This window comes from Hemitrygon akajei, chromosome 15, assembly GCF_048418815.1.
Source record: "Hemitrygon akajei chromosome 15, sHemAka1.3, whole genome shotgun sequence".
Taxonomy (NCBI): Eukaryota; Metazoa; Chordata; class Chondrichthyes; order Myliobatiformes; family Dasyatidae; genus Hemitrygon; species Hemitrygon akajei.
The window spans coordinates 90,190,669-90,262,757 of NC_133138.1; positions in this window are offsets into that span (position 1 = coordinate 90,190,669).

Sequence of the window (72,089 nt, forward strand, 5' to 3'; positions counted from 1 at the left end):
AGGCCAGTAGCATCAACTAGTAACTCACCCGTATGGCCAGTGAGGAAACCAGATGGTAGTTGGAGATTGACAATAGACTATCGAGAGCTGAATAAAGTAACCCCTTTAACAGCCCCAACTGTAGCAACTAACCCAGAAACAGTAGTCAAACAGAATGAAAAAGTGCAATGGTTTACAGTTTTAGATATAAACAATGGATTTTGGTCTATCCCATTAGAAAGAGAGTGTCAGTACAAGTTTGCATTTACCTTTCAGGGACAGCAACATATATGGACTGCCCTACCACAGGGGTTCCATAATTCCCCATCAATATTTCACCAGCAGTTAAAGAAAGGCTTAAAGAGGTTCTCAAAGCCTGAATGCTTGGTCCAATATGTAGATGATTTACTCCTGCAGACGGAAACTAAACAGGAACATTATCAGCTATTGACAGAACTGTTGCGATTATTGCATGCATTGGGACTAAAGGTAAATCCTAAAAAAGCACAGGTGATGAAACAAGAAGTTCGTTATTTGGGAATGACCTTGACACCGGGAAAAGAGAAATTGATTAACGAAGAGTAGAGTCGGTTATGAAACTGCCTATTCCTCAAGATGTGCAAGGGCTGAGGTCCTTCCTGGGGCTAATAGGCTACTGTAGGGATCACATTGATGGATTTTCCACTAAGGCAGCCTGCTCCTTTAATGGAATTACTGAAAAGGAAAGTGGCATGGGAATGGAAATCAGAACACACCCAGGCTTTCACAGCTCTGAAACAAGCACTGGCCATGGCGCCTGCTTTGAAAACCCCAAATCCGAATGAACCATTCTCATTGGAGGTGGCTACGACTGAGACCACCCTCTCAGCAGTCCTATTACAGGAGACACATGGAAAGTTAAGACCAGTAGTGTATGCATCACGCATGCTCTCACCAGTGGAACAGGGGTATACTGTATGTGAAAAACACTTGTTAGCGGTTTTCTGGGCAGTACAACATTTCAACTACATAGTGGGACTTAATCCACTTACGATATTGACAGAACATACCCCCATACAATTACTGTTAGATGGAAGAATTAAAGACGGCTCAGTAAGCCAAAACAGAATTGCCAGGTGGACATTGCTGTTGCAAGGGAGAAATATAACTGTAAAACGAGTAAGTGCCACCATTACGTTAGCTGACAACCTGGTGTACCAAGGTGGTGAACATTAGTGTCAGGTTCTGATAGCAAATGATCCCAAGGGACCATTTGTATCAAAACAAACAGGAGGGGGTAGAGACAAATCAGACAAAATAATGCTTGAGACCAAAGACACAAAGGAGAAGGGAAAACCCTATTTTAAAATTTTTGTGGATGGCTCCTCATCAGTACAGGATGGTGAGAGGAGAACTGTGTGTGGCATTTGCGTAGAGGATGAACAGGGACAGGAAAGGTATAGTATAGCTTTAAAGCTACCCAAAACCATGAGTGCACAAGCAGCAGAATTGGCAGCTGTAGCATACGTGGTTAGCCACCCAGAATATTTTCCACCTGGATCAGTCATACACTCTGATAGTATGTATGTTTATAACAGCCTTACAGAACATTTGCCTCTGTGGGAAGCAAGAGGGTTTGTTTCAGCTGACGGAAAGCCCCTTCCATCAGCTGCTCTGCTGCAATATATATTTGAAGAAGCAAAGGGGAAAGAATACAGAGTTGCAAAGGTGAAAGCTCACTCTAAATTCCCTTAATCACCTCAGGCACCTCAGGCCCTCAATCTAAATTCCCTGAGGGGAATAAGAAGGCTGATGAGTTAGCAAAGCAAGGTGCTTTAAATGGGCAGGAATGGCAACCACAGATTGGGGAGATGGGAAGGCAGAAGGAACAGCAGATTAAGGTTATGGATTTATCCGAGGAGCAGAAGAAGGATAAAGAATTAAAAAAAATAATAGAAGGAGTAAGGTCAGAAATGTACGAAGAATACAAGGGTGTACATGTTAAAGATGGAGTAGTCCTATATGAAGGGAAGTTTGTAGTTCCAGAGTTAGGAAGAAATCAGATGATCCACTGGTACCATGATTTATGGGGACATCTGGGAGCTGAAAGAACCCTGGAAAAAATCAAGGAGGTGTGTTGCTGGCCTAGGATGAAGGAGGATGTGGAACACTATGTCAAGAATTGTTTGGTTTGTGCACAATATAATCCTGACGGAAATGTAAAGAAAGGAGCCCTCCGACATACCAGACCAGTGGAAGGACCTTGGACTAATTTGCAGATAGATTAAGTTGGACCCTTGCCACCAACCACAGGAGGGTACAAATATATCCTTGTAGTAGTAAACACTTTCACCAAATGAGTGGAAGCTTTCCCAACTAAGACTAACACAGCCAAAGCTACTGCAAAAATCTTATTGGAAAGGGTTTTTACTCGTTGGGGATTACCTCGGAGTATAGAGTCAGATAGAGGCACACATTTTACAGCCCAGATAATGCAAGATGCCATGGCACTTTTAGGAATTAAGCAGAGATTTCATATACCCTATAGACCACAATCTAGTGGAATTATGGAAAGAATGAACCGAACTTTAAAAAAACATGATGGCCAAAATGGTACAACAACATCGAACAACATGGCAAGCAGTTCTGCCTTATGTGTTGATGGTAATAAGGAATACAGTAGCATCTTCAACAGGTTACACCCCTTATAAACTCATGACTGGAAGAAACATGAGAGCATTAAAGGAGTTGTTAGGGTTAGATTTGTCAGAACCTGAAATAGATGGGATTATGTCAGAAAAGTGGGTACAACAGTTGGTAGAGACAGTGAAAGAGGCCAATTATGTGGCGGCTCATCAAATAGGAAAGAAGAAGCAGCAGAGTAAAACCTACTTTGACTCAAAAGTCAGTCCCATAGAATTAAGCCCTGGACAAAGAGTGATGATTAGAATACACCAACCCACTTCATTTTTAAATCCAAGGTTTGCAGGGCCCTATGAAATCATAGACAAAGCAAGTCCATCAGTATACAGGGTGTTAAATTCTCCAGATAAAAGTGGATGGTACCATATCAACCAGTTGAAATTGGTGGGGGAGAAACAGGAAAATTATCATCATTGACATGTAACAATTGATGTACATGATAGTCCCAATTTTGGAGACTTGACGATTGATGTACACAATAGTTCTGATTTGGAGGATCTGAATTTGGAACAGTTATTCCAAGAAGATGGCAACAGATCTGACCAAGGAGGAGTTTTTCCATTTTCTCAGTTTGAAAAACAGGGGAGATGTGTAAATAAAATGAGGAGAATACATTGGTTGCTGTCTCGAAATGAAATTGGGTGAGAAAAGATGGACAACTTGAGTCCAAAGATGATTGGGAGCTTAGATTGCATGGGTTGGAAAACCAGAGAGAAAACATGGATTTAAAGTAATTCAAGATTGGAACTGGAAATAAGAGCAGATATTACCCTTTGTGTATTTACAGATTTAATTCAATATGAAGAGAATAATGCATCTTATGGTGATGGAATTGACCATGACTGGGGTCATGATTGGTTGTGCTTCCGAAACATTACTGCCGATGAACTTGTCAACAACAACGTCGTTATATGAAGACTATTCGGTGATCAAAAGAAACTTTTCTCAACGGATACGGGTAATACAGGCGCATGTGGAAGAAATGGAAGGCTTGAATTTGTATCATGCTGGGGTAGATGGTTTGATGTGTGTGGATAAAACATTAAATATTCCATAGGGTACTGGGTACTTGTGATGATGATAAAGGGAGGTTTTATGTGGGTGCAGTATTCCACATTCCCCATCATGGAAATAATTTAACTTACTCCTTGAAAAGGGTTCACAATGTAGGTAAATACCATGAGATGAGTTATACCAAAGGATGGAAAGAGTGTCCTTAGGAAAGTCACAATGTTGCACTTGAGGATGTGACTTTAAATTTGACTATTGGAGGACAAACTTTGCCTAAACCAGCAGTGGAGAAGATAGTGGAGGAAAGTCTTTCAATCCAACGAACTAATACAGATCGATATTTGTGGGACTACATTGTAACTGAGTTGCCACCGATTCCTCATTTGACTGCAGACTGGACACGAGTGGTGGAGGAGGCAAAGGAAATAATTCATCAGTGGGCTGAACATTCAAAAGTTATTAAGACACGTGCTGAGAAGGCAAATGAAATGTTGAGTGACTTAGACTTTTGGGGTAAATTTTGGAATTGGGGATCAAATGTTCAAATACATCCATGGGTGAGAATAATCTCATATTGCAGTAATATTAATTTTTTGTGCACTGATGATTGTATTATTTAATGTGTATCAACTCAGAAGATGGAAGGCTGAAATTATGCAAAAGGTAGAGGGGAATGATTTTGCACTACTGAAAAAAGATGGCCAGTATAAAAATTGTATAATGTAAGTGCAGCACACCTGCTGGGGGTCCATGGCAATACAATGGATGGTCAATAGAACAGAGGAGGATAGTGATCCTAAGATAAATCTTTGGATCAAGAGGAGGGATGTGTTGGCCAGAAAGAATGACAATCTTCAAATCAGTGAATTCAAATGAATCAAGGACAGTGGAAGCAGTCTTTGTTCTTGCCGTGTGCTTGGGGGAATGGAAGCTGCCATTTTGTGAAGACACTCGATTCTCCATTTTGTGAGCTTGACATGCTGGTCTTGATTAGTGTTTTAAAGAAGACACAACGACCAGGTAATCTGCTGGACTGGAGGTCATTTCCAAATAAGGAGTTGTTTGTGAGGTGTTCTTTGGTTGGCTATTGATGCACCATCAATAACTCTCTGAGACGTGAGGCGAGATATAGGCTTTTATTGACTAGAAGAAAGAACAAGCAGCAATTGACCACCACACTACATCCTGGAGACTGAGCGTAGGGCTCAGGCCCCAATCGCCTTTATACCGGGGTCTGTGGGAGGAGGCACAGGAGCAGTCAGCGGGGAGGGCGTGTCCAGACAGGTATATGTAGTTCACCACAAGTACATAGAACAGTGAGAATGCATGTGTTAATGTTCTTTGTGTGAGATGTGAGAATTCTGGGAAACCTTCAGCCTCCTGGATAACCAATCTACACCAGGTGCACTGAGCCGCAGCTTCTCAGAGAACATGTTAAGGACCTGGAGCTGCAGCTCAGTGACCTTCAACTCATATGGGAAACTGAGAAGGCGATAGATAGGAGCTACAGTGAGGTAGTCACCCCTAAGTTGCAGAAGGCAGGTAACTGGGTGACTGTTAGGAGAGGGAAAGGAAATAGGCAGCCAGTGCAGAATACCCCTCTGACTGTTTCCCTAAATAATTATACACCTTGGGATATTGTTGGGGGAAGAAGAGTCTGGTGCTGTGGCTCAGAGGGAAGGGAGAGGAAGAGGTTTGCAGTATCAGTTGGTAAATACAATGGACTTCAGTAAGACGATGTCAGTCTCAGAGGGTAAAACAGACAGACTGCAGTGGGACGATTTCAGTATCGGGGTAAATACAGACAGACTGCAGTAGGACAATGTCACTATGAGGGCAATACAGACAGACGGCCGTAAGACACGCTCTGTCTCAGTGGGTAAATAGAGACAGACCGCAGAGAGATGATGTCAGTCTCACATGGTAAACAGAAACCGACTGCAGTGGGACAATGTCAATCTCAGAGGGTAAATACAGACAGACTGCAGTGGGGCGATGTCAATGTCAGAGGGTAAATGCAACATACCGCAGTGAGGCAATCTCTGTCTCAGAGGGTAAATACAGAGAGACTGCAGTCGGACGATGTCTGTTTCTTAGGGTAAATACAGAGAATCTGCAGCGGGACAATGTCACTCTCAGATGGTAAATACCGATACGATACAGTGGGGCGATGTCAATCTCAGAGGGTAAATGCTGACAGGATGCAATGGGACAATATCACCCTCAGCGGGTAAAAAAAGATAGACTGCAGTGGGACGATGTCAATCAGAGAAGGTAAACACAGACAGACTGCAGTAGGGCAATGTCAATCTCAGAGTTGTTGGCCAGAAAGAATGACAATCTTCAAATCAGTGAATTCAAATGAATCAAGGACAGTGGAAGCAGTCTTTGTTCTTGCCGTGTGCTTGGGGGAATGGAAGCTGCCATTTTGTGAAGACACTCGATTCTCCATTTTGTGAGCTTGACATGCTGGTCTTGATTAGTGTTTTAAAGAAGACACAACGACCAGGTAATCTGCTGGACTGGAGGTCATTTCCAAATAAGGAGTTGTTTGTGAGGTGTTCTTTGGTTGGCTATAACATGCAGACTTGTGAATGCCTGAGGTGATTCAAGCTCATTGCTGACTGAGAACAAAGAGCCATGAGTCAGCAACTGTCCCTTGATGGGAAGAGGACAATAGATGGAGGCTGCTTGGACCAGAGCCAATGACCAGGTGTTAAAGGCCAGACACATGACCTGCCGGCCAATGACACGAGAATGCGACATTTGAATTGATAAACAATGGATATAAAAGTGGATGCTTTGTGTGTGCCGGTGGCGGTAACTTCGAAGAATAACCATTGCTGACACAAGCGAGAAGAACCCTGTGTGATCACGTGGAGAGTGAGTCGGGACCACGAGGAACAAGGAGCGCCTGGCCAGCGTAAATTCCTCCGCCCGGGTAATACCTTCGCTATTCTTTGACTATCCAGGAGAGTCAGGGATACTTAGCAGGTGTGAGCACAAGGTATTTAGTGTATAAATTCATGTATTAGTTGGTTTGAACAATAAAGGTAATTGTCAGTAAATACCGATCTCTCTGTGCCTCACTCAGAATCATTGGAAGAGGTAGAAGTGGTATCTCTCTCTCTCTCTCCTTTCCAACAGAGTGTAAATACATACAGACTGCAGTGGGACAATGTCACTCTCGAAGGGTAAATACATACCTATTGCAGTGAGGCAATCTCAGTCTCAGCAGGTAAATACAGACAGGCTGCAATGGGATGATGTCAGTCTCAGAGCAAATACAGGCAGACTTCAGTGAGATGATGTCAGTCTCAGAGGGTAAATGCAGATAGACTACAGTGAAACGATCTCAATCTCAGAGGGTAAATACAGACACTGCAGTGGTACGATGTCTCTCAGAGGGTAAATGCAGACAGACTGCAGTAGGATGATTTCAGTATTGGAGTAAATACAGACAGACTGAATTGGGACGATGTCTCTCTCAAAGGGTAAATACATACATATTGCAGTGAGGCAATCTCAGTCTCAGAAGGTAAATACCGACAGGATGCAATGGGATGATGTCGGTCTCAGAGTAAAGACACAGACTGCAGTGAGACAATGTCATTCTCGGGGTAAAAACAGATTGACTACAGTCAAACAATCTCAATCTCAGAGGGTAAACACAGTCAGACTGCAGTAAGACAATGTCAGTCTCAGAGGTTAAATAAAGGCAGATTGCAGTCGGACGATGTCAGTCTCCGAGTGTAAATACACACAGAATGCAGTGGGACGATATCACTCAGAGGGTAAATGTAGACGGGCTCAGTGGGACAATGTCACTCTGAGGGTGAATATAGATAGACAGCAGTGGGATGACAAAACTGTCCGAGCTTTGAGGATAAAGTCTGATAGACTAGAATGGATGATGTCTGTCTCAGAGGGAAATGCTGATGGGCTGCAGTGGGAGGATGTCATTCTCAGAGCGTAAATACAGACAGGTTGCAGTGGGACAATGTCACCCTCAAAGGGTAAGTAAAGATAGACTGCAATGAGATGATGTCAGTCTCAGGGTAAATGCTGACTGGCTGCAGTGGGGCAATGTCAGTCTCAGGGTAAATACAGAAAGACCATAGAGGGGTGATGTCTTTCTCAGAGGGTAAATACAGACAGACTGCAGTGAGACAATCTCAGTCTCTGTGGGTAAATACAGATGGACTGCAGTGGGATGATGTCACTCTTGGAGGGTAAATACAGGCAGACTGCAGTAGGATGATGTCAGTCTCAGAGGGTAAGTACAGATGGACTGCCGTGTTATGATGTCTCTCTGGAAGGGTAAATACATACATATTGCAGTGAGGCAATCTCAGTCTCAGAAGGTAAATACCGACAGGCTGCAATGGGATGATGTCGGTCTCAGAGAGTAAATACAGACAGACTGCAATGGGATGATGTCGGTCTCAGAGAGTAAATACAGACAGACTGCTGTGAGACGATGTCAGTCTTGGGGTAAATGCAGATAGACTAAAGTGAAACGATCTCAATCTCAGAGGGTAAATCTAGATGGGCTCAGTGGGACGATGTCACTCTCAGAGGGCGAATACAGATAGTCAGCAGTGGGATGACAAAACTGTCCGAGCTTTGAGGATAAAGTCTGATAGACTAGAATGGATGATGTCTCTCTCAGAGGGAAATGCTGATGGGCTGCAGTGAAGAAATATCACTTCCAGAAGGTAAATATGGACATATTGCAGTGAGACAACATCAGTCTGCGAGGGTAAATACTAACATGCTGCAGTGGGACGATGTCATTCTCAGAGTATAAATGCAGACAGGATGCAGTGGGACGATGTCAATCTCAGAGTATAAATGCAGACAGGATGCAGTGGGACGATGTCAATCTCAGAGTATAAATGCAGACAGGATGCAGTGGGACGATGTCATTCTCAGAGTATAAATGCAGACAGGATGCAGTGGGACGATGTCATTCTCAGAGTATAAATGCAGACAGGATGCAGTGGGACGATGTCATTCTCAGAGTATAAATGCAGACAGGATGCAGTGGGACGATGTCAATCTCAGAGTATAAATGCAGACAGGATGCAGTGGGACGATGTCATTCTCAGAGTATAAATGCAGACAGGATGCAGTGGGACGATGTCATTCTCAGAGTATAAATGCAGACAGGATGCAGTGGGACGATGTCAATCTCAGAGTATAAATGCAGACAGGATGCAGTGGGACGATGTCAATCTCAGAGTATAAATGCAGACAGGATGCAGTGGGACGATGTCATTCTCAGAGGGTAAATACAAACATACCGCAGTGAGACAATCTTAGTTTCAGAGGGTAAATACAGACGGACTGCAGTGGGATGATGTCACTCTTAGAGGGTAAATACAGACAGACTGCAGTAGGACAATTTCAGTATCAGGGGGTAAATACATACAGACTGCAGTGGGACGATATCACTGACAGAGGGTAAATCTAGACGGGCTCAATGGGACGATGTCACTCTCAGAGGGCGAATATAGATAGACAGCAGTGGGATGACGAAACTGTCCGAGCTTTGAGGATAAAGTCTGATAGACTAGAATGGATGATGTCTGTCTCAGAGGGAAATGCTGATGGGCTACAGTGAAGAAATATCACTTCCAGAAGGTAAATATGGACATATTGCAGTGAGACAACATCAGTCTGCGAGGGTAAATACTAACATGCTGCAGTAGGACGATGTCATTCTCAGAGTGTAAATGCAGACAGGTTGCAGTGGGACAATGTCACCCTCAGAGGGTAAATAAAGATAGACTGCAATGAGATGATGTCAGTCTCAGAGGATAAATGCTGACCAGCTGCAGTCGGTCAATGTCAGTCTCAGTGTGTAAATACAGACAATCTGCAGTGGACGATGTCACTCTGATGGTAAATACAAACAGACAGCAGTGAGACAATCTCAGTTTCAGAGTGTTAAATACAGACAGACTTTCGTGAGACGTTGTCAGACTCAGACGGTAAATACAGATAGACTGCAGTGAGATGATGACAGTCTCAGAGGGTAAATACAGAAAGACCATAGAAGGATGATGTCTTTCTCAGAGGGTAAATACAGACAGATTGCTGTGGGATGATGACAATCTCAGAGGGTAAATACAATCCTTGTGTCTGTCAGCCAGGGCCGGCATCTCGTTCATTAATGCTGACGGCAGCCTGTCTCCCAAACAGTCCAGGTGAAGCAGGCGGACACCCCGCTCACGCCGTGAGAGGCCAAAGGTCCCAATGAGCAGCGCCTTGAATGCTTCATATTTGCCTTCTTCCGGGGGCGACTGTATGAAATCCGCAACCTGGGCGGCTGTCTCCTGGTCAAGGGTGCTCACCACGTGGTAGTAACGCGTGGAATCAGAGGATATCTGCCGAATCTGGAACTGGGCTTCTGCTTGGCTAAACCACACACGTGGTCGCAGCGTCCAGAAAGTCGACAGTTTTAGCGAAACTGCGTGAACAGATGAAGAGTCGGTCATCTTTGGTCCATATCCCGTTTGGACCGTCGGGGTCACCAATGTAGCGATGTGCTACACACAGCGCTGAAATAACGACACGCAGTCGGTAAGTCGTTTCGAGACTAGTTTATTCAAACTTCGCGGCGCTGGCATTTAATCCCTAGCACCCGCCCTCTCCAGGCAGAAATGACATCAGAGGAGCATTACCAAAGTCTCTCCCCGCGCGCTGGCTATTTGTGAGCCAGTTCACCTGCGCAGAAAGTGGGTCACCACAACAAAAAGAAAAGGGCCCATTTTAATGCATGGTTTTCCTTCCATTAGTCCTTCATCCATTTCCCCGGGCTTCATCGACTCCTGGCCCCACTCCAAGTTCCAAAGCCCCCGTTATCTCTGGCCATAACCCAAACACTGCTGCTACAGGAAAACCATTACATTAGCAGTGAAACCTTTTCCAGAGCATTACACATCCATACTACTGTTCGGGGTTCTGGATACAACTCCCATCAGGATCTTTTTATCCTTGCATTTCTTTAGCTCTATCCACAATGCTTCAACATCTTTCAACCTTATGTCACTTCTTTCTAATTATTTGATATCAAATTTTACCAAGACAGCAATGCCCTTTGTCTACCTGCCTGTCCTTTCAATACAATGTGTATTCTTTGACATTAAACTCCCAGTTATAATCTTACAGCCATGATTCACTGATACCTCATCATCATACCTTCTATTCAGCAAATGTACTGCAAGTCCATCTAATGAGTCGCACTATGCTCAACTTTTTGATTCCTGACTTTGTCTCCACAACCTCTAACTGTTCTAGCACTCTGGTCCCCATCCCCCTGCAACATGCAGCATTTACTACCTTCCTGCTAGGATATGTCCCCGTCCAGTTCAGGTGCAAACCATGCCTTCTGTACAGGGTCCCACTTTCCCTGGAAGAGAGCCCAATGAGCCTTCAGTGGGCAGGCTAAAAGAAGGAGAACCCTTATTCCTATCTTTAATAGTGTCTGTGGACTCCAATCCAATGTAATTGACTTTTGTCTTCAGGTCAATTAACGTTGGCCAATGTTATTCACGGTATGTTTCAACACACACACAAACTAAAAATACTTCATTTCATTTAATTTGATGAAGTACCCCATGCAAGGCTTATTGCGAAAGTAAGGAGGCATGGGATCCAAGGGGACATTGCTTTGTGGATCCAGAATTGGCTTGCTCACAGAAGGCAAAGAGTGGCTGTAGACGGGTCATATTCTGCATGGAGGCCGGTGACAAGTGTTGTGCCTCAGGGATCTGTTCTGGGACCCCTACCCTTTGTGATTTTTATAAGTGACCTGGATGAGGAAGTGGAGGGACGGGTTAGTAAATTTACTGATGACACAATGGTTGGGGTGTTCTGGATGGTGTGGAGGGCTGTCAGAGGTTACAACGGGACATTGATAGGATGCAAAACTGGGCTGAGAAGTGGCAGATGGAGTTCAACTCAGATAAGTGTGAGCGGGTTGATTTTGGTAGGTCAAATATGATGGCAGAATATAGAATTAATGGTAAGACTCTTGGCAGTGTGGAGGATCAGAGGGATCTTGGGGTCTGAGTCCATAGGACACTCAAAGCTGCTGCACAGGTTGACTCTGTGGTTAAGAAGGCTTATTGTGTATTGGCCTTCATCAATTGTGGAATTGAATTTAGGAGCCAAGAGGTAATGTTGCAGCTATATAAGACCTTGGTCAGACTCCACTTGGAATACTGTGCTTAGTTCTGGTCGCCTCACTACAGGAAGGATGTGGAAACCATAGAAAGGGTGCAGAGGAGATTTACAAGGATGTTGCCTAGATTGGGGAGCAGGCTTTACGAGAATAGATTGAGTGAACTCGGCCTTTTCTCCTTGGAGTGAAGGAGGATGACAGGTGACCTGATAGAGTTGTACAAGATAATGAGAAGCATTGATCGTGTGGATAGTCAGAGGCTTTTCCCCAGGGCTGAAATGGTTAGCATGAGAGGGCACAGTTTTCAGGTGCTTGGAAGTAGGTACAGTGGAGATGTCGGGGGTAAGTTTTTTACGCAGAGAGTGGTGAGTGCATGGAATGGGCTGCTGGCGGCGGTGGTGGAGGTGGAAACGATAGAGTCTTTTAAGAGACTCCAGGATGGCTACATGGAGCTTAGAAACATAGAGGGCTATGGGAAAGCCAAGGTAATTCTAAGGTAGGGACATGTTCGGCACAGCTTTGTGGGCCAAAGGGGCTGTAGATTTTCTATGTTTCTAATATGTTTTTGTGAGGTGTCGCGAGGTTATGAAAAACTCTTTGCATACGCCTCTTGTGATTACATGGGTACCTTTGAGCACTCTGCTTTCCTCTCACATCCTAAAGATGATCAGGTTGGTACTCTAAATGGCTGCTGTAAATTGCTTCTAATGTGTAGACGAAGCAGCACACAGGTCCGGGAGTGAAGTTGAAAAGGGGAAGGCTTCGCAAGAGCTCAGCTATAACTGGTGCACCAATCATGTTTTGGAAAACAGGGAAGGTTCAGGCACTGCCTAGCAGAGTGCTCATCGACGCAGTGGTTGAATCAGTGTGGTAGGGCTTTGGCTCATTCGGGCTTCAGGGAGGTAAGTGGGTAAGTGGGCTTCATTTTTTCCATGCATTTTCATTGGGGAATAGAGAGCATGTCTGTAGGTTTAGTACTTTGCTCTGGGTGTCAGATGTGGGAATCCTGGGAATCTTCCAGCCTCCCAGATGGCCACACCTGTGCCAGGTGCACCGAGATGCAGCTCCTGAGAGACCGTGTTAGGGATCTTGAGCTGTGGCTCAATGACCTACAGCTTATTAGGGAAAGTGAGCAGAAGATAGAGAGGAGGCACAGGGAGTTAGTCACCCTGAGGTTGCAGGAGTTAGACAAGTGGGTGACTGTCAGGGAAGTGAAGGGAAGAGCTCAGATAGTAAAGAACACTCCTATAGCCATCCCCCTCAGTAATCATTATCTCGTTTTGGATACTGTTGAGGGGGGTGCCCTGACAGAGGATGACCATGGTGATTGGGCCTCTGGCAATGAGCCTGTTTCCATAGTGCAGAAGGGAGAGAAGATGAGGAATGCGGTAATCATAGTGGATTCATTAGTGAGGGGAACAGACAGGACATTCTGATAGAGATATCCGCATGGTGTGTTGTCTCCCAGGTGTCAGGGTACGGGATGTCTTGGATCAGGTGCAGAGTATTCTGAAGGGAGAGGGTGAACAGCCAGAAGTCTTGGTACACATTGGTACCAATGACAAAGGTAGAAAAAATGAGGAGGTCCTGAACAGGGAATTCAGTGAGTTAGGTAGGAAGTTGAAAAGTAGGACCTCCAGGGTAGTAATCGCATGATTACTGCCTGTGCCACATGCTAATGAGTGCAAGATTCTCATGATCAGGCATATTAATGCATGGCTGAGAGACTGGTGTAGGGGGCAGGGCTTCGGGTTCTTGGATCACTGGGGCCTCTTCTGGACCTTCCTGCTACCTTTGAAGCCCTGGTGTATTTGGCCATCCGTATTGATGTTCGCCTTCAGCAATGTCAGAGGGAGGGGTTCCAGAGGGTCCCTGGGGGCACTAGGTGAGTTCCATGCTCCTTGTCAGTCTACATTGCCCTGCTGTTTACCCCCATCTACAACTCCCATTCCAGAGCCCGAAGCTATGAAGGTTGACTGTACCCGCCTGATGCTGACTGAAAGACAAAGGAGAATCAGCACCTGTTCCTTTCTTTTTCAATCTTTTTATTATTATTATTAATATCAACATAATAAAATTGATACATAGATAATGGGATTACAAACATACACATTTCAACTGAACATGAAAGAATACATAAGCAATAGTTACAGTATAAATGAGTCTTCCCAAATCATGGATGATACAAGTAACAAATAAACAAGGCAAACCTAGGTATATCATAATATATATTTTAAAAAATCAGAAAAAAGAAAAAGAAAAAAAATTTATGCAAAAAAACCTAATCTAACAATCTAATAACTAATAAGGAAAAAAACGAAAAAAGAAAAAAGGGAAAAAGAAAAATTGAAAAAAAAGGGCTGTTTATAATATCTAACAAAAATACAAAATCATCAGTGTCGTCAACTCCGATCCTCTCAACATATGTAAAATCGAAACTGGAAAAACAAATAGGCTTGGAACAGGGTCACATTACCATCACATGAAAATATTGAATAAATGGTCTCCATATCTTTTCAAATTTAATAGAAGTATCAAATATAACACTTCTATTTTTTTCTAAATTTAGACATAACATAGTTTGAGAAAACCAATGAAATGCGGTAGGAGGATTAATTTCTTTCCAATTCAACAAAATAGATCTTCTAGCCATTAATGTAAGAAATGCAATCATTCGACAAGCAGAAGAGGATAAATGGAGTGAGTCCATCATTGGTAAACCAAAAATTGCAGTAATAGGATGAGGTTGTAAATCAATGTTCAATACCGTGGAAATAATATCAAAAATGTCTTTCCAATATTTTTCCAAAAGCGGACAAGACCAGAACATATGAGTTAAAGACGCTATCTCCAAATGACATCTGTCACAAACAGGATTTATATAGGAATAAAAATGAGCCAATTTATCCTTGGACATATGAGCCCTATGCACAACCTTAAACTGTATTAATGAATGTTTAGCACATATAGATGATGTATTAACTAATTGAGGAATTTTATCCCAATTCTCAATAGGGATAGTAAGGTTAAGTTCTCTTTCCCAATCATTTTTAATCTTATAGAAGGGCTCTGAACGTATCTTCATAATTATATTGTAGAGTTTTGATATTAGCCCTTTCTGAGAAGGATTTAGTTCAAACAAATTCTCCAAAATACCTGAAGACACAAGATTTGGAAAGGTAGGAAGTACAGTATTTAAGAAATTCCTAATCTGTAAATATCTAAAAAAATGAAATCTAGGCAAATTATATTTATTAGATAATTGTTCAAAAGACATAAAACAATTATCCAAAAATAAATCGGAAAATCGTAGTAATCCTTTAGTCTTCCAAGCTGAATAAGCTTGGTCTATAATAGAAGGATAAAAAAAGCAATTGGATACAATAGGAATATTTAAAACAAACTGAGTCAACCCAAAAAATTTCTGAAATTGAAACCATATATGTAAAGTATGTTTAACTATCGGATTGTCAATTCGTTTCTGCAATTTAGAAAGAGCAAAGCGAAGAGAAGACCCTAAAATAGAACCCAATGAAAATCCTTGTACAGATTTAATTTCCAGGTTCACCCAATGAGGGCTAAAAGATAAATCCCAATCCTTTAACCAACATATCAAATATCAGATATTGACTGCCCAATAATAAAATCTAAAATTAGGCAATGCCAATCCACCTTCCTTCCTTGCCTCCTGTAAATATTTTTTACCTAATCTAGGATTTTTATTCTGCCATATATATGAGGTAATTTTTGAATCAACATTAGCAAAAAAAGATTTCGGAATAAAAATTGGTACCGCTTGAAATATATATAAAAACTTGGGTAAAATAACCATCTTAATAGCATTAATCCGACCTATCAGAGATAAAGATACTGGTGACCATTTAGTAAACAAACAGTTAATCTGATCGATTAGGGGTAAAAAATAAACCTTAAATAAGTCCTTATAGTTTTTTGTGATTCTAATCCCTAAGTAAATAAAAGAGTCACTAACTAATTTAAAAGGTAAATTTCCATAAATTGGAACCTGTCTATTTAAAGGAAACAATTCACTCTTATTAAGATTTAATTTATACCCGGAAAAATTACTAAATTGAGCCAACAATGATATAACTGCAGGAATGGATTTCTCAGGGTCAGAAATAAATAATAATAAATCATCTGCATATAATGATAGCTTATGTATATCCGTCCCACGATTAATGCCAAAAATGTTCTGTGATTCTCTGATAGCAATTGCCAAGGGTTCTAAAGCAATATCAAATAATAATGGACTAAGAGGACAGCCTTGTCTAGTACCCCGAAATAAACGAAAAAAGGGAGATCTTTGATTGTTAGTAAGCACCAAGGCTGTATGATATATCAGTTTAATCCAGGAAATGAATGTCGGACTAAAATTAAACTTCTCAAGCACAGTAAATAAGTATAGCCATTCAACTCTATCAAATGCTTTCTCGGCATCTAATGAAATGACACATTCTGAAGTGCTATGTGAAGGAGTATAAACAATATTCAATAATCTCCTAACATTGAAAAAAGAATAATGATTTTTAATAAAACCAGTTTGATCTTCCGAGATAATTTGAGGTAATACCTTCTCCAGCCTGGATGCCAGTAACTTGGAAAAGATCTTGGAATCTACATTCAATAAAGATATTGGTCTATAGGATGCACAGTCAGTAGGGTCTTTATCTTCCTTCAATATTAAAGAAATGGAAGCTCTATAAAAAGATTGTGGCAGATTACCCAATCTAATTGCCTCTTCAAAAACCCTGCATAACCAAGGAGAAAGAGTAATGGAAAAACATTTTAAAAATTCTACTGTATACCCATCTGGACCTGGTGCTTTCCCCGAATTCATAGAGGAATAACCCCTTTAATTTCTGCATCTGTAATAGGAGTTTCTAATATTGAAAGATCATCTGATGATAATTTTGGAAAATTCAATTTCCCAAGAAAATCATACATGGTATTATAATCATGAGGGAATTCAGAATGATACAGGGAGGTATAAAAATCTTGAAAAGATTTGTTTATCTCATCATGGTTAACTGTCAGATCCCCATTCTGCTGACGAATCTTAGTAATTTGACGTTTAACCAAAGCATTCTTCAATTGACTAGCTAACAGTTTACCCGATTTATCACTATGTATATAAAAATCAGATCTGGTTTTCATTAATTGATTTTCAATCAAAGATGTAAGTAATAAACTATGTTCCATTTGAAGTTCAACCCTTTGTTTGTAAAGCTCCTTACTAGGAGTAGTCGAATATTTCTTGTCAATCTCTTTAATTTTATCAACCAATAAAAGAGTTTCCTTCTTAATGCGTTTTCTCAGACCAACGGAGTAGGAGATAATCTGTCCACGTATATATGCTTTAAAAGTGTCCCAAAGTGTTCCGCAAGAAATATCATCCGTGGAATTAGTTGAAAAGAAGAAATCGATCTGTTCCTTCATAAATTTAATAAAATCCGGATCTTGCAGTAAGGTAGAATCAAATCGCCATTGTCTAGCACTAGAAGCTGTATCCGTAAATTTAAAAGAAAGTTTTAATGGAGCATGGTCAGAGATGGCTATAATATCATAATTACAACCAATTACCGATGGAATAAAACAAGAGTCAATAAAAAAATAATCAATTCTTGAGTAGGAATGATAAACATGTGAGAAAAATGAAAACTCTTTGTCCTTAGAATGCCGAAATCTCCAAATATCAAAAATTCCATTATCAGTCAAAAAAGAGTTAATATAAGTGGCCGACTTATTAGGTAAAGTCTGAGTTTAAATCTGTTTAAATCTGTTAAATTTGTTTAAATCTGTCCAACAAAGGATTTAAACAACAATTAAAGTCACCACCCATTATTAACTTATATTCATTTAGATTAGGTAGTGAAGTAAATAAGGACTTAAAAAAATCGGGTTAATCCACATTTGGAGCATAAACATTAACCATAGCAACCTTTTTGTTAAAAAGTAAGCCAGTAATTAACAAAAATCTACCATTCGGGTCCGAAAAAATATCGTGTTGGACAAATGCAATAGAGGAGTCAATAAAAATTGAAACTCCCTTTACTTTGGCATTCGAATTCGAATGATACTGTTGATCCCACCAAAACCTAAAAAAGCGATAATTATCCTCTTTCCTCACATGGGTTTCTTGTACAAAAATAATATGTGCATTGAGTCTTTGGAATACTTTGAAAATCTTTTTCCGTTTAATCGGATGGTTTAAGCCATTAGTATTCCAAGAGACAAAATTAATGGTCTGAGCCATATTTCTGAAATCAACCCTTTGGTATATAAAGGGTTAACCAAATTATGAACTCATGCACCCGGAAGAGGAACAAAAATAAGGGGCGGACCCAGAAGTGACGACATCACGGACATTTTAGTAGTTTAAAACCAGCCCAAATGAAGAAACTAAAAAAAACTGGTGTAAAGAGCATAAGATTTAGAAAAAGACCCCCCACCTCCACCCAAGAGGAGAAAAGAACTCCCCAGCCAGGAAAAGGCTGGGAAAAAAGAGAAATGAAACTAAATCTACCCCCATATCAGCAGAAGGCAACTCCGTATATAAAGGATAAAAAAGATCCACCCTAACTCTAAAGAAATAATAATCACTATACTAAAACCAAACTTCTTAATATAATTGTTAGTAAAAAAACCAAAAAGAATATAATCAGTAGTAACTTATAAATTGGGTTAAAACCCAAACAAACCAAAAAAAAAATTTAAACTGTGATAAGAAATGCATTATAGGAAGAAGACGAGAGAAAAAAAATGGCGAAATCAAAAAAAAAAGCCAAAAATATTTTAGAGAAGAAACCGCCATCTTAGTAAAAAAAATTCGCCTTCGAAGGATTAATGATAATGACCAAAGATAAAGTACAGTGATTGAAGTAAGTAAAATAAAAAGATTAGTACATCAAAAAAAAACTTTAACTAGAGTATAAAATATAGAGTAAACCTACACCAATAGCCAGAAACAAAATCTGGTTTTGGAAACAAAAACCATCTTGCAACGATCAAAATCACTCATTTATTAGAGATGAGAATCCGCAGCAGTAGGGAAGTTCTCATTCAGAAAGCTTCTTGCTTCAGATGTAGAAAAGAAGACACGCCGTGATGCATTGGGAGGCGAGATTCTGAGCTTCGCAGGGTATAAGAGCGCAGGTTTTAAATTTTTCTCATAACATTCGGACATCAGAGGTTTAAAGAGAAGCCTTGCCTTCATTACTTCTGGACTAAAATCCTCCACTAATCGAAAATTGAATTCTTGGAATTTGACCATCCCTACACGCCGAGCCACACGAATAAGTTGCTCTTTAACATGCACATAATGAAATCGGACAATTACAACCGGTGGTTTAGCTGAAGCACTTGGTGATTGATGCATAATTCTGTGAGCGCGATCGAGTAACGGAGGACTGTCTGGGAATACAGAAGGGAACACATCCTATAAAAGTTGAGCAAAGTACTTCGAGGGGTCCCCTTGTTCAATACCTTCCGGGAGACCAAGTATGCGTAAGTTCTGTCTTCTGGACCGATTCTCAAAGTCGACACTCTTGGCTTTAAGTGTTTCCACCTGTTTAATCGTCAAAGATAATTTCTGCTCCAGTTTTTCGATTATCAAGTCTCGCTTCCGAGCGTCCTCTTGCAAAGTTGAGATTAGAGCTTGCTGCTGGTTAACTACTGAATCCGTCTTATCCATATAATCCTGAAAGGCCTTTATATCTTGTTTGAAAATTTGTCGTTGTTCTTCAAATTTTTCATTTAAAACCTCCAATAACATTTCATAAGTCAATTCAGTGCGCTTAGGATCGGTCTTTTTCTTCTTCCCGTTCCCGTTAGAATCTTTCCCAGGGTCTCGACCTTTAGATCTCAGAGCCATTTCTTCAAAATTCACAGTAAACTCTTAAAGATAAGTCCAAAAAAGTAGCAAGAATCTTTTGGTGTAGGTAAAAGTAAGTTAAATAAGGGTGATCATAGGTTAAAAAAAGTAAAGGTTATGGAGCGAATCTGAAACAGTGCTCACTCCATGAGTGTCTCCTGCTGACCTCTCAGCACCTGTTCCTGTCTGTACTTTGGCCAACCAGACCACTTCATCTCCACCTGCCCAGTAAAAGTCAAGTGCTCACCAGTAGGACAAGGAGTACTGGTGAGCGTGACCCCTGGCCGGCCCTCCTCGACAACACTCACTCTCATTCCTGTTTCTCTGGAGTGGGGCGTCCAATGCTGAGCAGTCTCTGTCTTGGTAGATTCTGGTGTGGAAGTGTTTTTTTTTATCGATTCCAGCTTGGCTTCCCTGTGGGGATTACCCATGTCTGATCTCCAGTCACCAATGCCTTGAACGGTCAGAGACTGGCTAACATCACTCATGTCACAGCCCCAGTGAGTCTCAGTTTATCCGGCAACCATCATGAATAGTTAACCCTTTATGTTGTTGACTCTCCTCAAATTCCCATTGTCCTGAGCCATCCCTGGTTAGTTAAACACAACCCCCACATTGACTGGTTCAGTTGCAAGATTGTAGGCTGGAGCCCATTCTGTCACCGCCTTGCTCAGATCCCCTTGTCTCCAAGCTCAGATCCCCCTGAGGAATTTCCAGATCTTAGTGCCATCCCTCCTGAATACATGGACCTCAAGGCTGTGTTTAGCAAGTCCCGGGCCACTTCCCTGCCACCTCATTGTCCGTATGATTGCGCCATTGACCTCTTGCCTGGCACATATCCCCCAAGGGGCCGCCTGTATTCCCTGTCCGTACCGGAAACAGAAGCCATGAGTCAGTACATTTAATCATCTCTGGCTGCAGGCGTCATCCGACCGTCTTCCTCCCCTGCTGGTGCCGGGTTTTTCCTTGTTGAAAAGAAGGATGGCTCCATACGTCCGTGCATTGATTACTGGGGACTGAATGAAGTCACTGTTAAGAACCGTTACCCTCTTCCACTCATGACCTCGGCATTTGAACTACTGCAAGGAGCCTCAGTTTTCACCAAGCTTGATCTCTGTAATGCCGACCACCTTGTCCGTATCCGCGAAGGGCGCGAGTGGAAGATGGCCTTCAACACCGCCTCAGGCCATTACGAATATCTGGCCATACCATTCGGTCTCACCAAAGCCCCGCCGTCTTCCAAGCCCTGGTAAATGACGTTCTCAGGGACATGCTGAATCAATTTGTGTCTGTGTATCTCAACATTTTGATTTTTTTCAAAGTCCCTTGCTGAACACGCAGGTCATGTCCACAGAGTTCTCCAGCGCCTTCTGGAGAACTAGCTCTTTGTGAAGGCTGAGAAATGTGGGTTTCAACACAATACTGTCTCCTTCCTGGGGTATGTGGTTTCAGACAGTTCCATTCAGATGGACCAACAGAAGGTCAAGGCGGTGGTTGAATGGCCCCAACCTTCGACTCATCAGGAGTTGCAATGCTTCTTGGGCTTTGCTGACTTCTATCGTTGCTTCATCAGAAATTACAGTACACTGGCTGCACCACTCACTGCTCTCACCTCATCTGCTGTCAGATTCTCCTGGGATCCTGCTGCTGATCAGGAGCAAGTGAGGAAAGCAGCCAGTGAGTGAGTGGGCCAGTGAAGGAGTGGAGATTTGAGGTTTTGACTCGAGAGGCTTCGATGAGAAGAGGCGGAGGACGAGTTTGTTCCCAGTTAGTCTTTACAATGCCTCCTGAGACGGTGATGTGCCTCTCCTGTGAGATGTGGCAGTCTTGGGGGAACTCCCCTCTCCTGCAGAGTCACATCTGCCAGAAGTGCTTGCGGCTGGGCGATCTGGAAGACAGTGTGAGGAATCTGGAGCAGCAGCTGGATGACCTTCGACTCATATGGGAAAATGAGGCAGTCATAGATGAGAGCTACAGGGAGGCAGTCACACCTAGGCTGCCGGAAGCAGGTCATTGGGTGACAGTCCGAGGGGGGAAAGCGAAGGTGAGTAGACAGGTAGTCCAGAGCACCCCTGTAGCCAATCCCCTGAATAATAAGCTTACCGTCCTGGATACTGTTGGCGAGGATGACCGACCAGGGGTGAGCCATGGTGGCAGGGCCTCTGGCACTGAGTCTGACTCTGTGATACAGAAGGATGGGACGGAGAAGAGGAGAGCCATCGTCATTGGAGACTCTATAGTCAGGGGAGCAGACAGGAGATTTTGTGGACGTGAGAAGGACACCCGCATGGTTTGTTGCCTCCCGGGTGCCAGGGTCCGGGATGTTTCTGACTGGGCGCATGACATCCTGGTACCAGAGGGAAAGCAACCAGAAGTCGTGATACATGTTGGTACCAACAACATAGGCAGGAAGAGGGATGAGGTCCTGAAGTGTGAGTTTCGGGAACTAGGCAGAAGGCTGAAGAACAGGACCAAGGGTGGCGTTCTCAGGATTGCTGCCAGTACTACGTGATAGTGATGGTAAGAATTGGAGGAGATGGCAGTTGAATGTGTGGCTGAGGAGTTAGTGCAGGGGGCAGGGTTTTAGATTTTTGGACCATTGGGATCTCTTCTGGGGAAGGTGGGACCTGTACAGATTGGATGGGTTGCACCTGAACTCGAGGGGGAGCAATATCCTTGCAGGTAGGTTTGCTAGCATGGTTCGGGAGGGTTCAAACTAATTTGCAAGGGGGATGGGACCCAGAGCGATAGAGCAGTGAAAGAAGTACATAGAGTAAAGCCAGATCTAACATATAGAGAGGCTTTGAGGAAAGAGAAGCCAAATAAAGGGTGTAAAGGTAGTAAGGTAGAAGGGCTAAAGTGTGTGTACTTCAATGCAAGAAGCATCAGGAACAAAGGTGATGAACTGAGAGCTTGGATACATACATGGAATTATGATGTAGTGGCCATTACGGAGACTTGGCTGGCACCAGGGCAGGAATGGATACTCAATATTCCTGGATTTCAGTCCTTTAAAAGGGATGGGGGGGGGGAGGGGAGGAGGGGTGGCATTACTGGTCAGGGATACTATTACAGCTACAGAAAGGGTGGGTAATGTAGCAGAGTCAGTATGGGTGGAACTCAGGAACAGGAAAGGGGCAGTTACTCTACTGGGGGTATTCTATAGGCCCCCTGGTAGCAGCAGAGATACCGAGGAGCAGATTGGGAGGCAGATTTTGGAAAGGTGCAAAAATAACAGGGTTGTTATCATGGGTGACTTTAACTTCCCTAATATTGATTGGCATCTGATTAATTCCAAGGGTTTAGATGGGGCAGAGTTTGTTAAGTGTGTCCAGAACGGATTCCTGTTACAGTATGTTGACAGGCCAACTAGGGGGAATGCCATACTAGATCTAGTATTAGGTAACGAACCGGGTCAGGTCACCCGCTCACTGGCCTTTAACATTATCATGGAAAAGGATAGAATCAGAGTGGACAGGAAAATTTTTAATTGAGGAAGGGCAAATTATGAGGCTATAAGGCTAGAACTTGCGGGTGTGAATTGGGATGATGTTTTTGCAGGGAAGTGTACTATGGACACGTGGTCGATGTTTAAGGATCTCTTGCAGGATGTTAGGGATAAATTTGTCCCGGTGAGGAAGATAAAGAATGGTAGGGTGAAGGAACCATGGGTGACAAGTGAGGTGGAAGAAGGCAGCATACATGAGGTTTAGGAAGCAAGGATCAGATGAGTCTATTGAGGAATATAGGGTAGCAAGAAAGGAGCTTAAGAAAGGGCTGAGGAGAGCAAGAAGGGGGCATGAGAAGGCCTTGGCGAGAAGGGTAAAGGAAAACCCCAAGGTATTCTTCAATTATGTGAAGAACAAAAGGATGACAGGAGTGAAGGTAGGACCGATTAGAGATAAAAGTGGGAAGATGTGCCTGGAGGCTGTGGAAGTGAGTGAGATCCTCAATGAATACTTCTCTTCGGTATTCACTAATGAGAGGGAACTTGATGATGGTGAGGACAATATGAGTGAGGTTGATGTTCTGGAGCATGTTGGTATTAAGGGAGAGGAGGTGTTGTAGTTGTTAAAATACATTAGGACAGATAAGTCCCTGGGGCCTGACGGAATATTCCCCAGGCTGCTCCACGAGGTGAGGGAAGAGATTGCTGAGCCTCTGACTAGGATCTTTATGTCCTCGTTGTCCACGAGAATGGTACTGGAGGACTGGAGGGAGGCGAATGTTGTTCCCTTGTTCAAAAAAGGTAGTAGCGATAGTCCGGGTAATTATAGACCAGTGAGCCTTTCGTCTGTGGTGGGAAAGCTGTTGGAAAAGATTCTTAGAGATAGGATCTATGGGCATTTAGAGAATCATGGTCTGATCAGGGACAGTCAGCATGGCTTTGTGAAGGGCAGATCATGTCTAACAAGCTTACTAGAGTTTTTTGAGGAGGTGACCAGGCATATAGACGAGGGTAGTGCAGTGGATGTGATCTACATAGATTTTAGTAAGGCATTTGTCAAGTTTCCACACGGTAGGCTTATTCAGAAAGTCAGAAGGTATGGGATCCAGGGAAGTTTGGCCAGGTGGATTCAGAATTGGCTTGCCTGCAGAAAGCAGAGGGTCATGGTGGAGGGAGTACATTCAGATTGGAGAGATGTGACTAGTGGTGTCCCACAAGGATCTGTTCTGGGACCTCTACTTTTCGTGATTTTTAGTAACGACCTGGATGTGGGGGTAGAAGGGTGGGTTGGCAAGTTTGCAGACGACATGAAGGTTGGTGATGTTGTAGATAGTGTAGAGGATTGTTGAAGATTGCAGAGAGACATTGATAGGATGCAGAAGTGGGCTGAGAAGTGGCAGATGGAGTTCAACCCGGAGCAGTGTGAAGCGGTACACTTTGGAAGGACAAACTCCAAGGCAGAGTACAAAGTAAATGGCAGGATACTTGGTAGTGTGGAGGAGCAGAGGGATCTGGGGATACATGTCCACAGATCCCTGAAAGTTGCCTCACAGGTAGATAGGGTAGTTAAGAAAGCTTATGGGATGTTAGCTTTCATAAGTTGAGGGATAGAGTTTAAGAGACACGATGTAATGATACAGCTCTATAAAACTCTAGTTAGGCCACACTTGGAGTACTGTGTCCAGTTCTGGTCACCTCACTACAGGAAGGATGTGGAAGCATTAGAAAGGGTACAGAGGAGATTTACCAGGATGCTGTCTGGTTTAGAGAGTATGGATTATGATTAGAGATTAAGGGAGCTATGGGCTTTACTCTTTGGAGAGAAGGAGGATGAGAGGAGACATGATAGAGGTGTACAAGATATTAAGAGGAATAGATAGAGTGGATAGCCAGCACCTCTTCCCCAGGGCACCACTGCTCAGTACAAGAGGACATGGCTTTAAGGTAAGGGGAGGGAAGTTCAGGGGGATATTAGAGGAAGGTTTTTCACTCAGAGAGTGGTTGGTGTGTGGAATGCACTGCCTGAGTCAGTGGTGGAGCCAGATACACTAGTGAAATTTAAGAGACTACTAGACAGGTATATGGAGGAATTTAAGGTGGGGGGTTATGGGATGCAGGTTTTGAGGGTTGGCACAACATTGTGGGCCAAAGGGCCTGTAATGTGATGTACTATTTTATGTTCTATGTTCTATCTATCTCCAACACCATCACACTGAGCATGGGGGCCCCGAGGGCTGTGTGCTCAGTCCACTGCTGTTCACTCTGCTGACCCACGACTGTGCTGCAACACACAGCTCGAACCATATCATCAAGTTCGCTGATGACACGACCATGGTGGGTCTCATCAGCAAGAACAATGAGTCAGCTTACAGAGAAGAGGTGCAGCGGCTAACAGACTGGTGCAGGGCCAACAACCTTTCTCTGAACGTGAAAAAATACAAAAGAGATGGTTGTTGACTTCAGGAACGCACGGAGCAACCACTCCCCACTGAACATTGATGGCTCCTCTGTTGAGATTGTTAAGAGCACCAAATTTCTTACCTGGTCCCTCAACACCAGCTCCATAGCCAAGAAAGCCCAGCAGTGTCTCTGCTTTCTGCGAAGGCTGAGGAAAGTCCATCTCTCATCCCCTATCCTCATCACATTCTATAGGGGTTGTATTGAGAGCATCCTGAGCAGCTGCAACACTGCCTGGTTTGGGAATCGCACCAGCTCGGATCGCAAGACCCTGCAGTGGATAGTGAGGTCAGCTGAGAAGATCATTGGGGTCTCTCTTCCTGCTATTACAGACATTTACACCACACGCTGCACCCACAAAGCTAACAGTATTGTGAAGGACCCCATGCACCCCTCACACAAACTCTTCTCCCTCCTGTCATCTGGCAAAAGGTATCGAAGCATTCGGGCTCTCACGACCAGACTTTGTAACAGTTTCTTCCCCCAAGCCATCAGACTCCTCAAAACCCAGAGTCTAGACTGACGTCTACATCCTTTATTATTACATTGTAATTTGTCCTCTACTGTCCTATTGTCTTGTTTATTAATTATTGTACTGCCCTGCACTGTTTTGTGCACTTTATGTAGTCTGTGTATGTCTGTAGCCTAGTACAGTTTTTATGTTGTTTTATGTAGTCTAGTGTAGCCTTGTGCTGTCTCGTGTAGTCTAGTGTAGTTTTGTATTGTTTCATGTAGCACCAGGGTCCTGGAGGAATGTTGTTTCATTTTTACTATGCACTGTACCAGCAGTTTATTGTCGAAATGACAATAAACTTGACTTAACTTGAAGTATTCTCTGATCTGAAAGAATGTTTCACCTGTGCCCCCATCCTGATTCGACCCGACACCGATCGGCAGTTCATTGTGGAGGTGGATGCGTCTGACTTTGGAGTAGGAGCTGTTCTCTCTCAGCGCTTGGCCAAGGATGAGAAGGTCACCCCTGAGCCTCCTTCTCTCACCGCCTCACTCACACCGGAGTGGAATTATGATGTTGGAAACCGGGAGCTGCTGGCTGTGAAGCTAGGTCTGGAAGAGTGGAGGCATTGGCTGGAGGGAGCCAAGGTGCCATTCTTAGTCTGGACTGATCACAAGAATCTGGAATATATCCGTACAGTCAAGTGTCTCAGCTCCCATCAAGCTCTTTGGTCCCTGTTTTCTTCAAGATTCAATTTTACTCTGTCCTTCTGCCTCGGTTCTAAGAATGGAAAACCTGATGCCTCTCCGGAAGATTTCCTTTCTCTGAGACCCCCGAGGTCCCCGATGTCATCCTCCCTGCTCACTGTCTCGTGGGTGCAGCGCAATGGGACATTGAAGCCATGGTGCAAGCTGCTCAACAGAGCGAGGCGGCCCCTAGTCAATGCCCCACCAACCGGGTTTATGTTCCCAGCTCTGTCTGCTCACAGGTATTGCAGTGGGTCATTCTTCCCGGTTATCCTGTCACGCTGGAACCAAGCGTACTCAGGCCTTCATCAGTCAACGGTTCTGGTGGCCCTCCATGTGAGATGGCATCCGCAACTTCATCTCAGCCTGCTCGGTCTGTGCTCAAGGCAAGAACTCTAACTGGTCACTTGCTGGCTTGTTACAACCCCGTCTATCCCCAAGAGACCCTGGTTCCACATTGCCCTGGATTTCGTCGCTGGTCTTCCCCCATCAGATGGTAATACCACCATTCTCACAGTAGTTGATCGTTTCTGTAAGTCTGTACACTTTATTCCTCTACCTAAACTCCCCTCTGCCAAAGAAACAGCCAAAACAGTACTGCACATTTTTAAATTACATGGTTTACCTGTGGATGTTGTGTCAGACAGGGGCTCTTAATTCACATCCAGTTTCTGGAGGGCATTCTGTAATCTTCTGGGTGCCTCTGAGTCTGTCTTCAGGATTCCCTTTGTGAAGGGAAGATCGTGCCTCACGAGCCTGATTGAGTTTTTTGAAGAAGTAACAAAAGAAATTGATGAGGGTAGGGCAGTGGATGTGGTCTACATGGACTTTAGCAAAGCATTTGACAAGGTCCCTCATGAGAGACTCATCCAGAAAGTCATGAGGCATGGGATAAGTGGAACCTTGGCTGTTTGGATAAAAAATTGGCTTAAAGGAAGAAAGCAGAGGGTAGTTGTGGAAGGAAAGTATTCTGCCTGGAGGTTGGTGACTAGTGGAGTGCCATAGGGATCTGTCCTGGGACCCCTGCTATTTGTGATTTTTATAAATGACCTGGATGTAGAGGCGGAAGGATGGGTGAGTAAGTTTGTGGATGACACGAAGATTGGTGAAGTTGTGGATGGAGCTGTAGGTGGTCGAAGGTTACAAGAGGATATAGACAGGCTGCAGAGTTGGGCAGAGAAATGGCAGATGGAGTTCAATCTGGACAAGTGTGAGGTGATGCATTTTGGAAGGACAAACCAAAAGACTGAGTACAGGATTAATGGTCAGTTACTTAAGAGTGTGGATGAACAAAGAGACCTTGGGGTTCAAATCCATACATCCCTCAAGGTCGCTGCACAGGTTGATAGGGTAGTTAAGAAGGTCTATGGGTTGCTAGGCTTCATTAACAGGGGGATTGAGTTCAAGAGTAGAGAGGTCATGTTGCAACTCTCTGTTACAATATGTTACAAATCTCTGATTAGACCGCACTTAGAGTATTGTGTTCAATTCTAGTCACCTCATTTTGGGAAGGATGTGGAAGCTATGGAGAGGGTGCAGAGGAGATTTACCAGGATGTTGCCTGGTTTGGAGGACAAGTCATATGGAGCAAGGTTAGCAAAGCTGGGACTTTTCTCTTTGGAGCGTAGAAGAATGAGAGGGGACTTGATAGAGGTCTACAAGATTATGAGAGGCATACATAGGGTGGATAGTCAGTACCTGTTTCCCAGGGCACCAATAGCAAACACCAGAGGGCATATGTACAAAATTAAGGGAGGGAAGTTTAGGGGAGACATCAGGGGTAAGTTTTTACACAGAGGGTTGTGAGTGCCTAGGATGGTGGTGGAGGCTAAAACATTAGGGGTATTTCAGAGCCTCTTGGACAGGCACATGGATGAAAGAAAAATGGAGGGTTATGGGGTAGTGTGGGTTTAGTACTTTTTTTAAGGATTATATGGGTCGGCACAACATGGAGGGCTGAAGGGCCTGTACTGTGCCGCAGTGTTCTATGATTCCACCCACAGACCAATGGCCAGACCGAGCAGGCCAACCAACAGCTAGACTGTATTGTGGTGTCTGGTCTCCCAGAACCCCTCAGTGTGGAGCCATAGATTCTCAACCATCTTCATCTACCGGTCTGTTGCCCTTCGAGTGCTGCCTTGGCTATCAACCTACCAACCACTGTTCCTTGCCCAGAAGGAGGAGGTTGGCGTTCCACCTGCCGAGGCATTCATCCGCCGTTGTCAGCGGACGTAGAGGCGCACTCACTCCGCCCTTCTCTGTGCCTCTGCCAGGATCAAGCATCAAGCTGACCGCCATCACTCCAAGGCCCCACGTTCCTGCCACAGTCAGTGTGTCTGGCTTTCAATCCGAGACCTGCCCCTCAAGGTGGATTCCCACAAGCTCGCCCCCCCGCTTCATCGACCCCTTTCCCATTGTTAAAGTCATCAGCCCTGCTGCCGTCCATCTCAAGCTCCCCTCCACTCTCCGCTGCATTCATCCCACCTTCTGTGTCCCGCATCAAGCCTTTCATGAGCCACTCCCTGGGTCCTGACCCCAAACCACCCCCCATGGCTCATGGATGGGGCAGAGGCCTTCACTGTGCATCAACTGCTGGACACTCATTGCCAGGGCTGTGGCCTCCAGTACCTTGTGGACTGGGAGGTCTACGGTCCTGAGGAGACATGCTGGGTCCCTGCCATATCTTCCTGGACCCCTCTCTCATCAGGGACTTTCATCTCCAGCACCCAGCTCTACCTGCTGTGACACCAGGAGGCATCCGTGGTTGGGGGGGGGGGGGGATTACTGTCAGTACTTCCAGTTGAATTCTGTTTTCTGTTTGTTTTCCCCCTAGCCGTCAGTCTGTGGTTTTGTATTCCACATGCTCTTGTTTGTTTTCATGCCCCATGTGCTCCAGATCTACTCCAGCCCCTGTATCACTGAGTACTCCGTCTCTCACCTGTTTCTCATTATTACCTGTATTCTTGTGTCTCATTGTGCTCCACCTATCATCTGCCTCTCTGTTTATTGCTCAGTGTATTTCAGTCCTGTGTTTTCACCTGTTTGTTGCCAGATTGTGCCAGTGAGTTTTCCTGAGCCTTTCCAGCATTTGTATCTGAACTCTGTCCATCTGAATATTGACTCTGCCTGTTTCATAGAAACATAGAAAACCTACAGCACAATACAGGCCCTTCAGCCCACAAAATTGTACCGAACATGTCCCTACCTTAGAAATTACTAAGCTTACCTACAACCCTCTATTTTCTAAGCTCCATGTACCTACCCAAAAGTCTCTTAAAAGACCCTATCATATCCACTTCCACCACCTTTGCTGGCAGCCCATTCCACGCACTCAACTCTCTCTGAATAAAAAAACTTACCCCTGACATCTCCTCTGTACCTACTCCCCAGCACCTTAAACCTGTGTCTTCTTGTGGCAACCATATCAGTCCTTGAAAAATGCCTCTGACATGATCAATGCCTCTCATCATCTTGTTCACCTCTATCAGGTCACCCCTCATCCTCCTTCGCTCCAAGGAGAAAAGGCCGAGTTCACTCAACCTATTCTCATATGGCATGCTCCCCAATCCAAGCAACATCCTTGTAAATCTCCTCTGCACCCTTTCTATGGCTTCCACATCCTTCCTGTAGTGAGGCGACCAGAACTGATCACAGTACTCCAAGTGGGGTCTGACCAGGGTCCTGTATAGCTGCAACATTACCTCTCGGCTCCTAAATTCAATTCCATGATTGATTAAGGTTGTATGCCTTCTGATTCTGGTTTTTGGATTTCTCTGGATGTTTTGATCTCTGCCTGAACTTTGAAGCTGACTTTGTTTGCACCTCGGGATTCGTTACTGAACTAATATCACTGTGTGCACAGTACTGGGTCTGTGATTGAATCCCTGCTCTAGCGCCCGACATAGAATGGAAACAACAGGGCTGGGGATAGTAGAATGGAATAGTTGGGATGTGGATAGTGGGATGAGAATAGTTATGTGGTGATAGTACAGTGAGAATTGTCACTGTGGGGATTGTAGAATGGTAATAATAGAGGAGAGGATAGTAGAATAGGAATAATCGAGGTAGGGATAGTAGAATGGGGATAGTCAGAGCGGGGATAGTAGAGTGGGAATAGTCATGGAAGGGTTAGCAAACAATCACAGACACAAACACACAAACAAACACACATGCAGACACAAAAAGAAACACTAATACAACACACATACTTACACACACACAGAAACACACAAACACTCTTGGCCACACACATGCACGTGCATGCACACACACCCATTCGCTCTTACACAGGGACACGTACACACATTCACAGACAGCTACTACATCCCACACATGCACACACCCTCACCCTCACACTCACTCCTCACACACATACTCACACAGGCAGAAACACACACATAGCTAGACACAGAAACATAAAAACAGATACACATACTGACACACACACACACTCACTCACTCACACCCCCACTCACACAAAGACATTAACACACAATCACACACACACTTCTTCTCTTCTTTGGTTGTCCATCGGAATCCGATGACGACATCACTCCTTTAACGGTGAGATCTTTGATGACTATACAGTCCTATCCTGGACCCACAAGTCCTGTTGCAGGTGGAACATGTATTTGTGGTAGTGGTGGTAGTGATGGCAACCATGGCTGCATTTCTCCTGGCTCTCTTCTGCTGTCTTCTGGTTGTTCTTTCCATCTCCACAATACAAACCCCGTCCCTACACAGCTGTCGCCAAGTGTTACGGTCAGCAGCAGCATCCTCCAGGTCCTCGTGTCTGATCTTGCACTCCTTAAAGCATTCTTCATCTGATCCTTATAGCGCTTCTTCGGTCCTCCAGCTGAGCATCAACCATGATGTAGCTGGCCGTATAACACTCTGTGGAGTAGCCAACATGGGGGCATCCTCATCACGTGCCCCAGCCACTGCAACTGACGCTGGGTGATCATGGCCTCAATACTTCTGCAGTTGGTCTTTACAAGTATTTCAGTGTGAGGCACCCGCTCACGCCAGGTAATTCCCAGGATGCACTGAAGGCAGCTTATGTGGAAGTGTTCCAAGGACTTGATGTGACGGCTGTCGGTTACCCAAGCTTCACAGCCATAAAGGAGGGTGGTCTCACACACACACACACACACACACACACAACCACATGCACACATACACACTCTGATGCAGACACATGCAAACACACACACACATACAGACACACATAAGCACACTCTATAACAAATATGAACACAGAAATACACACACAAACTCACACCAACACACACATAGCAACTCATACACACACAGACAAAAACACACACATACACACACAATCAAACATACATATCCATACATTCATTCAGAGACACACAGAGAAACACTAATGCAAACACACTTATCCACACACACAAACACATACACAAACATTCACGCACAAACACAATCACAGACACATATATAAACACAAACACACATAACCACTTGAACACATACATACCTACACACACAACCACACACTCACGCAAACACATACACACACAAACTCTGATGCAGTCACACTCACACACACACACACACACACACACACACACACACGTGTGCGTGTACCCACACACACAAACACACATACACTGATGCAGACACAAACATACATATCCATAAACACTCACTCAAAGACACACAGCAGAACACAGATAAAACACACATATTCACACACACACAATCACACGCACACACACAAACATGCACCCAGCTACAATCACAACACACAATAAAACACCACAAACACACATAACATCCACTGATACACACACCCATTCATATATACACCACAAAAACCCACAGAGACACACTCTCACAAACACATGCATCCACATACACACCCCCCTGTGTGTGATGTCATTCCAGGGCACAATTCAGCATTTACCATCTGAGAGAGAGACAATGTCAAACTGCAGTAATTAAGCCTTTATGCTCTGAGACTGAGGTTATCCCAATGCAGTTTGTCTGTATTTACTCTCTGAGACTGACATCGTCCCACTGCAGTCTGTCTGTATTTACCCTCTGAGACTGACATCATCCCATTGCAGTCTGTCTGTATTTACCCTCTGAGACAGATATCCTCCCTACTGCCTTCTGACTGTATTTAACCTCAAGGACGGACGTTGTCTCACTGCAGTCTGCCTGTATTTACCCTCCGAGACTGTCATCATCCTTCTGCAGTCTGTCGGTGTTTACCCTCTCAACTAACATTGTCTCACTGCAGCCCGTCTATATTTCCCCTCTGAGACTGACATCCTCCTACTACAATCAGCCTGTATTTATCCTCTGAGACTGACCTTGTCCCACTGCAGCCCGTCTGTATTTACCCTCTGAGACAGATATTGTCCCTACTGCCGTCTGACTTTATTTAACCTCTGAGACGGATGTTGTCTCACTGCAGTCTGCCTGTAATTGCCTTGTGAGACTGACATCGTCCCACTGCAGCCCAACTGTAATTCCCCTCAGAGAGTGACATCGTCCTACTGCCACCCGACAGCATTAACCCTCTGAGACTGACAGTGTGTCACTGCAGCCTGTCTGCAATTAATCTCTGAGACAGATATCGTCCTTCTGCATTCTGACTGTGTTTACCCTCTGAGACTAACATAGTCTCACTGCAGCCCATCTGTATTTACCCTCTGAGATAGCTTTTGTCCCTACTGCAGTCTGACATTATTTAACCACGAAGACGGACGTTGTCTGACAGCTGTCTGCCTGTAATTGTCCTGTGAGACTGACATGGTCTCACTGCAGTCTATTTGTATATACTCTGTGAGACTTGCATCGTCCCACTGCACCCCGACTTTATTTACCCTCTGAGACTGATATTGTCCCTCTGCATTTTGTTTGTATTTACCCTATAGAATAGCATCATCCCACTGCAGCCCATCAGCATTTACCCTCTCATACTGACACTGGCTCACTGCTATCAATATTAACCCTCCGAGACTAACATCATCTGACTGCAGCCCGTCTGTATTTAAACGCTGAGTCTGACAACGTCCCTGTCCAGTCTGCCTGTATTTAGCCTCTGGGACTGACATGATCTCAATGCAGTCTGTCTCAATTTACGCTCTGAGATTGGCATCATCCCTCTGCAGTCTGTCTGTATTTACCCTCTGAGACTGACAGAGTCTCACAGTTGTCTGTATTTATTTACCCTCTGAGACTGACTTCATCCTACAGCAGTTTGCCTGTATTTACCCTCTCAGACAGATTTTGTCCCTACTGCCATCTGACTGTATTTAACCTCTAAGACAGACATTGTCTTACTGCAGTCTGCCTGTAATTGCCCCGAGACTGACATCGTCCCACGGCAGCCCGTCTGTATTTACCCTCTGAGACTGTCATCGTCCCTCTGCAGTCTGTCTGTGTTTAACCTCTCAACTAACATTGTCTCACTGCAGCCTGTCTGTATTTACCCTCTGAGTCAGATATCGTCCCTACTGCCGTCTGACACTATTTAACCTCAAAGACGGACGTTGCCTCACTGCAGTCTGCCTGTAATTGCCCTGTGAGACTGACATTGTCTCACTGCAGTCTGTCTCTGTCTACCCTCTCAACTAACATTGTCCCACTGCAGACCGACTGTATGTTCCCTCTGAGACTGACATCATCCTGCTGCCACCCGACATCATTTACCCTTTGAGACTGACATCATCCCTCTTCAGTCTGTCTTTATTTACTCTCTGATGCTGTCATCATCTCACTGCAGCCCGTCTGTATTTATCCTCTGAGACAGATATTGTCCCTACTGCCTTCTGACTGTATTTAACCTCTAAGACGGACGTTGTCTCACTGCTGTCTGCCTGTATTTACCCTCGGAGACTGTCATCATCCCCCTGCAGTCTGTCTGTGTTTACCCTCTCAACTAACATTGTCTCACTGCAGCCCGTCTGTATTTACTCTCTGAGGCTGATATTGTCCTTCTGCAGTCTGATTGTATTTACCCTCTGTGACAGATATCATCCCTACTGCGGTCTGACTGTATTTAACCTCTAAGACAGACGTTGTCTCACAGCAGTCTGCCTGTACTTACCCTCTGAGACTGACATCGTCCCTCTTCAGTCTCTTGATTTACCCTCTGATGCTGTCATCATCTCACTGCAGTCTGTCTGTATTTACACTCTGAGAGGGACATTGTCTCACTGCAGTCTGTCTGTATTTATCCTCTGAGACAGATATCGTCCCTACTGCGGTCTGACTGTATTTAACCTCTAAGACAGACGTTGTCTCACTGCAGTCTACCTGTATTTACCCTCTGAGACTGTCATCGTCCTTATGCAGTCTGTTAGTGTTTACCCTCTCAACTAACATCGTCTCACTGCAGACCATCTGTATTTCCCCTCTGAGACTGACATCGTCCTACTACAATCTGCCTGTATTTAACCTCTGAGTCTTGCATCGTCTCACTGCAGATTGTCTGTTTTTACCCTCTGAGAGGGACATTGTCTCACTGCAGCCTGTCTGTATTTACCCTCTGAGAGGGACATTGTCTCACTGCAGCCTGTCTGTATTTCCCCTCTGAGACTGACATCGTCCCTACTGCCGTCTGACTTTATTTAACCTCTTAGACGGATGTTGTCTCACTGCAGTCTACCTGTAATTGCCCTGTGAGACTGACATCGTCCCACTGCAGCCCGACTGTATTTCCCCTCTGAGAGGGACATTGTCCTACTGTAGTCTGTCTGTATGTTCCCTCTGAGACTGACATCATCCTGCTGCCACCCGACATCATTTACCCTTTGAGACTGACATCGTCCCTCTGCAGTCTGTCTGTGTTTAACCTCTCAACTAACATTGTCTCACTGCAGCCTGTCTGTATTTACCCTCTGAGTCAGATATCGTCCCTACTGCCGTCTGACACTATTTAACCTCAAAGACGGACGTTGCCTCACTGCAGTCTGCCTGTAATTGCCCTGTGAGACTGACATTGTCTCACTGCAGTCTGTCTCTGTCTACCCTCTCAACTAACATTGTCCCACTGCAGACCGACTGTATGTTCCCTCTGAGACTGACATCATCCTGCTGCCACCCGACATCATTTACCCTTTGAGACTGACATCATCCCTCTTCAGTCTGTCTTTATTTACTCTCTGATGCTGTCATCATCTCACTGCAGCCCGTCTGTATTTATCCTCTGAGACAGATATTGTCCCTACTGCCTTCTGACTGTATTTAACCTCTAAGACGGACGTTGTCTCACTGCTGTCTGCCTGTATTTACCCTCTGAGACTGTCATCATCCCCCTGCAGTCTGTCTGTGTTTACCCTCTCAACTAACATTGTCTCACTGCAGCCTGTCTGTATTTACTCTCTGAGGCTGATATTGTCCTTCTGCAGTCTGATTGTATTTACCCTCTGTGACAGATATCATCCCTACTGCGGTCTGACTGTATTTAACCTCTAAGACAGACGTTGTCTCACAGCCGTCTGCCAGTACTTACCCTCTGAGACTGACATCGTCCCTCTTCAGTCTCTTGATTTACCCTCTGATGCTGTCATCATCTCACTGCAGTCTGTCTGTATTTACACTCTGAGAGGGACATTGTCTCACTGCAGTCTGATTGTATTTACCCTCTGAGACAGATATCGTCCCTACTGCGGTCTGACTGTATTTAACCTCTAAGACAGACGTTGTCTCACTGCAGTCTACCTGTATTTACCCTCTGAGACTGTCATCATCCTTATGCAGTCTGTTAGTGTTTACCCTCTCAACTAACATCGTCTCACTGCAGACCATCTGTATTTCCCCTCTGAGACTGACATCGTCCTACTACAATCTGCCTGTATTTAACCTCTGAGTCTTGCATCGTCTCACTGCAGATTGTCTGTTTTTACCCTCTGAGAGGGACATTGTCTCACTGCAGCCTGTCTGTATTTACCCTCTGAGAGGGACATTGTCTCACTGCAGCCTGTCTGTATTTCCCCTCTGAGACAGATATCGTCCCTACTGCCGTCTGACTTTATTTAACCTCTTAGACGGATGTTGTCTCACTGCAGTCTACCTGTAATTGCCCTGTGAGACTGACATCGTCCCACTGCAGCCCGACTGTATTTCCCCTCTGAGAGGGACATTGTCCTACTGTAGTCTGTCTGTATGTTCCCTCTGAGACTGACATCATCCTGCTGCCACCCGACATCATTTACCCTTTGAGACTGACATCGTCCCTCTTCAGTCTCTTGATTTACCCTCTGATGCTGTCATCATCTCACTGCAGTCTGTCAGTATTTACCATTGGAGAGGGACATTGTCACACTGCAGCCTGTCTGTATTTACCCTCTGAGACAGATATCATCCCTACTGCCGTCTGACTGTATTTAACCTCTAAGACGGACATTGTTTCACTGCAGTCTGCCTGTATTTACCCTCTGTGACAGATATCATCCCTACTGCGGTCTGACTGTATTTAACCTCTAAGACGGACGTTGTCTCACTGCAGTCTGCCTGTATTTACCCTCTGAGACTGTCATCATCCCTCTGCAGTCTGTCTGTGTTCACCCTCTCAACTAACATTGTCTCACTGCAGCCCGTCTGTATTTACTCTCTGAGACTGATATTGTCCTTCTGCAGTCTGATTGTATTTACCCTCTGTGACAGATATCATCCCTGCTGCGGTCTGACTGTTAACCTCTGAGACGGATGTTGTCTCACTGCAGTCTGCCTGTATTTACCCTCTGAGACTGTCATCGTCCTTCTGCAGTCTGTTAGTGTTTACCCTCTCAACTAACATCGTCTCACTGCAGACCATCTGTATTTCCCCTCTGAGACTGACATCGTCCTACTACAATCTGCCTGTATTTAACCTCTGAGTCTTGCATCGTCTCACTGCAGATTGTCTGTTTTTACCCTCTGAGAGGGACATTGTCTCACTGCAGCCTGTCTGCATTTACACTCTGAGAGGGACATTGTCTCACTGCAGCCTGTCTGTATTTACCCTCTGAGACAGATATCGTCCCTACTGCCGTCTTACTTTATTTAACCTCTGAGACGGATGTTGTCTCACTGCAGTCTGCCTGTAATTGCCCTGTGAGACTGACATCGTCCCACTGCAGCCCGACTGTATTTCCCCTCTGAGAGTGACATTGTCCTACTGTAGTCTGTCTGTATGTTCCCTCTGAGACTGACATCATCCTGCTGCCACCCGACATCATTTACCCTTTGAGACTGACATCGTCCCTCTTCAGTCTCTTGATTTACCCTCTGATGCTGTCATCATCTCACTGCAGTCTGTCTGTATTTACCATCGGAGAGGGACATTGTCTCACTGCAGCCTGTCTGTATTTACCCTCTGAGACAGATTTTGTCCCTACTGCCGTCTGACACTATTTAACCTCAAAGACGGACGTTGCCTCACTGCAGTCTGCCTGTAATTGCCCTGTGAGACTGACATCGTCTCACTGCAGTCTGTCTCTGTCTACCCTCTCAACTAACATTGTCCCACTGCAGACCGACTGTATGTTCCCTCTGAGACTGACATCATCCTGCTGCCACCCGACATCATTTACCCTTTGAGACTGACATCATCCCTCTTCAGTCTGTCTTTATTTACTCTCTGATGCTGTCATCATCTCACTGCAGCCCGTCTGTATTTATCCTCTGAGACAGATATTGTCCCTACTGCCTTCTGACTGTATTTAACCTCTAAGACGAACGTTGTCTCACTGCTGTCTGCCTGTATTTACCCTCTGAGACTGTCATCATCCCCCTGCAGTCTGTCTGTGTTTACCCTCTCAACTAACATTGTCTCACTGCAGCCCGTCTGTATTTACTCTCTGAGGCTGATATTGTCCTTCTGCAGTCTGATTGTATTTACCCTCTGTGACAGATATCATCCCTACTGCGGTCTGACTGTATTTAACCTCTAAGACAGACGTTGTCTCACAGCAGTCTGCCTGTACTTACCCTCTGAGACTGACATCGTCCCTCTTCAGTCTCTTGATTTACCCTCTGATGCTGTCATCATCTCACTGCAGTCTGTCTGTATTTACACTCTGAGAGGGACATTGTCTCACTGCAGTCTGTCTGTATTTATCCTCTGAGACAGATATCGTCCCTACTGCGGTCTGACTGTATTTAACCTCTAAGACAGACGTTGTCTCACTGCAGTCTACCTGTATTTACCCTCTGAGACTGTCATCGTCCTTATGCAGTCTGTTAGTGTTTACCCTCTCAACTAACATCGTCTCACTGCAGACCATCTGTATTTCCCCTCTGAGACTGACATCGTCCTACTACAATCTGCCTGTATTTAACCTCTGAGTCTTGCATCGTCTCACTGCAGATTGTCTGTTTTTACCCTCTGAGAGGGACATTGTCTCACTGCAGCCTGTCTGTATTTACCCTCTGAGAGGGACATTGTCTCACTGCAGCCTGTCTGTATTTCCCCTCTGAGACAGATATCGTCCCTACTGCCGTCTGACTTTATTTAACCTCTTAGACGGATGTTGTCTCACTGCAGTCTACCTGTAATTGCCCTGTGAGACTGACATCGTCCCACTGCAGCCCGACTGTATTTCCCCTCTGAGAGGGACATTGTCCTACTGTAGTCTGTCTGTATGTTCCCTCTGAGACTGACATCATCCTGCTGCCACCCGACATCATTTACCCTTTGAGACTGACATCGTCCCTCTTCAGTCTCTTGATTTACCCTCTGATGCTGTCATCATCTCACTGCAGTCTGTCTGTATTTACCATTGGAGAGGGACATTGTCTCACCGCAGCCTGTCTGTATTTACCCTCTGAGACAGATATCATCCCTACTGCCGTCTGACTGTATTTAACCTCTAAGACGGACATTGTTTCACTGCAGTCTGCCTGTATTTACCCTCTGAGACTGTCATCGTCCCTCTGCAGTCTGTCTGTGTTTAACCTCTCAACTAACATTGTCTCACTGCAGTCTGTCTCTGTCTACCCTCTCAACTAACATTGTCCCACTGCAGACCGACTGTATGTTCCCTCTGAGACTGACATCATCCTGCTGCCACCCGACATCATTTACCCTTTGAGACTGACATCATCCCTCTTCAGTCTGTCTTTATTTACTCTCTGATGCTGTCATCATCTCACTGCAGCCCGTCTGTATTTATCCTCTGAGACAGATATTGTCCCTACTGCCTTCTGACTGTATTTAACCTCTAAGACGGACGTTGTCTCACTGCTGTCTGCCTGTATTTACCCTCTGAGACTGTCATCATCCCCCTGCAGTCTGTCTGTGTTTACCCTCTCAACTAACATTGTCTCACTGCAGCCCGTCTGTATTTACTCTCTGAGGCTGATATTGTCCTTCTGCAGTCTGATTGTATTTACCCTCTGTGACAGATATCATCCCTACTGCGGTCTGACTGTATTTAACCTCTAAGACAGACGTTGTCTCACAGCAGTCTGCCTGTACTTACCCTCTGAGACTGACATCGTCCCTCTTCAGTCTCTTGATTTACCCTCTGATGCTGTCATCATCTCACTGCAGTCTGTCTGTATTTACACTCTGAGAGGGACATTGTCTCACTGCAGTCTGTCTGTATTTATCCTCTGAGACAGATATCGTCCCTACTGCGGTCTGACTGTATTTAACCTCTAAGACAGACGTTGTCTCACTGCAGTCTACCTGTATTTACCCTCTGAGACTGTCATCGTCCTTATGCAGTCTGTTAGTGTTTACCCTCTCAACTAACATCGTCTCACTGCAGACCATCTGTATTTCCCCTCTGAGACTGACATCGTCCTACTACAATCTGCCTGTATTTAACCTCTGAGTCTTGCATCGTCTCACTGCAGATTGTCTGTTTTTACCCTCTGAGAGGGACATTGTCTCACTGCAGCCTGTCTGTATTTACCCTCTGAGAGGGACATTGTCTCACTGCAGCCTGTCTGTATTTCCCCTCTGAGACAGATATCGTCCCTACTGCCGTCTGACTTTATTTAACCTCTTAGACGGATGTTGTCTCACTGCAGTCTACCTGTAATTGCCCTGTGAGACTGACATCGTCCCACTGCAGCCCGACTGTATTTCCCCTCTGAGAGGGACATTGTCCTACTGTAGTCTGTCTGTATGTTCCCTCTGAGACTGACATCATCCTGCTGCCACCCGACATCATTTACCCTTTGAGACTGACATCGTCCCTCTTCAGTCTCTTGATTTACCCTCTAATGCTGTCATCATCTCACTGCAGTCTGTCTGTATTTACCATTGGAGAGGGACATTGTCTCACTGCAGCCTGTCTGTATTTACCCTCTGAGACAGATATCATCCCTACTGCCGTCTGACTGTATTTAACCTCTAAGACGGACATTGTTTCACTGCAGTCTGCCTGTATTTACCCTCTGAGACTGTCATCGTCCCTCTGCAGTCTGTCTGTGTTTAACCTCTCAACTAACATTGTCTCACTGCAGCCTGTCTGTATTTACCCTCTGAGTCAGATATCGTCCCTACTGCCGTCTGACACTATTTAACCTCAAAGACGGACGTTGCCTCACTGCAGTCTGCCTGTAATTGCCCTGTGAGACTGACATTGTCTCACTGCAGTCTGTCTCTGTCTACCCTCTCAACTAACATTGTCCCACTGCAGACCGACTGTATGTTCCCTCTGAGACTGACATCATCCTGCTGCCACCCGACATCATTTACCCTTTGAGACTGACATCATCCCTCTTCAGTCTGTCTTTATTTACTCTCTGATGCTGTCATCATCTCACTGCAGCCCGTCTGTATTTATCCTCTGAGACAGATATTGTCCCTACTGCCTTCTGACTGTATTTAACCTCTAAGACGGACGTTGTCTCACTGCTGTCTGCCTGTATTTACCCTCTGAGACTGTCATCATCCCCCTGCAGTCTGTCTGTGTTTACCCTCTCAACTAACATTGTCTCACTGCAGCCTGTCTGTATTTACTCTCTGAGGCTGATATTGTCCTTCTGCAGTCTGATTGTATTTACCCTCTGTGACAGATATCATCCCTACTGCGGTCTGACTGTATTTAACCTCTAAGACAGACGTTGTCTCACAGCAGTCTGCCTGTACTTACCCTCTGAGACTGACATCGTCCCTCTTCAGTCTCTTGATTTACCCTCTGATGCTGTCATCATCTCACTGCAGTCTGTCTGTATTTACACTCTGAGAGGGACATTGTCTCACTGCAGTCTGTCTGTATTTATCCTCTGAGACAGATATCGTCCCTACTGCGGTCTGACTGTATTTAACCTCTAAGACAGACGTTGTCTCACTGCAGTCTACCTGTATTTACCCTCTGAGACTGTCATCGTCCTTATGCAGTCTGTTAGTGTTTACCCTCTCAACTAACATCGTCTCACTGCAGACCATCTGTATTTCCCCTCTGAGACTGACATCGTCCTACTACAATCTGCCTGTATTTAACCTCTGAGTCTTGCATCGTCTCACTGCAGATTGTCTGTTTTTACCCTCTGAGAGGGACATTGTCTCACTGCAGCCTGTCTGTATTTACCCTCTGAGAGGGACATTGTCTCACTGCAGCCTGTCTGTATTTCCCCTCTGAGACAGATATCGTCCCTACTGCCGTCTGACTTTATTTAACCTCTTAGACGGATGTTGTCTCACTGCAGTCTACCTGTAATTGCCCTGTGAGACTGACATCGTCCCACTGCAGCCCGACTGTATTTCCCCTCTGAGAGGGACATTGTCCTACTGTAGTCTGTCTGTATGTTCCCTCTGAGACTGACATCATCCTGCTGCCACCCGACATCATTTACCCTTTGAGACTGACATCGTCCCTCTTCAGTCTCTTGATTTACCCTCTGATGCTGTCATCATCTCACTGCAGTCTGTCAGTATTTACCATTGGAGAGGGACATTGTCACACTGCAGCCTGTCTGTATTTACCCTCTGAGACAGATATCATCCCTACTGCCGTCTGACTGTATTTAACCTCTAAGACGGACATTGTTTCACTGCAGTCTGCCTGTATTTACCCTCTGTGACAGATATCATCCCTACTGCGGTCTGACTGTATTTAACCTCTAAGACGGACGTTGTCTCACTGCAGTCTGCCTGTATTTACCCTCTGAGACTGTCATCATCCCTCTGCAGTCTGTCTGTGTTTACCCTCTCAACTAACATTGTCTCACTGCAGCCCGTCTGTATTTACTCTCTGAGACTGATATTGTCCTTCTGCAGTCTGATTGTATTTACCCTCTGTGACAGATATCATCCCTGCTGCGGTCTGACTGTATTTAACCTCTGAGACGGATGTTGTCTCACTGCAGTCTGCCTGTATTTACCCTCTGAGACTGTCATCGTCCTTCTGCAGTCTGTTAGTGTTTACCCTCTCAACTAACATCGTCTCACTGCAGACCATCTGTATTTCCCCTCTGAGACTGACATCGTCCTACTACAATCTGCCTGTATTTAACCTCTGAGTCTTGCATCGTCTCACTGCAGATTGTCTGTTTTTACCCTCTGAGAGGGACATTGTCTCACTGCAGCCTGTCTGCATTTACACTCTGAGAGGGACATTGTCTCACTGCAGCCTGTCTGTATTTACCCTCTGAGACAGATATCGTCCCTACTGCCGTCTGACTTTATTTAACCTCTGAGACGGATGTTGTCTCACTGCAGTCTGCCTGTAATTGCCCTGTGAGACTGACATCGTCCCACTGCAGCCCGACTGTATTTCCCCTCTGAGAGTGACATTGTCCTACTGTAGTCTGTCTGTATGTTCCCTCTGAGACTGACATCATCCTGCTGCCACCCGACATCATTTACCCTTTGAGACTGACATCGTCCCTCTTCAGTCTCTTGATTTACCCTCTGATGCTGTCATCATCTCACTGCAGTCTGTCTGTATTTACCATCGGAGAGGGACATTGTCTCACTGCAGCCCGTCTGTATTTACCCTCTGAGACAGATTTTGTCCCTACTGCCGTCTGACACTATTTAACCTCAAAGACGGACGTTGCCTCACTGCAGTCTGCCTGTAATTGCCCTGTGAGACTGACATCGTCTCACTGCAGTCTGTCTCTGTCTACCCTCTCAACTAACATTGTCCCACTGCAGACCGACTGTATGTTCCCTCTGAGACTGACATCATCCTGCTGCCACCCGACATCATTTACCCTTTGAGACTGACATCATCCCTCTTCAGTCTGTCTTTATTTACTCTCTGATGCTGTTATCATCTCACTGCAGCCCGTCTGTATTTATCCTCTGAGACAGATATTGTCCCTACTGCCTTCTGACTGTATTTAACCTCTAAGACGGACGTTGTCTCACTGCTGTCTGCCTGTATTTACCCTCTGAGACTGTCATCATCCCCCTGCAGTCTGTCTGTGTTTACCCTCTCAACTAACATTGTCTCACTGCAGCCCGTCTGTATTTACTCTCTGAGGCTGATATTGTCCTTCTGCAGTCTGATTGTATTTACCCTCTGTGACAGATATCATCCCTACTGCGGTCTGACTGTATTTAACCTCTAAGACAGACGTTGTCTCACAGCAGTCTGCCTGTACTTACCCTCTGAGACTGACATCGTCCCTCTTCAGTCTCTTGATTTACCCTCTGATGCTGTCATCATCTCACTGCAGTCTGTCTGTATTTACACTCTGAGAGGGACATTGTCTCACTGCAGTCTGTCTGTATTTATCCTCTGAGACAGATATCGTCCCTACTGCGGTCTGACTGTATTTAACCTCTAAGACAGACGTTGTCTCACTGCAGTCTACCTGTATTTACCCTCTGAGACTGTCATCGTCCTTATGCAGTCTGTTAGTGTTTACCCTCTCAACTAACATCGTCTCACTGCAGACCATCTGTATTTCCCCTCTGAGACTGACATCGTCCTACTACAATCTGCCTGTATTTAACCTCTGAGTCTTGCATCGTCTCACTGCAGATTGTCTGTTTTTACCCTCTGAGAGGGACATTGTCTCACTGCAGCCTGTCTGTATTTACCCTCTGAGAGGGACATTGTCTCACTGCAGCCTGTCTGTATTTACCCTCTGAGACAGATATCATCCCTACTGCCGTCTGACTGTATTTAACCTCTAAGACGGACATTGTTTCACTGCAGTCTGCCTGTATTTACCCTCTGTGACAGATATCATCCCTACTGCTGTCTGACTGTATTTAACCTCTAAGACGGACGTTGTCTCACTGCAGTCTGCCTGTATTTACCCTCTGAGACTGTCATCATCCCTCTGCAGTCTGTCTGTGTTTACCCTCTCAACTAACATTGTCTCACTGCAGCCCGTCTGTATTTACTCTCTGAGACTGATATTGTCCTTCTGCAGTCTGATTGTATTTACCCTCTGTGACAGATATCATCCCTGCTGCGGTCTGACTGTATTTAACCTCTGAGACGGATGTTGTCTCACTGCAGTCTGCCTGTATTTACCCTCTGAGACTGTCATCGTCCTTCTGCAGTCTGTTAGTGTTTACCCTCTCAACTAACATCGTCTCACTGCAGACCATCTGTATTTCCCCTCTGAGACTGACATCGTCCTACTACAATCTGCCTGTATTTAACCTCTGAGTCTTGCATCGTCTCACTGCAGATTGTCTGTTTTTACCCTCTGAGAGGGACATTGTCTCACTGCAGCCTGTCTGCATTTACACTCTGAGAGGGACATTGTCTCACTGCAGCCTGTCTGTATTTACCCTCTGAGACAGATATCGTCCCTACTGCCGTCTGACTTTATTTAACCTCTGAGACGGATGTTGTCTCACTGCAGTCTGCCTGTAATTGCCCTGTGAGACTGACATCGTCCCACTGCAGCCCGACTGTATTTCCCCTCTGAGAGTGACATTGTCCTACTGTAGTCTGTCTGTATGTTCCCTCTGAGACTGACATCATCCTGCTGCCACCCGACATCATTTACCCTTTGAGACTGACATCGTCCCTCTTCAGTCTCTTGATTTACCCTCTGATGCTGTCATCATCTCACTGCAGTCTGTCTGTATTTACCATCGGAGAGGGACATTGTCTCACTGCAGCCCGTCTGTATTTACCCTCTGAGACAGATTTTGTCCCTACTGCCGTCTGACTTTATTTAACCTCTGAGTCGGATGTTGTCTCACTGCAGTCTGCCTGTAATTGCCCTGTGAGACTGACATCGTCTCACTGCAGTCTGCCTCTGTCTACCCTCTCAACTAACATTGTCCCACTGCAGACCGACTGTATGTTCCCTCTGAGACTGACATCATCCTGCTGCCACCCGACATCATTTACCCTTTGAGACTGACATCGTCCCTCTTCAGTCTCTTGATTTACCCTCTGATGCTGTCATCATCTCACTGCCGTCTGACTTTATTTAACCTCTGAGACGGACGTTGTCTCACTGCAGTCTGCCTGTATTTACCCTCTGAGACTGTCATCATCCCTCTGCAGTCTGTCTGTGTTTACCCTCTCAACTAACATTGTCTCACTGCAGCCCGTCTGTATTTACTCTCTGAGACTGATATTGTCCTTCTGCAGTCTGATTGTATTTACCCTCTGTGACAGATATCATCCCTGCTGCGGTCTGACTGTATTTAACCTCTAAGACAGACGTTGTCTCACTGCAGTCTGCCTGTACTTACCCTCTGAGACAGATATCGTCCCTACTGCCGTCTGACTTTATTTAACCTCTGAGACGGATGTTGTCTCACTGCAGTCTGCCTGTAATTGCCCTGTGAGACTGACATCGTCCCACTGCAGCCCGACTGTATTTCCCCTCTGAGAGTGACATTGTCCTACTATAGTCTGTCTGTATGTTCCCTCTGAGACTGACATCATCCTGCTGCCACCCGACATCATTTACCCTTTGAGACTGACATCGTCCCTCTTCAGTCTCTTGATTTACCCTCTGATGCTGTCATCATCTCACTGCAGTCTGTCTGTATTTACCATCGGAGAGGGACATTGTCTCACTGCAGCCTGTCTGTATTTACCCTCTGAGACAGATATCATCCCTACTGCCTTCTGACTGTATTTAACCTCTAAGACGGACGTTGTCTCACTGCAGCCCGTCTGTATTTACTCTCTGAGACTAATATTGTCCTTCTGCAGTCTGATTGTATTTACCCTCTGTGACAGATATCATCCCTGCTGCGGTCTGACTGTATTTAACCTCTGAGACGGATGTTGTCTCACTGCAGTCTGCCTGTATTTACCCTCTGAGACTGTCATCGTCCTTCTGTAGTCTGTTAGTGTTTACCCTCTCAACTAACATCGTCTCACTGCAGACCATCTGTATTTCCCCTCTGAGACTGACATCGTCCTACTACAATCTGCCTGTATTTAACCTCTGAGTCTTGCATCGTCTCACTGCAACCTGTCTGTATTTACCCTCTGAGACAGATATCATCCCTACTGCCGTCTGACTTTATTTAACCTCTGAGACGGATGTTGTCTCACTGCAGTCTGCCTGTAATTGCCCTGTGAGGCTGACATCGTCCCACTGCAGCCCGACTGTATTTCCCCTCTGAGAGTGACATCATCCTACTGTAGTCTGTCTGTACGTTCCCTCTGAGACTGACATCATCCTGCTGCCACCTGACAGCATTTACCCTTTGAGACTGACATAGTCCTTTTGCAGTCTGCCTGTATTTAACCTCTGGGACTGACATGATCTCAGTGCAGTCTGTCTCAATTTACGCTTTGAGACTGGTATCATCCCTCTGCAGTCTGTCTGTATTTACCCTCTGAGACTGACATCTTCCCGCTGCAGCCTGTCAGCATTTACCCTTTGAGACTGACATCATCCCAATGCATTCTGTCTGTATTTACCCTCTGAGACTGTCATCATCTCACTGCAGTCTGTCTGTATTTACCCTCTGAGACAGATATCGTCCCTACTGCCGTCTGACTGTATTTAACCTCTAAGACGAACATTGTCTTACTGCAGTCTGCCTGTAATTGCCCTGTGAGACTGATATCGGACCACTGCAGCCCGTCTGTATTTACCCTCTGAGACTGTCATCATCTCTCTGCAGTCTGTCAGTGTTTACCCTCTCAACTAACATTGTCTCACTGCAGCCTGACTGTATTTCCCCTCTGAGAGTGACATCATCCTACTGTAGACTGTCTGTACGTTCCCTCTGAGACTGACATCATCCTGCTGCAGTCTGTCTGTATTTACCCTCTGAGACTGACATTGTGACACTGCAGCCTGTCTGCAATTAATCTCTGAGCCAGATATCGTCCTTCTGCATTCTGACTGTGTTTACCCTCTGAGACTAACATAGTCTCACTGCAGCCCATCTGTATTTACCCTCTGAGATAGCTTTTGTCCCTACTGCAGTCTGACATTATTTAACCACGAAGACGGACGTTGTCTGACAGCTGTCTGCCTGTAATTGTCCTGTGAGACTGACATGGTCTCACTGCAGTCTATTTGTATATACTCTGTGAGACTTGCATCGTCCCACTGCACCCCGACTTTATTTACCCTCTGAGACTGATATTGTCCCTCTGCATTTTGTTTGTATTTACCCTATAGAATAGCATCATCCCACTGCAGCCCATCAGCATTTACCCTCTCATACTGACACTGGCTCACTGCTATCAATATTAACCCTCCGAGACTAACATCATCTTACTGTAGCCCGTCTGTATTTAAGCGCTGAGTCTGACAACTTCCCACTGCAGCCCGTCTGTATTTACCCTCTGAGACTGACATCATCTCACTGCAGTCTGTCTGTATTTACCCTCTGAGACTGTCATCGTCCCTCTGCAGTCTATCTGTGTCTACCCTCTCAACTAACATTGTCCCACTGCAGCCCGACTGTATTTCCCCTCTGAGAGTTTCATCGTCCTACTGCCACCCGACATCATTTACCCTTTGAGACTGACATCATCCCTCTTCAGTCTGTCTGTTTTTACCCTCTGAGGCTGTCATCATCTCACTGCAGTCTCTGTATTTACCCTCTGAGAGGGACATTATCTCACTGCAGCCCGTCCGTATTTACCCTCTGAGACAGATATCGTCCCTACTGCCGTCTGACTGTATTTAACCTCTAAGACGGATGTTGTCTCACTGCAGTCTGCCTGTATTTACCCTCTGAGACTGTCATCGTCCCTCTGCAGTCTATCTGTGTCTACCCTCTCAACTAACATTGTCCCACTGCAACCCGACTGTATTTCCCCTCTGAGAGTTTCATCGTCCCTCTGCAGTCTGTCTGTGTTTACCCTCTGAGACTGTCATCGTCCCTCTGCAGTCTGTCTGTGTTTACCCTCTCAAATAACATTGTCTCACTGCAGCCCGTCAGTATTTACTCTCTGAGACCGATATCGTCCTTCTGCAGTCTGATTGTATTTCCCCTCTGAGACGGACATTGTCCCACGAAAGTCGGCCTGTTTTTACCCTCTGTGACTGACAACAACCTGATGCAGCCGTTAAGCATTTACTCTTTAATGCTGACGTTGTCTCACTGCAGCCCGTCTGTATTTCCCTTCTGAGACTGACATCGTCCCATTGCAGTCTGTCTGTGTTTACCCGCTCAGAGTACATTATCTCACTGCAGTCTGCCTGTATTTACCCACTCAGCCTGACATCATCTCACTGCAGACTCTATGTATTTACCCAGTCAGCCTGACATCATCTCACTGCAGTCTGACTGTATTTACCCACTCAGCCTGACATCATCTCACTGCAGACTCTGTATTTACCCACTCAGCCTGACATCATCTCACTGCAGACTCTATGTATTTACCCAGTCAGCCTGACATCATCTCACTGCAGTCTGACTGTGTTTACCCTCTCAGCCTGACATCATCTCACTGCAGACACTTTATTTACCCACTCAGCCTGACATCATCTCACTGCAGTCTGACTGTATTTACCCACTCAGCCTGACATCATCTCACTGCAGTCTGACTGTATTTACCCACTCAGCCTGACATCATCTCACTGCAGACTCTGTATTTGCAAACTCAGCCTGACATCATCTCACTGCAGACTCTGTATTTACCCACTCAGCCTGACATCATCTCACTGCAGTCTGACTGTATTTACCCACTCAGCCTGACATCATCTCACTGCAGACTCTCTGTATTTACCCACTCAGCCTGACATCATCTCTCTGCAGACTCTGTATTTACCCACTCAGCCTGACATCATCTCACTGCAGATTCTGTATTTACCCACTCAGCCTGACATCATCTCACTGCAGTCTGACTGTATTTACCCACTCAGCCTGACATCATCTCACTGCAGTCTGAATGTATTTACCCACTCAGCCTGACATCATCTCACTGCAGACTCTCTGTATTTACCCACTCAGCCTGACATCATCTCACTGCAGTCTGACTGTATTTACCCACTCAGCGTGACATCATCTCTCTGCAGACTCTGTATTTACCCACTCAGCCTGATATCATCTCACTGCAGTCTGACTGTATTTACCCACTCAGCCTGACATCATCTCACTGCAGTCTGACTGTATTTACCCACTCAGCCTGACATCATCTCACTGCAGTCTGACTGTATTTACCCACTCAACCTGACATCATCTCACTGCAGACTGAATGTATTTACCCACTCAGCCTGACATCATCTCACTGCAGACTCTCTGTATTTACCCACTCAGCCTGACATCATCTCACTGCAGTCTGACTGTATTTACCCACTCAGCCTGACATCATCTCACTGCAGACTCTCTGTATTTACCCACTCAGCCTGACATCATCTCACTGCAGTCTGACTGTATTTACCCACTCAGCCTGACATCATCTCTCTGCAGACTCTGTATTTACCCACTCAGCCTGACATCATCTCACTGCAGACTCTGTATTTACCCACTCAGCCTGACATCATCTCACTGCAGTCTGACTGTATTTACCCACTCAGCCTGACATCATCTCACTGCAGTCTGACTGTATTTACCCACTCAGCCTGACATCATCTCTCTGCAGACTCTGTATTTACCCACTCAGCCTGACATGATCTCACTGCAGTCTGACTGTATTTACCCACTCAGCCTGAAATCATCTCTCTGCAGACTCTGTATTTACCCACTCAGCCTGACATCATCTCACTGCAGTCTGACTGTATTTACCCACTCAGCCTGAAATCATCTCACTGCAGACTCTCTGTATTTACCCACTCAGCCTGACATCATCTCACTGCAGTCTGACTGTATATACCCACTCAGCCTGACATCATCTCACTGCAGACTCTGTATTTACCCACTCAGCCTGACATCATCTCTCTGCAGACTCTGTATTTACCCACTCAGCCTGACATCATCTCACTGCAGTCTGACTGTATTTACCCACTCAGCCTGACATCATCTCTCTGCAGACTCTGTATTTACCCACTCAGCCTGACATCATCTCACTGCAGTCTGACTGTATTTACCCACTCAGCCTGACATCATCTCACTGCAGACTCTGTATTTACCCACTCAGCCTGACATCATCTCTCTGCAGACTCTGTATTTACCCACTCAGCCTGACATCATCTCACTGCAGTCTGACTGTATTTACCCACTCAGCCTGACATCATCTCACTGCAGACTCTGTATTTACCCTCTCAGCCTGACATCATCTCTCTGCAGACTCTGTATTTACCCACTCAGCCTGACATCATCTCACTGCAGTCTGACTGTATTTACCCACTCAGCCTGACATCATCTCTCTGCAGACTCTGTATTTACCCACTCAGCCTGACATCATCTCACTGCAGTCTGACTGTATTTACCCACTCAGCCTGACATCATCTCTCTGCAGACTCTGTATTTACCCACTCATCCTGACATCATCTCTCTGCAGACTCTGTATTTACCCACTCAGCCTGACATCATCTCATTGCAGACTGACGGTATTTACCCACTCAGCCTGACATCATCTCACTGCAGTCTGACTGTATTTACCCACTCAGCCTGACATCATCTCACTGCAGTCTGACTGTATTTACCCACTCAGCCTGACATCATCTCTCTGCAGACTCTGTATTTACCCACTCATCCTGACATCATCTCTCTGCAGACTCTGTATTTACCCACTCAGCCTGACATCATCTCATTGCAGACTGACGGTATTTACCCACTCAGCCTGACATCATCTCACTGCAGTCTGACTGTATTTACCCACTCAGCCTGACATCATCTCACTGCAGTCTGACTGTATTTACCCACTCAGCCTGACATCATCTCACTGCAGACTCTGTATTTGCCCACTCAGCCTGACATCATCTCACTGCAGACTCTGTATTTACCCACTCAGCCTGACATCATCTAACTGCAGACTCTGTATTTACCCACTGAGCCTGACATCATCTCACTGCAGTCTGACTGTATTTACCACTCAGCCTGACATCATCTCTCTGCAGACTCTATATTTACCCACTCAGCCTGACATCATCTCACTGCAGACTGACTGTATTTACCCACTCAGCCTGACATCGTCTCACTGCAGTCTGCCTGTATTTACCCACTCAGCCTGACATCATCTCACTGCAGACTCTATGTATTTACCCAGTCAGCCTGACATCATCTCACTGCAGTCTGACTGTATTTACCCACTCAGCCTGACATCATCTCACTGCAGACTCTGTATTTACCCACTCAGCCTGACATCATCTCACTGCAGACTCTATGTATTTACCCAGTCAGCCTGACATCATCTCACTGCAGTCTGACTGTGTTTACCCTCTCAGCCTGACATCATCTCACTGCAGACACTTTATTTACCCACTCAGCCTGACATCATCTCACTGCAGTCTGACTGTATTTACCCACTCAGCCTGACATCATCTCACTGCAGTCTGACTGTATTTACCCACTCAGCCTGACATCATCTCACTGCAGACTCTGTATTTGCAAACTCAGCCTGACATCATCTCACTGCAGACTCTGTATTTACCCACTCAGCCTGACATCAATACACTGCAGACTCTGTATTTACCCACTCAGCCTGACATCATCTCACTGCAGTCTGACTGTATTTACCCACTCAGCCTGACATCATCTCACTGCAGACTCTCTGTATTTACCCACTCAGCCTGACATCATCTCTCTGCAGACTCTGTATTTACCCACTCAGCCTGACATCATCTCACTGCAGATTCTGTATTTACCCACTCAGCCTGACATCATCTCACTGCAGTCTGACTGTATTTACCCACTCAGCCTGACATCATCTCACTGCAGTCTGAATGTATTTACCCACTCAGCCTGACATCATCTCACTGCAGACTCTCTGTATTTACCCACTCAGCCTGACATCATCTCACTGCAGTCTGTCTGTATTTACCCACTCAGCGTGACATCATCTCTCTGCAGACTCTGTATTTACCCACTCAGCCTGATATCATCTCACTGCAGTCTGACTGTATTTACCCACTCAGCCTGACATCATCTCACTGCAGTCTGACTGTATTTACCCACTCAGCCTGACATCATCTCACTGCAGTCTGAATGTATTTACCCACTCAGCCTGACATCATCTCACTGCAGACTCTCTGTATTTACCCACTCAGCCTGACATCATCTCACTGCAGTCTGACTGTATTTACCCACTCAGCCTGACATCATCTCTCTGCAGACTCTGTATTTACCCACTCAGCCTGACATGATCTCACTGCAGTCTGACTGTATTTACCCACTCAGCCTGAAATCATCTCTCTGCAGACTCTGTATTTACCCACTCAGCCTGACATCATCTCACTGCAGTCTGACTGTATTTACCCACTCAGCCTGAAATCATCTCACTGCAGACTCTCTGTATTTACCCACTCAGCCTGACATCATCTCACTGCAGTCTGACTGTATATACCCACTCAGCCTGACATCATCTCACTGCAGACTCTGTATTTACCCACTCAGCCTGACATCATCTCTCTGCAGACTCTGTATTTACCCACTCAGCCTGACATCATCTCACTGCAGTCTGACTGTATTTACCCACTCAGCCTGACATCATCTCTCTGCAGACTCTGTATTTACCCACTCAGCCTGACATCATCTCACTGCAGTCTGACTGTATTTACCCACTCAGCCTGACATCATCTCACTGCAGACTCTGTATTTACCCACTCAGCCTGACATCATCTCTCTGCAGACTCTGTATTTACCCACTCAGCCTGACATCATCTCACTGCAGTCTGACTGTATTTACCCACTCAGCCTGACATCATCTCACTGCAGACTCTGTATTTACCCTCTCAGCCTGACATCATCTCTCTGCAGACTCTGTATTTACCCACTCAGCCTGACATCATCTCACTGCAGTCTGACTGTATTTACCCACTCAGCCTGACATCATCTCTCTGCAGACTCTGTATTTACCCACTCAGCCTGACATCATCTCACTGCAGTCTGACTGTATTTACCCACTCAGCCTGACATCATCTCTCTGCAGACTCTGTATTTACCCACTCATCCTGACATCATCTCTCTGCAGACTCTGTATTTACCCACTCAGCCTGACATCATCTCATTGCAGACTGACGGTATTTACCCACTCAGCCTGACATCATCTCACTGCAGTCTGACTGTATTTACCCACTCAGCCTGACATCATCTCACTGCAGTCTGACTGTATTTACCCACTCAGCCTGACATCATCTCTCTGCAGACTCTGTATTTACCCACTCATCCTGACATCATCTCTCTGCAGACTCTGTATTTACCCACTCAGCCTGACATCATCTCATTGCAGACTGACGGTATTTACCCACTCAGCCTGACATCATCTCACTGCAGTCTGACTGTATTTACCCACTCAGCCTGACATCATCTCACTGCAGTCTGACTGTATTTACCCACTCAGCCTGACATCATCACACTGCAGACTCTGTATTTGCCCACTCAGCCTGACATCATCTCACTGCAGACTCTGTATTTACCCACTCAGCCTGACATCATCTAACTGCAGACTCTGTATTTACCCACTGAGCCTGACATCATCTCACTGCAGTCTGACTGTATTTACCACTCAGCCTGACATCATCTCTCTGCAGACTCTATATTTACCCACTCAGCCTGACATCATCTCACTGCAGACTGACTGTATTTACCCACTCAGCCTGACATCGTCTCACTGCAGTCTGACTGTATTTACCCACTCAGCCTGACATCATCTCTCTGCAGACTCTGTATTTACCCACTCAGCCTGACATCATCTCACTGCAGTCTGACTGTATTTACCCACTCAGCCTGACATCATCTCACTGCAGTCTGACTGTATTTACCCACTCAGCCTGACATCATCTCACTGCAGACTCTGTATTTGCCCACTCAGCCTGACATCATCTCACTGCAGACTCTGTATTTACCCACTCAGCCTGACATCATCTCACTGCAGACTCTGTATTTGCCCACTCAGCCTGACATCATCTCACTGCAGTCTGACTGTATTTACCCACTCAGCCTGACATCATATCACTGCAGACTCTGTATTTACCCACTCAGCCTGACATCATCTAACTGCAGACTCTGTATTTACCCACTGAGCCTGACATCATCTCACTGCAGTCTGACTGTATTTACCCACTCAGCCAGACATCATATCACTGCAGTCTGACTGTATTTACCCACTCAGCCTGACATCATCTCACTGCAGACTCTGTATTTACCCACTCAGCCTGACATCATCTCACTGCAGTCTGACTGTATTTACCCACTCAGCCAGACATCATATCACTGCAGACTCTGTATTTACCCACTCAGCCTGACATCATCTAACTGCAGACTCTGTATTTACCCACTGAGCCTGACATCATCTCACTGCAGTCTGACTGTATTTACCACTCAGCCTGACATCATCTCTCTGCAGACTCTATATTTACCCACTCAGCCAGACATCATCTCACTGCAGACTGACTGTATTTACCCACTCAGCCTGACATCATCTCACTGCAGTCTGACTGTATTTACCCACTCAGCCTGACATCATCTCTCTGCAGACTCTGTATTTACCCACTCAGCCTGACATCATCTCACTGCAGTCTGACTGTAATTACCCACTCAGCCTGACATCATCTCACTGCAGACTCTATGTATTTACCCAGTCAGCCTGACATCATCTCACTGCAGTCTGACTGTATTTACCCACTCAGCCTGACATCGTCTCACTGCAGTCTGACTGTATTTACCCACTCAGCCTGACATCATCTCACTGCAGTCTGACTGTATTTACCCACTCAGCCTGAGATCATCTCACTGCAGACTCTGTATTTACCTACTCAGCCTGACATCATCTCACTGCAGTCTGACTGTATTTACCCTCTCAGCCTGACATCATCTCACTGCAGTCTCTGTATTTACCCACTCAGCCTGACATCATCTCACTGCAGACTCTGTATTTACCCACTCAGCCTGACATCATCTCACTGCAGTCTGACTGTATTTACCCTCTCAGCCTGACATCATCTCACTGCAGTCTCTGTATTTACCCACTCAGCCTGACATCATCTCACTGCAGTCTGACTGTATTTACCCACTCAGCCTGACATCATCTCTCTGCAGACTCTGTATTTACCCACTCAGCCTGACATCATCTCACTGCAGTCTGACTGTATTTACCCACTCAGCCTGACATCATCTCTCTGCAGACTCTGTATTTACCCACTCAGCCTGACATCATCTCACTGCAGACTCTGTATTTGCCCAATCAGCCTGACATCATCTCACTGCAGTCTGACTGTATTTACCCACTCAGCCTGACATCATCTCACTGCAGACTCTGTATTTACCCACTCAGCCTGACATCATCTCACTGCAGTATGACTGTATTTACCCACTCAGCCTGACATCATCTCTCTGCAGACTCTGTATTTACCCACTCAGCCTGACATCATCACTCTGCAGACTCTGTATTTACCCACTCAGCCTGACATCATCTCACTGCAGTCTGACTGTATTTACCCACTCAGCCTGACATCATCTCTCTGCAGACTCTGTATTTACCCACTCAGCCTGACATCATCTCTCTGCAGACTCTGTATTTACCCACTCAGACTGACATCATCTCACTGCAGTCTGACTGTATTTACCCACTCAGCCTGACATCATCTCACTGCAGTCTGACTGTATTTACCCACTCAGCCTGACATCATCTCTCTGCAGACTCTGTATTTACCCACTCATCCTGACATCATCTCTCTGCAGACTCTGTATTTACCCACTCAGCCTGACATCATCTCATTGCAGACTGACGGTATTTACCCACTCAGCCTGACATTATCTCACTGCAGTCTGACTGTATTTACCCACTCAGCCTGACATCATCTCACTGCAGTCTGACTGTATTTACCCACTCAGCCTGACATCATCTCACTGCAGACTCTGTATTTGCCCACTCAGCCTGACATCATCTCACTGCAGACTCTGTATTTACCCACTCAGCCTGACATCATCTAACTGCAGTCTCTGTATTTACCCACTGAGCCTGACATCATCTCACTGCAGTCTGACTGTATTTACCACTCAGCCTGACATCATCTCTCTGCAGACTCTATATTTACCCACTCAGCCTGACATCATCTCACTGCAGACTGACTGTATTTACCCACTCAGCCTGACATCGTCTCACTGCAGTCTGACTGTATTTACCCACTCAGCCTGACATCATCTCTCTGCAGACTCTGTATTTACCCACTCAGCCTGACATCATCTCACTGCAGTCTGACTGTATTTACCCACTCAGCCTGACATCATCTCACTGCAGTCTGACTGTATTTACCCACTCAGCCTGACATCATCTCACTGCAGACTCTGTATTTGCCCACTCAGCCTGACATCATCTCACTGCAGACTCTGTATTTACCCACTCAGCCTGACATCATCTAACTGCAGACTCTGTATTTACCCACTGAGCCTGACATCATCTCACTGCAGTCTGACTGTATTTACCACTCAGCCTGACATCATCTCTCTGCAGACTCTATATTTACCCACTCAGCCAGACATCATCTCACTGCAGACTGACTGTATTTACCCACTCAGCCTGACATCATCTCACTGCAGTCTGACTGTATTTACCCACTCAGCCTGACATCATCTCTCTGCAGACTCTGTATTTACCCACTCAGCCTGACATCATCTCACTGCAGTCTGACTGTAATTACCCACTCAGCCTGACATCATCTCACTGCAGACTCTATGTATTTACCCAGTCAGCCTGACATCATCTCACTGCAGTCTGACTGTATTTACCCACTCAGCCTGACATCATCTCACTGCAGACTCTGTATTTACCCACTCAGCCTGACATCATCTCACTGCAGTCTGACTGTATTTACCCTCTCAGCCTGACATCATCTCACTGCAGTCTCTGTATTTACTCACTCAGCCTGACATCATCTCACTGCAGTCTGACTGTATTTACCCACTCAGCCTGACATCATCTCTCTGCAGACTCTGTATTTACCCACTCAGCCTGACATTATCTCACTGCAGTCTGACTGTATTTACCCACTCAGCCTGACATCATCTCTCTGCAGACTCTGTATTTACCCACTCAGCCTGACATCATCTCACTGCAGACTCTGTATTTGCCCAATCAGCCTGACATCATCTCACTGCAGTCTGACTGTATTTACCCACTCAGCCTGACATCATCTCACTGCAGACTCTGTATTTACCCACTCAGCCTGACATCATCTCACTGCAGTATGACTGTATTTACCCACTCAGCCTGACATCATCTAACTGCAGACTCTGTATTTACCCACTGAGCCTGACATCATCTCACTGCAGTCTGACTGTATTTACCACTCAGCCTGACATCATCTCTCTGCAGACTCTATATTTACCCTCTCAGCCTGACATCATCTCTCTGCAGACTCTGTATTTACCCACTCATCCTGACATCATCTCTCTGCAGACTCTGTATTTACCCACTCAGCCAGACATCATCTCATTGCAGACTGACGGTATTTACCCACTCAGCCTGACATCATCTCACTGCAGTCTGACTGTATTTACCCACTCAGCCTGACATCATCTCACTGCAGTCTGACTGTATTTACCCACTCAGCCTGACATCATCTCACTGCAGACTCTGTATTTGCCCACTCAGCCTGACATCATCTCACTGCAGACTCTGTATTTACCCACTCAGCCTGACATCATCTAACTGCAGACTCTGTATTTACCCACTGAGCCTGACATCATCTCACTGCAGTCTGACTGTATTTACCACTCAGCCTGACATCATCTCTCTGCAGACTCTATATTTACCCACTCAGCCTGACATCATCTCACTGCAGACTGACTGTATTTACCCACTCAGCCTGACATCGTCTCACTGCAGTCTGACTGTATTTACCCACTCAGCCTGACATCATCTCTCTGCAGACTCTGTATTTACCCACTCAGCCTGACATCATCTCACTGCAGTCTGACTGTATTTACCCACTCAGCCTGACATCATCTCACTGCAGTCTGACTGTATTTACCCACTCAGCCTGACATCATCTCACTGCAGACTCTGTATTTGCCCACTCAGCCTGACATCATCTCACTGCAGACTCTGTATTTACCCACTCAGCCTGACATCATCTAACTGCAGACTCTGTATTTACCCACTGAGCCTGACATCATCTCACTGCAGTCTGACTGTATTTACCACTCAGCCTGACATCATCTCTCTGCAGACTCTATATTTACCCACTCAGCCTGACATCATCTCACTGCAGACTGACTGTATTTACCCACTCAGCCTGACATCATCTCACTGCAGTCTGACTGTATTTACCCACTCAGCCTGACATCATCTCTCTGCAGACTCTGTATTTACCCACTCAGCCTGACATCATCTCACTGCAGTCTGACTGTAATTACCCACTCAGCCTGACATCATCTCACTGCAGTCTGACTGTATTTACCCACTCAGCCTGACATCATCTCACTGCAGACTCTGTATTTACCCACTCAGCCTGACATCATCTCACTGCAGTCTGACTGTATTTACCCTCTCAGCCTGACATCATCTCTCTGCAGACTCTGTATTTACCCACTCAGCCTGACATCATCTCACTGCAGTCTGACTGTAATTACCCACTCAGCCTGACATCATCTCACTGCAGACTCTATGTATTTACCCAGTCAGCCTGACATCATCTCACTGCAGTCTGACTGTATTTACCCACTCAGCCTGACATCATCTCACTGCAGACTCTGTATTTACCCACTCAGCCTGACATCATCTCACTGCAGTCTGACTGTATTTCCCTCTCAGCCTGACATCATCTCACTGCAGTCTCTGTATTTACCCACTCAGCCTGACATCATCTCACTGCAGTCTGACTGTATTTACCCTCTCAGCCTGACATCATCTCACTGCAGACACTTTATTTACCCACTCAGCCTGACATCATCTCACTGCAGTCTGACTGTATTTACCCACTCAGCCTGACATCATCTCACTGCAGACTCTGTATTTACCCACTCAGCCTGACATCATCTCACTGCAGTCTGACTGTATTTACCCACTCAGCCTGACATCATCTCACTGCAGACTCTGTATTTGCAAACTCAGCCTGACATCATCTCACTGCAGTCTGACTGTATTTACCCACTCAGCCTGACATCATCTCACTGCAGTCTGACTGTATTTACCCACTCAGCCTGACATCATCTCACTGCAGTCTGACTGTATTTACCCACTCAGCCTGACATCATCTCACTGCAGTCTGACTGTATTTACCCACTCAGCCTGACATCATCTCACTGCAGACTCTGTATTTACCCACTCAGCCTGACATCATCTCACTGCAGTCTGACTGTATTTACGGTCTCAGCCTGACATCATCTCACTGCAGTCTGACTGTATTTACCCACTCAGCCTGACATCATCTCACTGCAGACTCTCTGTATTTACCCACACAGCCTGACATCATCTCTCTGCAGACTCTGTATTTACCCACTCAGCCTGACATCATCTCACTGCAGTCTGACTGTATTTACCCACTCAGCCTGACATCATCTCACTGCAGACTCTCTGTATTTACCCACTCAGCCTGACATCATCTCACTGCAGTCTGACTGTATTTACCCACTCAGCCTGACATCATCTCACTGCAGACTCTCTGTATTTACCCACTCAGCCTGACATCAATTCACTGCAGTCTGACTGTATTTACCCACTCAGCCTGACATCATCTCACTGCAGACTCTCTGTATTTACCCACTCAGCGTGACATCATCTCTCTGCAGACTCTGTATTTACCCACTCAGCCTGACATCATCTCACTGCAGTCTGACTGTATTTACCCACTCAGCCTGACATCATCTCACTGCAGACTCTCTGTATTTACCCACTCAGCCTGACATCATCTCACTGCAGTCTGACTGTATTTACCCACTCAGCCTGATATCATCTCACTGCAGACTCTGTATTTACCCACTCAGCCTGACATCATCTCACTGCAGACTCTGTATTTACCCACTCAGCCTGACATCATCTCACTGCAGTCTGACTGTATTTACCCACTCAGCCTGACATCATCTCACTGCAGACTCTGTATTTGCCCACTCAGCCTGACATCATCTCACTGCAGACTCTGTATTTACCCACTCAGCCTGACATCATCTAACTGCAGACTCTGTATTTACCCACTGAGCCTGACATCATCTCACTGCAGTCTGACTGTATTTACCACTCAGCCTGACATCATCTCTCTGCAGACTCTATATTTACCCACTCAGCCTGACATCATCTCACTGCAGACTGACTGTATTTACCCACTCAGCCTGACATCATCTCACTGCAGTCTGACTGTATTTACCCACTCAGCCTGACATCATCTCTCTGCAGTCTCTGTATTTACCCACTCAGCCTGACATCATCTCACTGCAGTCTGACTGTAATTACCCACTCAGCCTGACATCATCTCACTGCAGACTCTATGTATTTACCCAGTCAGCCTGACATCATCTCACTGCAGTCTGACTGTATTTACCCACTCAGCCTGACATCATCTCACTGCAGACTCTGTATTTACCCACTCAGCCTGACATCATCTCACTGCAGTCTGACTGCATTTACCCTCTCAGCCTGACATCATCTCTCTGCAGACTCTGTATTTACCCACTCAGCCTGACATCATCTCACTGCAGTCTGACTGTAATTACCCACTCAGCCTGACATCATCTCACTGCAGACTCTATGTATTTACCCAGTCAGCCTGACATCATCTCACTGCAGTCTGACTGTATTTACCCACTCAGCCTGACATCATCTCACTGCAGACTCTGTATTTACCCACTCAGCCTGACATCATCTCACTGCAGTCTGACTGTATTTACCCTCTCAGCCTGACATCATCTCACTGCAGTCTCTGTATTTACCCACTCAGCCTGACATCATCTCACTGCAGTTTGACTGTATTTACCCTCTCAGCCTGACATCATCTCACTGCAGACACTTTATTTACCCACTCAGCCTGACATCATCTCACTGCAGTCTGACTGTATTTACCCACTCAGCCTGACATCATCTCACTGCAGTCTGACTGTATTTACCCACTCAGCCTGACATCATCTCACTGCAGACTCTGTATTTGCAAACTCAGCCTGACATCATCTCACTGCAGACTCTGTATTTACCCACTGAGCCTGACATCATCTCACTGCAGACTCTGTATTTACCCACTCAGCCTGACATCATCTCACTGCAGTCTGACTGTATTTACGGTCTCAGCCTGACATCATCTCACTGCAGTCTGACTGTATTTACCCACTCAGCCTGACATCATCTCACTGCAGACTCTCTGTATTTACCCACACAGCCTGACATCATCTCTCTGCAGACTCTGTATTTACCCACTCAGCCTGACATCATCTCACTGCAGTCTGACTGTATTTACCCGCTCAGCCTGACATCATCTCACTGCAGACTCTCTGTATTTACCCACTCAGCTTGACATCATCTCACTGCAGTCTGACTGTATTTACCCACTCAGCCTGACATCATCTCACTGCAGACTCTCTGTATTTACCCACTCAGCCTGACATCATCTCACTGCAGTCTGACTGTATTTACCCACTCAGCCTGACATCATCTCACTGCAGACTCTCTGTATTTACCCACTCAGCCTGACATCATCTCTCTGCAGACTCTGTATTTACCCACTCAGCCTGACATCATCTCACTGCAGTCTGTCTGTATTTACCCACTCAGCCTGACATCATCTCACTGCAGACTCTCTGTATTTACCCACTCAGCCTGACATCATCTCACTGCAGTCTGACTGTATTTACCCACTCAGCCTGATATCATCTCACTGCAGACTCTGTATTTACCCACTCAGCCTGACATCATCTCACTGCAGACTCTGTATTTACCCACTCAGCCTGACATCATCTCACTGCACACTCTGTATTTACCCACTCAGCCTGACATCATCTCACTGCAGTCTGACTGTATTTACCCACTCAGCCTGACATCATCTCACTGCAGACTCTGTATTTACCCACTCAGCCTGACATCATCTCACTGCAGTCTGACTGTATTTACCCACTCAGCCTGATATCATCTCACTGCAGACTCTGTATTTACCCACTCAGCCTGACATCATCTCACTGCACACTCTGTATTTACCCATTCAGCCTGACATCATCTCACTGCAGTCTGACTGTATTTACCCAGTCAGCCTGACATCATCTCACTGCAGACTCTGTATTTACCCAGTCAGCCTGTCATCATCTCTCTGCAGTCTGTCAGTGTTTACCCTCTCAACTAACATTGTCTCACTGCAGCCTGACTGTATTTCCCCTCTGAGAGTGACATCATCCTACTGTAGACTGTCTGTACGTTCCCTCTGAGACTGACATCATCCTGCTGCAGTCTGTCTGTATTTACCCTCTGAGACTGACATTGTGACACTGCAGCCTTTCTGCAATTAATCTCTGAGCCAGATATCGTCCTTCTGCATTCTGACTGTGTTTACCCTCTGAGACTAACATAGTCTCACTGCAGCCCATCTGTATTTACCCTCTGAGACAGATATCGTCCCTACTGCCGTCTGACTGTATTTAACCTCTAAGACGGATGTTGTCTCACTGCAGTCTGCCTGTATTTACCCTCTGAGACTGTCATCGTCCCTCTGCAGTCTGTCTGTGTTTACCCTCTCAAATAACATTGTCTCACTGCAGCCCGTCAGTATTTACTCTCTGAGACCGATATCGTCCTTCTGCAGTCTGATTGTATTTCCCCTCTGAGACTGACATTGTCCCACGGAAGTCGGCCTGTTTTTACCCTCTGTGACTGACAACAACCTGATGCAGCCGTTAAGCATTTACTCTTTCATGCTGACGTTGTCTCACTGCAGCCCGTCTGTATTTCCCTTCTGAGACTGACATCGTCCCATTGCAGTCTGTCTGTGTTTACCCTCTGAGACTGTCATCGTCCCTCTGCAGTCTGTCTGTGTTTACCCTCTGAGACTGTCATCGTCCCTCTGCAGTCTGTCTGTGTTTACCCTCTGAGACTGTCATCATCCCTCTGCAGTCTGTCTGTGTTTACCCTCTGAGACTGTCATCGTCCCTCTGCAGTCCGTCTGTGTTTACCCGCTCAGAGTACATCGTTCCTCTGCAGTCTGTCTGTGTTTACCCTCTGAGACTGTCATCGTCCCTTTGCAGTCTGTCTGTGTTTACCCGCTCAGAGTACATCATCTCACTGCAGTCTGACTGTATTTACCCACTCAGCCTGACATCATCTCACTGCAGACTCTATGTATTTACCCAGTCAGCCTGACATCATCTCACTGCAGTCTGACTGTATTTACCCTCTCAGCCTGACATCATCTCACTGCAGACACTTTATTTACCCACTCAGCCTGACATCATCTCACTGCAGTCTGACTGTATTTACCCACTCAGCCTGACATCATCTCACTGCAGTCTGACTGTATTTACCCACTCAGCCTGACATCATCTCACTGCAGACTCTGTATTTGCAAACTCAGCCTGACATCATCTCACTGCAGACTCTGTGTTTACCCACTGAGCCTGACATCATCTCACTGCAGACTCTGTATTTACCCACTCAGCCTGACATCATCTCACTGCAGTCTGACTGTATTTACGGTCTCAGCCTGACATCATCTCACTGCAGTCTGACTGTATTTACCCACTCAGCCTGACATCATCTCACTGCAGACTCTCTGTATTTACCCACACAGCCTGACATCATCTCTCTGCAGACTCTGTATTTACCCACTCAGCCTGACATCATCTCACTGCAGTCTGACTGTATTTACCCGCTCAGCCTGACATCATCTCACTGCAGACTCTCTGTATTTACCCACTCAGCTTGACATCATCTCACTGCAGTCTGACTGTATTTACCCACTCAGCCTGACATCATCTCACTGCAGACTCTCTGTATTTACCCACTCAGCCTGACATCATCTCACTGCAGTCTGACTGTATTTACCCACTCAGCCTGACATCATCTCACTGCAGACTCTCTGTATTTACCCACTCAGCCTGACATCATCTCTCTGCAGACTCTGTATTTACCCACTCAGCCTGACATCATCTCACTGCAGTCTGTCTGTATTTACCCACTCAGCCTGACATCATCTCATTGCAGACTCTCTGTATTTACCCACTCAGCCTGACATCATCTCACTGCAGACTCTGTATTTACCCACTCAGCCTGACATCATCTCACTGCAGTCTGACTGTATTTACCCACTCAGCCTGATATCATCTCACTGCAGACTCTGTATTTACCCACTCAGCCTGACATCATCTCACTGCACACTCTGTATTTACCCATTCAGCCTGACATCATCTCACTGCAGTCTGACTGTATTTACCCAGTCAGCCTGACATCATCTCACTGCAGACTCTGTATTTACCCAGTCAGCCTGTCATCATCTCTCTGCAGTCTGTCAGTGTTTACCCTCTCAACTAACATTGTCTCACTGCAGCCTGACTGTATTTCCCCTCTGAGAGTGACATCATCCTACTGTAGACTGTCTGTACGTTCCCTCTGAGACTGACATCATCCTGCTGCAGTCTGTCTGTATTTACCCTCTGAGACTGACATTGTGACACTGCAGCCTGTCTGCAATTAATCTCTGAGCCAGATATCGTCCTTCTGCATTCTGACTGTGTTTACCCTCTGAGACTAACATAGTCTCACTGCAGCCCATCTGTATTTACCCTCTGAGACAGATATCGTCCCTACTGCCGTCTGACTGTATTTAACCTCTAAGACGGATGTTGTCTCACTGCAGTCTGCCTGTATTTACCCTCTGAGACTGTCATCGTCCCTCTGCAGTCTGTCTGTGTTTACCCTCTCAAATAACATTGTCTCACTGCAGCCCGTCAGTATTTACTCTCTGAGACCGATATCGTCCTTCTGCAGTCTGATTGTATTTCCCCTCTGAGACTGACATTGTCCCACGGAAGTCGGCCTGTTTTTACCCTCTGTGACTGACAACAACCTGATGCAGCCGTTAAGCATTTACTCTTTCATGCTGACGTTGTCTCACTGCAGCCCGTCTGTATTTCCCTTCTGAGACTGACATCGTCCCATTGCAGTCTGTCTGTGTTTACCCTCTGAGACTGTCATCGTCCCTCTGCAGTCTGTCTGTGTTTACCCTCTGAGACTGTCATCGTCCCTCTGCAGTCTGTCTGTGTTTACCCTCTGAGACTGTCATCATCCCTCTGCAGTCTGTCTGTGTTTACCCTCTGAGACTGTCATCGTCCCTCTGCAGTCCGTCTGTGTTTACCCGCTCAGAGTACATCGTTCCTCTGCAGTCTGTCTGTGTTTACCCTCTGAGACTGTCATCGTCCCTTTGCAGTCTGTCTGTGTTTACCCGCTCAGAGAACATCATCTCACTGCAGTCTGACTGTATTTACCCACTCAGCCTGACATCATCTCACTGCAGACTCTATGTATTTACCCAGTCAGCCTGACATCATCTCACTGCAGTCTGACTGTATTTACCCTCTCAGCCTGACATCATCTCACTGCAGACACTTTATTTACCCACTCAGCCTGACATCATCTCACTGCAGTCTGACTGTATTTACCCACTCAGCCTGACATCATCTCACTGCAGTCTGACTGTATTTACCCACTCAGCCTGACATCATCTCACTGCAGACTCTGTATTTGCAAACTCAGCCTGACATCATCTCACTGCAGACTCTGTGTTTACCCACTGAGCCTGACATCATCTCACTGCAGACTCTGTATTTACCCACTCAGCCTGACATCATCTCACTGCAGTCTGACTGTATTTACGGTCTCAGCCTGACATCATCTCACTGCAGTCTGACTGTATTTACCCACTCAGCCTGACATCATCTCACTGCAGACTCTCTGTATTTACCCACACAGCCTGACATCATCTCTCTGCAGACTCTGTATTTACCCACTCAGCCTGACATCATCTCACTGCAGTCTGACTGTATTTACCCGCTCAGCCTGACATCATCTCACTGCAGACTCTCTGTATTTACCCACTCAGCTTGACATCATCTCACTGCAGTCTGACTGTATTTACCCACTCAGCCTGACATCATCTCACTGCAGACTCTCTGTATTTACCCACTCAGCCTGACATCATCTCACTGCAGTCTGACTGTATTTACCCACTCAGCCTGACATCATCTCACTGCAGACTCTCTGTATTTACCCACTCAGCCTGACATCATCTCTCTGCAGACTCTGTATTTACCCACTCAGCCTGACATCATCTCACTGCAGTCTGTCTGTATTTACACACTCAGCCTGACATCATCTCATTGCAGACTCTCTGTATTTACCCACTCAGCCTGACATCATCTCACTGCAGACTCTGTATTTACCCACTCAGCCTGACATCATCTCACTGCAGTCTGACTGTATTTACCCACTCAGCCTGATATCATCTCACTGCAGACTCTGTATTTACCCACTCAGCCTGACATCATCTCACTGCACACTCTGTATTTACCCATTCAGCCTGACATCATCTCACTGCAGTCTGACTGTATTTACCCAGTCAGCCTGACATCATCTCACTGCAGACTCTGTATTTACCCAGTCAGCCTGTCATCATCTCTCTGCAGTCTGTCAGTGTTTACCCTCTCAACTAACATTGTCTCACTGCAGCCTGACTGTATTTCCCCTCTGAGAGTGACATCATCCTACTGTAGACTGTCTGTACGTTCCCTCTGAGACTGACATCATCCTGCTGCAGTCTGTCTGTATTTACCCTCTGAGACTGACATTGTGACACTGCAGCCTGTCTGCAATTAATCTCTGAGCCAGATATCGTCCTTCTGCATTCTGACTGTGTTTACCCTCTGAGACTAACATAGTCTCACTGCAGCCCATCTGTATTTACCCCTCTGAGACAGATATCGTCCCTACTGCCGTCTGACTGTATTTAACCTCTAAGACGGATGTTGTCTCACTGCAGTCTGCCTGTATTTACCCTCTGAGACTGTCATCGTCCCTCTGCAGTCTGTCTGTGTTTACCCTCTCAAATAACATTGTCTCACTGCAGCCCGTCAGTATTTACTCTCTGAGACCGATATCGTCCTTCTGCAGTCTGATTGTATTTCCCCTCTGAGACTGACATTGTCCCACGGAAGTCGGCCTGTTTTTACCCTCTGTGACTGACAACAACCTGATGCAGCCGTTAAGCATTTACTCTTTCATGCTGACGTTGTCTCACTGCAGCCCGTCTGTATTTCCCTTCTGAGACTGACATCGTCCCATTGCAGTCTGTCTGTGTTTACCCTCTGAGACTGTCATCGTCCCTCTGCAGTCTGTCTGTGTTTACCCTCTGAGACTGTCATCGTCCCTCTGCAGTCTGTCTGTGTTTACCCTCTGAGACTGTCATCATCCCTCTGCAGTCTGTCTGTGTTTACCCTCTGAGACTGTCATCGTCCCTCTGCAGTCCGTCTGTGTTTACCCGCTCAGAGTACATCGTTCCTCTGCAGTCTGTCTGTGTTTACCCTCTGAGACTGTCATCGTCCCTTTGCAGTCTGTCTGAGTTTACCCGCTCAGAGTACATCATCTCACTGCAGTCTGACTGTATTTACCCACTCAGCCTGACATCATCTCACTGCAGACTCTATGTATTTACCCAGTCAGCCTGACATCATCTCACTGCAGTCTGACTGTATTTACCCACTCAGCCTGACATCATCTCACTGCAGACTCTGTATTTACCCACTCAGCCTGACATCATCTCACTGCAGTCTGACTGTATTTACCCACTCAGCCTGACATCATCTCACTGCAGACTCTGTATTTACCCACTGAGCCTGACATCATCTCACTGCAGACTCTGTATTTACCCACTCAGCCTGACATCATCTCACTGCAGTCTGACTGTATTTACCCACTCAGCCTGACATCATCTCACTGCAGACTCTGTATTTACCCACTCAGCCTGACATCATCTCACTGCAGACTCTCTGTATTTACCCACTCAGCCTGACATCATCTCTCTGCAGACTCTGTATTTACCCACTCAGCCTGACATCATCTCACTGCAGACTCTCTGTATTTACCCACTCAGCCTGACATCATCTCTCTGCAGACTCTGTATTTACCCACTCAGCCTGACATCATCTCTCTGCAGATTCTGTATTTACCCACTCAGCCTGACATCATCTCACTGCAGACTCTCTGTATTTACCCACTCAGCCTGACATCATCTCTCTGCAGACTCTGTATTTACCCACTCAGCCTGACATCATCTCACTGCAGATTCTGTATTTACCCACTCAGCCTGACATCATCTCACTGCAGTCTGACTGTATTTACCCACTCAGCCTGACATCATCTCACTGCAGACTGAATGTATTTATCCACTCAGCCTGACATCATCTCACTGCAGACTCTCTGTATTTACCCACTCAGCCTGACATCATCTCACTGCAGTCTGACTGTATTTACCCACTCAGCGTGACATCATCTCTCTGCAGACTCTGTATTTACCCACTCAGCCTGATATCATCTCACTGCAGTCTGACTGTATTTACCCACTCAGCCTGACATCATCTCTCTGCAGACTCTGTATTTACCCACTCAGCCTGACATCATCTCTCTGCAAACTCTGTATTTACCCACTCAGCCTGACATCATCTCTCTGCAGACTCTGTATTTACCCACTCAGCCTGACATCATCTCACTGCAGTCTGACTGTATTTACCCACTCAGCCTGACATCATCTCTCTGCAGACTCTGTATTTACCCACTCAGCCTGACATCATCTCACTGCAGTCTGACTGTATTTACCCACTCAGCCTGACATCATCTCACTGCAGACTCTGTATTTACCCACTCAGCCTGACATCATCTCACTGCAGTCTGACTGTATTTACCCACTCAGCCTGACATCATATCACTGCAGACTCTGTATTTACCCACTCAGCCTGATATCATCTCACTGCAGACTCTCTGTATTTACCCACTCAGCCTGACATCATCTCACTGCAGTCTGACTGTATTTACCCACTCAGCCTGACATCATCTCACTGCAGACTCTCTGTATTTACCCACTCAGCCTGACATCATCTCTCTGCAGACTCTGTATTTACCCACTCAGCCTGACATCATCTCACTGCAGTCTGACTGTATTTACCCACTCAGCCTGACATCATCTCACTGCAGACTCTCTGTATTTACCCACTCAGCCTGACATCATCTCACTGCAGTCTGACTGTATTTACCCACTCAGCCTGATATCATCTCACTGCAGACTCTGTATTTACCCACTCAGCCTGACATCATCTCACTGCAGTCTGACTGTATTTACCCACTCAGCCTGACATCATCTCACTGCTGACTCTGTATTTACCCACTCAGCCTGACATCATCTCTCTGCAGACTCTGTATTTACCCACTCAGCCTGACATCATCTCACTGCAGACTCTGTATTTACCCACTCAGCCTGACATCATCTCACTGCAGTCTGACTGTATTTACCCACTCAGCCTGATATCATCTCACTGCAGACTCTGTATTTACCCACTCAGCCTGACATCATCTCACTGCACACTCTGTATTTACCCATTCAGCCTGACATCATCTCACTGCAGTCTGACTGTATTTACCCAGTCAGCCTGACATCATCTCACTGCAGACTCTGTATTTACCCAGTCAGCCTGTCATCATCTCTCTGCAGTCTGTCAGTGTTTACCCTCTCAACTAACATTGTCTCACTGCAGCCTGACTGTATTTCCCCTCTGAGAGTGACATCATCCTACTGTAGACTGTCTGTACGTTCCCTCTGAGACTGACATCATCCTGCTGCAGTCTGTCTGTATTTACCCTCTGAGACTGACATTGTGACACTGCAGCCTGTCTGCAATTAATCTCTGAGCCAGATATCGTCCTTCTGCATTCTGACTGTGTTTACCCTCTGAGACTAACATAGTCTCACTGCAGCCCATCTGTATTTACCCTCTGAGACAGATATCGTCCCTACTGCCGTCTGACTGTATTTAACCTCTAAGACGGATGTTGTCTCACTGCAGTCTGCCTGTATTTACCCTCTGAGACTGTCATCGTCCCTCTGCAGTCTGTCTGTGTTTACCCTCTCAAATAACATTGTCTCACTGCAGCCCGTCAGTATTTACTCTCTGAGACCGATATCGTCCTTCTGCAGTCTGATTGTATTTCCCCTCTGAGACTGACATTGTCCCACGGAAGTCGGCCTGTTTTTACCCTCTGTGACTGACAACAACCTGATGCAGCCGTTAAGCATTTACTCTTTCATGCTGACGTTGTCTCACTGCAGCCCGTCTGTATTTCCCTTCTGAGACTGACATCGTCCCATTGCAGTCTGTCTGTGTTTACCCTCTGAGACTGTCATCGTCCCTCTGCAGTCTGTCTGTGTTTACCCTCTGAGATTGTCATCGTCCCTCTGCAGTCTGTCTGTGTTTACCCTCTGAGACTGTCATCATCCCTCTGCAGTCTGTCTGTGTTTACCCTCTGAGACTGTCATCGTCCCTCTGCAGTCCGTCTGTGTTTACCCGCTCAGAGTACATCGTTCCTCTGCAGTCTGTCTGTGTTTACCCTCTGAGACTGTCATCGTCCCTCTGCAGTCTGTCTGTGTTTACCCGCTCAGAGTACATCATCTCACTGCAGTCTGACTGTATTTACTCACTCAGCCTGACATCATCTAACTGCAGACTCTGTATTTACCCACTGAGCCTGACATCATCTCACTGCAGTCTGACTGTATTTACCACTCAGCCTGACATCATCTCTCTGCAGACTCTATATTTACCCTCTCAGCCTGACATCATCTCTCTGCAGACTCTA